We start from the raw sequence: 57,536 nt of genomic DNA, 5'->3' as shown, positions 1-57,536 counted from the left end.
GCCCCAGCCCTCGTAGTTGGTGTTAGGTGATTGTGGCCTCAATGCTTTCACAGCCTGTTTTTCTGCGTATCTCTGTGCGGGACACACGATCACGCCAAGTGATCCTCAGGATGCGCTTGAGGCAGTGTATGTGGAATTGCTCCAGGGACTTGATGTGGCAGCTGTGAGTTACCCAGGACTCAAAGCTGTAGACGAGTGTGGCGATGCAGACCGCTTGATAGACACTGATTTTTGTGTGGAGATGAAGGTTGTGGTTCTGAAACCTCTAAACATACATGCATGCGCGCACACACACACACACACAGGCTGCTTTTACTGGTTTTAATTAGTAAATCACTAGAGACATTTGGAAGGATGTAACTGTGTAGTGATATGTATGTTATGTTTGTTTCCCACTTTATGAACTATGTGTTGTTATGTTAACACAGCACAGTGTCTATATCTGTGGGCTGATTGTGTACGTTTGTGTGTGCTATTCGTTAATGTCTCTGTCGAGAGTGAGACAGTGTTTATATGTGTCTGTGTTGTTTGATCTCATCAGATCTCGGTATAGAGAAGCAGATGGCGATGAAAAATAACTGAACAATCACCATCTCCACACTGCTGGAATGGCTGACTGTATAAGGACTGGCATTCACACACACATGCACTGTGTAAACTCTGAAATATCAAAAACGAATAGCATGCCTCACTGTCAGGACTAATTGTTGTGGTAATTACTAAGACGCATACTTGCTCACCCTCAGGTTTATAGGCCATAGTTTGCAGTGTGAAACAGAAAGTGTTTGTTTAGAATGAGATTTATAAACTCCTCTGCTGGTCGTGAATAAACTGTCAGGTTATAACATGGTTGTATATATCTGGCTAAACAATTTCCAAAAAATGTCTAATTGTGATTTTTCTGACATATATTGTGATTGAGATTAAAGCTAGAGTTCAGTTTTGCTGTCTAATGGATTTAAAACATGATGGAGCATTATCACATCAGATACCACTGGAAGAATTAACTTTTATCGATAAGAACTTGGCATGGATTATAGAACGAAGTTTACCCTTCAGCTTTTGTGATTTGCTAATTGTGTTTCAGACTGATTTTAAAACTATTAATCATTCACCCCTATAATGTTATGCATATCTGCAATTGTTTTGGCATCTTGAATGAGACATTCACTTAAGACAAAAATCCCAGATTCTCCTGTTTGGTATACAGGTCACAAACAGTTACAAGGATTAAAAGACTTTAAATTAAAAAGGGGAAAATGTGTAGCTAATTAGTGTTGCTAAAAACGTAATTTTAATCGAAATGTATAATCACCGCTTGAAAGCGCAGATCATCTCATACTCACCTTTTTATCCTGTAAACATTATTCTGTAAATTAGAAATAGAAACTTTGATATATTTTATCCATATAATAAATATTTATTTAACAGGCTCAATCCTGTTTGTCGAAAAGGGAAAAGATCTTGATCACTTAATCATATAGTATTAATATACAGAATTTACTGACGTAACATACTCTGTGTAAAATAAATAAATAAGAATAATGCGTAAAATCCTGCCTAGAAACAAAACACCACCAACATCTGAATGAAGATACACTGACAGTAAATTAATTTGTTGAAAAAACCATATGCAATTTTTAGTCGTTATATAGGACCATTTTAAGTAGTTGTAACTAATGAGGGCAATTCAATTTTGTAGGCCCTAATGATCTATTTGGCTTCTGTCTTCTTTGGCCACTGCATTAGTCAGACTTTACATTAGTTTGGACAAGAAAGTAATGAACCTACCGGTCTTACCAGCAAACTGGAGATTTAACCAGTGGTCATTAAAACCTGCATCTACTCTTATTATATAGGAATCTGTGAGAAATGGGTCAGCACTAAAGTTCAATAAATGATGAGATTTGTATTTCACTCTTTGTGCTGGATGTGTGTTTTTTTTATGCTAATGTTTTTCCATATGTCACATATACATTATGAATTTCCTCATAACAATGAGCTCATTTGATAACTAGGACAAACACTAAGACCTATACGGTTTTATTTCTTTACTGACATGAGGAATGACATTATTGTGTTATGTCTGTTTTTTCCCTGTTTTTTTCTTTCCTTATTTTACTCTCTTTATTTCTTGTCCTGTGTTTGCAGGTCTTTCATTACTACGCTCCGGCTTTAGACTTGGTTCAGCTGGTTAATCTGTCAGACCTGCCCAGCTTTGTGATGTCCAGCTCCTGTTTTGAACTGTATCCTTAATTTGAAATCCGTCTTGAATGTAAAAATTATGAAATTGTCTTTTTTTGTTTTTACTATTATTAATGTTCCTAATGGATGTTTATAATTCTTCTTCTAAATGGCAAACAATCCCTTGACAACTGACAAACAGAGGCCTGTGTGGAAAGTCAGCAAAGGCTAAACTTCTGCTGGACCAGCTGAGGTCACTGCGTGGACAGGTATCAGCCATAAGATGTGCTCTTATAAGTACGACAGTCTGGTGCAGGATTCAGGCAAACATTTTATTTAGTCCCCAGTGTAATGTTTATTAGAGGGTACATATGCTGCTCTGTCTCTGTCTGATTAATGGGTCTGAAAGGACTGTGTGTTCATGTTCAAGCAAATGTGTTTCTATCTTCAGGTTGGGGCATTGTTCAGTCTGTCCTGTGTAATCACTCCCATCACCCAGGCTGCAGCCAGCCAAATCAGCTCCCAGCGCTGGAGGGAGTCTATAGACCGGAGGCTTAAGTCCATACCTGGTAAGATCCCTGTCGCATTAAATGAACGGTCTTTTGGCAACAACAACATTTTGGAGCCATATTGTTGTATGTGGTGATTTGAAATTGTTAAATGGCACTTTACTCATTTAAAGTAGATAGTAAAAGCCTTCCACTGAAGAAGGAATCTTGGACATGGGACATAATCAATTATGTACCATGTACAAATGAGAACAAGACATAACTGATATATGCATGCTTTTGAGGAAACTGATCTCTGCAGAAAATAAAAATCACTTTTTAATACACTTGTTGATAATTCACAATTTATGAGGTAGAAGTAAACATATGAAAGAAAGTGGCCAAGCTAGGACAAATGAGATATAAACTATGCAGAGAGAGCCTGAGATATGAGATGTTGCACAACAAAAGCAGTATATATTGCTGTTGTTGGTTAACTGTTGATGTGATCTCTACCTCACCTTGTAGTGCCTGATGTTGAGGTGAAAGGTGAAAGTGCTCACTTCTTCCTGTTGGTCCAGGGAGCAGACGATACTGGGTTTGGATCCTGCAGGGTCAGGATGTTGCACTCAACCAGTCAAATTAATGGAGCAGCTGCCATGGCAACCCTTACGGGGTTGATGAGAGAGAAGTGTCTTTCTTCATCAGGTAAAATGTGTGCTCTTGATTCTACAGCTATGTTTTTGTGTCTCTCTAACATGCAACTTGTCATATGATGGTAAAAAAGTGAAAGGTGATTTAGGTTAAATGATGTACAACGGCATCATTTAACCTAATGGCAATCCCAGTTCAAAACACTACATGGGGAACCCATGGTGCTTCCCTGTACAGGACAAAAGTATCCACATGTCTGTTGCGGTCTGTTGTCAACTTCCTTTTTTTTTTTTTCAGTCATCTATATTTTAACACATCTCCACTGCACACCATCATTTTTCTTTTCTTTTTTTGTCTGGTTGAGACATTTTGAAATGAATACTGAAGCTTTGTTGGTTAACCCACTAACTAGCTCCTGTTGTACTGCATACATATTTAAAGAGAATAATTCTATCATTCCATCTTTTTGATGCTTTGGGACATTTCATGCTACTTTGGAACAGCAGTTTGTTTCCTCTTCAAACATCCTTTTGTCTTAAAGCTGCTCCTCAACTTGATTGGAGCAGAGGCCCTTGTGGCGTCTTTGTCAGAGGTTGAGTGCCTGTCATTGTTCAGCACACTGGTCTGGTACAAAAAGAGATTTTTTTCATTTGAGCTACTGCTAACATGGTTTTGTGCGTTTTACCCTGTGTTCTCCGAGTGTTCTCTTGAGACTTTTAAAAGAAATCTTTTTTAATAGAATAAAAAGAAAGGGTTTTGGGATTATGTTAGGAGTGAATTTGTGGAGTGGGTTCTCATTCTTAGCATTCGTTTCAATGTCTTGCTGTGACCTAGTAAGAGATCTCACTCATGCTACTCAGAGAACTGGGGTTAAGAGAGTAACCTAAAGCTATGGGCATGTAAGGCAGGCTTCCTGTCAGATGAAGTAATCTGACTTTTACGTGAAGTCGGTGAAGTACCACCTGTTGACCTTGATCTCACCAGACAATTATTCAAATGTTAAATTCCTGTCCGAGCAATTCACCGTTGAGTATAGCAAATCATTTTGTCATTTTCTCCCTTCCTTCCACTGCTCCTTTCTCTTTGATCAGGAGGCAATGTAGCCAAGATCCTCAGTACTCTCCCTTGTCTCCAAGGAGACGGCCTACTGAAGAGAGAGAGGAAGGTGACCCAGGTTCAGGCTCTGGTACTTAAGGAATATCGCAGTAAGTGTGACATTTAAAAATCTCCTGAAATTGAAAATAAATCACTGCACTGTACTTTACTGTACCGTGGCTCTGGGGGGGGGGGAAACTGAACATTATGAGCAAATTAAACTGCAAACAGTCCAGTGAGACAGAATTTCTCCAGTTTTTTTGTTGTATTCTAGGTTTACTTAAGTACTTTTTAATTACTTTTTAAAAGCTCTCAGCACAGCATCTTAACTTCACTGCGATATGTCAATTAAAAACATATTACACCCAAGCAGGGTGACCTATGGAGACCCCCTCACTGTGTGTCAGTAGAGGAGACATTGGATAATGGGAACAGATTTATAAACTAACTAATCACTGTGGTTTCCTCAGGAGGAACATCACTTGATGCTTAAAAACAGCGAAATGCAGGAAAAACTCTTCGCTCATTTTTTACTGAGGATGGATTTATTTTAGAGATAATCTAGTTAATCCTCAACTGACCTTTATCTTGGCTGGTGGTTTAGACATCCTTTACGCCCTCCTTTAATTAGTACTTTTCACTATATTACTGTTATTTTTCCTGCATGTCACAGCCACTGCAGCTAAATATTGAATTAGAATTTTAATGGGGAGTACAAAGCACATGCTGTACAATTTGCAGTGTCATTGAAAAGGAAATATCCTAGCGTTTGCTTGTTTGCTAATTTCTTCAAAAACGGGTTACAAAACACTGCATTAGTCCAATTGATAATGTCAGATGCTAGATGTTGAATGCTGACTGTGGAGAGAAAACTCCATCTGTAAGTGAAACAATATCATAAAATGTGTTCTTGAGCATACACAGTGCTTACAACAAAATGTATTAGACCACCACCCAAAGCATTGGTAATTATCAAAATGATTGTTTTATGTTTCTGTAATGGTTAATACACCAGTGTGTAGAGGCTCTTTAACCAAGATGATATAATATTTTTAATGTTGTTCATGAATTGTCAAATTTAAAAATAGGAAAGGATATTATGATTAAGGTGTGAAATTGCAGTTATTTACATGAATTCCTGAACAGAGAAATTAGTTTTACTAGTTGAGTATATGCACTTGTCTTTGGAAAGTATGAATTTCATTGCAACATTCTGACTTGGTGTTAAATCAGGAAAAGACGCGTCCTTATAAGTTTCAGTAGTTAAAAGTACTGTTTTTAAGTTTTTGAGATTTGTTGTGCATGTGTGTGCTTGCCTGCATATGTGTGTGAAGGTGAGAGAGTTGATGCAGTTCTGAGTTTTCAATTGTTTGTTAAAATGAATATAGAATTCTTAACTATTACTTTTTATCGTGAAACTTTATCTTACAGATATGGTAGATAGTGTATACTGGGTTTTCTTATAGACATTTCACTTCTTTATTAAGAGGCATCTTCAGAATGAGAGGTGAAACCTGACCTGCCATTTTGACAGTAATAAATCTCTTTCACACAAACCCTTATCCATATCATTTCAACTGCCCACCTTTGGCCCCTGTGATGTCATCACAGCCTTGGGCATTTTTATTATGTCAGGCTAATGACTAACAATTACCCTATGTAATGATAAAATAAAGCAGAAAAATAATACAAAGAAAGAAGCGTCCGTTTGGCAGGAGACTCCAGTCAATAACCCACTTACAGAGTATTATGTAATGCTATCACAGATTTCAAAATCCTCCACCTGAGTGTTTGTGTCCCAGTGAGCTATAAACTAAAGTCTACTAAATCCAGCCTCTTTTTGTGTCTTTAGGACAGAAAGAAGAAGAAGAGGAAGAGTACAACTCAACTTCAATACCCATCAATGATGTGAAGGCCATTTTAAGTCTGGCAAGGGAGCAGTATCTGAACATGCTGGACTCCACTCTGCTCCCGGCTGCCGCCTGTCTGACCAACAAGCAGGGGACTGCCAAAAAATCAGGTATGAAGACTGGGACAAAAATGTACACCTGCTCAAAGCTAATAGGTTAATCACAGAATATAGTATTTATAATCATTTATTCAATTTGATTGGTGGTTTAAATGTATTATTATATTTAATTAAAACAAGCTAACTGATGTTTTTGCTTCTTAAAGGTGATGTTGTTCACACTCAGTTACCTAAATACATATTCTGACTTGACTGTGTATTGCATTAGTATTCACGACATGCACATTCATAGGATGACATTTTCAGGAAACGGTGCCAACTAATACTATACAGAAAAATTGTTGGCAGTGAAACAAGTCCCAGGCCTGCAGCTACATGTGCACAGTATGGGCGGCGCTGCTTTTAAAGGTTTAGCTGTGGGGCTCACAGACGTGCGGGTTTCATGTCATAAATATCTTGACATTATTTGCCAATTATTTTTTGAGTTTAAGCACAACATTTTCCGTCATAATCTTTAACTGTCAGTGTTTACTGGATTCAGGCTGTGTTTCAGCATGTGAAAAAGTATTAGATTAGAATAGGCAGCAAAACTGCCATTTGTCTCCAGACTTGTGTACATTATGACTTTTGTGTGCTACCACTTGATTTTATGTTCTGTGCCAGTTATACATGTAAGCTCTCCAGAAGCTCAAACAAAGGATATACATTGTAAAGTGGAGACACGGCAAGCTTCAAAAAACAGAAGTAACTCTAATTATATGCAGCATGTACAGGCAAATAGTCTAAGGTGCATCATTTGTTCCGTGATGTGTGCCCACCTTCTGGTCTAGAAATGTCATTTGCAGCAATAAACAGCATCCACAATCTATAAGGAATGCCTTGGATTTGTGTATCTGTATGGCCTGTAGGTGTGAATGACTGTGTGGGCTGTCAAGCTGCTGGCAGAGAGCTTCATTCTCCTCATACAGTATAATGTACTTATGTCCTCAGGTCATTAAGTACATGCAACACACACTTCCTCTGGGGGAACTTGCTGCATACAGATGGATCACATTCCATCTGTACCCAAGAGACAACATATAATCTGTCTACCCAAACACAAGAAAATTGCACATTTACTGATGTATTGGGTGCATAGATTTGTTCAGGGTGCAGTCTAGAGTTCACTGTGTTGACCTGGCTCAAGTAAAAGCATCTTTAACTCCTACACTTCATCAGACTGTACGAGCTGCCTACATTTTCTGGTGTATAGGTAGAAAGGGTGCTATAGGTTTGTTTATTTATTAATGCTTATGCCATGCTCTAATTGTTGCTCAAGATTAGCCGGGGAAACTTGTTTCTCCACAAAAACAGTCTCGCATATTTCTTCCCTTCTGTGTTTTAAGCTGTTGTGCAACTTTTATATATTAACAAATGTCCCTTATATTCAAGCCATTGTCACAGGAGTTCACACAACACGGACATGACTCTCTCTCTGTTTCTCACTGTAGCAGTGTTAAGATATCGCTTAGTCTGCACACAGGAAGTGATTCATTTTATGTCAAGACAGACTCGGGCAGTAGCAGCTTTGCACTGGTAATGCTAGTTTGTTGTACTGTAGTATGACAACAAACTAGCAAAGAAGCAACGCACAACACAAAGAAGCGCCCATGAAACGTTCCTGAAGTTAATTCTACTCCTCATAAAACACAGTTGTTTCCACTAAGTACTTGACACTGAAACCTTCATTTCTGAAGGAAATGTCATTTTAAAACTGCATACATGTTTCCCATATTTTGTGGATGTGTTCCAAAAAAAGGTGATTGAGAAATAACTATACTCTGTGGTCATTATAAAATTGTTAAAACAACAAATGTAATAGACTCCTGCACAGTTCTGTATCATTTCAACCTCCTCTCTTTTCACATCAGCTACTGTACTGAGCTCACTGGCTGCACAGTGTATCTGTGTTATATAATTGCATCCTAATATATTTAACTCTAACACTTGTTGCTGGGGCATTTTAGTTTTTCAGACTGTTTCCCACCAGTCGTCTGAGTGGCCTGAGAGGAGCGTCCTCCACAACATAGAGAACCTGCTGAAGAGACGACAGAGGAAGAGGTAAGTGGGATTTACTCTGTGTGGCGATGCCTTTATCTAGCATTATTGATTCATAATTTTCATAATGCGTCTGATTATCACTGTTGTTTCAGATTTGGACTGTTAGGTCCAGGCTCCAGTGACAGCCTGCTGGGTCCCAAAGATAGTCAGAAGACATCTGCTCTCTTAGATGCCAAGGAGCTTCTGAAACACTTCACATCTGATGGTTTGCCTGCTGGGGAGCTACAGCCACTGGCTATCAATAGAGGGTAGGTTCTGTTGTCATGTTTGGCTCTGTGCTAACATAGCAGTTTTACATCAGATTAAAGTTAACAGCTAGAGGCATTACTGAATGTATGAGGCCATAATGAGGATTCTATCATAATCATTAGCCTTTTCTGGTAAGTTAACAACCTTCTAATGAAAAGTAGTCTCATATACGTGTGTGTATTAATGAAGAAAATATCACAAAGAGACTAAACATTGACTTTAACAAACAATTAATTTACTTCTCCCTCTTTTTCCCCCACTGCCACTTCCCTTTCTCCCTTTTCTGTTCAGTACTAATGTGTTTCAGTTGTCACCAGACCTCTCTCCGGGGAGAGCAAGCAAACTGCCCTTCGACAAGGCCTCAGCGTCACATTACCATGGCATCGAGTAAGAATCTTTAGGTGCTAAGCAGCTAGTCAGCCATAGTAATTAGTTATTTGCAGTACAGGATGAGTGGAAGCTCAGCCTGTAAATAAAAGCCACCCTGGTCTCAGTTGTTTCTATTTTTTGTGTAATATTACTACTAAAAAATGTATTTAAATTGTTTATCTAGATTCTGCTTGGACAATCAGCGGTCTTTGGATCGGGACCAGGCCTTTGTGAGGCTCCAGTCCCGCCTAATCCGGCATGAGACCCAAAGTACCTGCACCAAAGAGCCATGTGCCCTCCCCATCGCCCACAGTCCCGCCCCCTCCCCTGCCGTGATGTCGGAACCAGGAAGTGTACCTGACGGAGAGAGTCTGCAGAATGCTGACGTAGCACGACTCAAGCGTAGATCCTGGGACACGGACATTGTCGGTGGTTATTCTCGCAAGAGGTACGATGATGTTGCATTTAATGTCCAGTGTACTGTGTAACAATGAGAGGATGTCTAATGTCAGTGGCCTTTGCATCGCAGAGCAAAAAGAATGGCGTTCTTCATAGTTTGCGCAATGAGCTTTGCTTCAAAATGGTGTGGTCTGGCTGATTTGACAATTTGTGCTGTTATAGAAACGTGGCAGTGCACGATAATGGTCTCTGTAGAAGTTGCTGCATCAAAACTATGCATTAAAGGCTTATTCTGAGGCTATGAAAACCAAGTGGTTTTTATTTCATAGCAATTATGCGAACATAAACTTACCTGAATGTTACACTCTGGTCTGTTTTATGTCCACAAACATGTATGTATGATCTGTAAGGTGGTAGATGTTCAGATTTGTAACCTTTGCTTTGTCTTCTTACGTCCATTTGACTGAGGTAGGCTGGTGAAGTCTGAGAGCAGCGACTCGCTCTGTTCTCAGAGCAGTGGTAGCAGTGGGACGCACCCTGTCATTAGGTCTCTCAGACAACAGCCAAGCAGATCCCAGTCCACTTCTGCCTCCATCACTGCTTCTTCTTCAGTCACCAGACGGACATCCTCGGGTAACTTTTCCTCTTTCTATCACACAATGGTTTTCATGAAAGCACTATTTTAGGAATGCCTTTTACATGACTTTATATAAACTAAGCTATTTTTCTCGTGTGCTACATAACAGGTAAATTACACACAGGGGAGTGTTTCTAAACCCCCAAATTTATGGGAGCTACAAAATCAGCATCTGCACCAACAGGGTTGTGATTATAGCGTCCAAAAAGTACCAGTTATGTTAGGGGTCATATTATCACAATGGTGCCATTGTAAAAGTTATTAGCAACATCTGCGCCTGTCTTATTACAACATGACAACCCCTGAAATTTATGTTGCTCCACATCCACCCACACAAGTGTTTTGATTAATTCTAGGTGTTTAAACCTTAGCTTAGCGACAGTAACAATGCTGGATTATCTTAGGTCACAAAATGCTATGTGCTGATTAAAATGATACATGAGTCAGAGAGATGTTAAGAGACTGGCTCAGGCTGCACACACCCAGTTAGTCCTAAGAAGATGTGTAATTACAAAAATGATGAGAAAACATCTGTGTTTGTGTGGAGACTGAACATTTCATTTCATTTTATGCCACATTATCTCCACGGTAAACCTGTTTTAAGCATGTACTTGTTCCATGTGACTATGCCTATTGTTAACTGTTAACTGTCCTGGTTCAGTGACGCTCCCTGCTGCTGATAAACCTAAAGCTCCACAGCAGACACAACATGTTCAGTCAGAGGAGAAACTTGCTGCCAAAGAGTCACGTTCTCAGAAACACAACAGGGTAAGTATGCGTGGCTCATTATGTGAGTGGTGGCATGTTTTATTAACTTTACTGTAACAAACACACACTCTGCATAAATGAAGAGTTATTGTAACCATAGAAACGAGTTTTCATCACACTTGATTGTTTAGTGCAGGTTTATAAAAGAAATGAAGATCATTTATTGTGGTCTCCTATTGTTAATGTGGATTTAAATTATGTTATTTTCTTCATATGCTGACTATTTTAAGTATGTGTTCTGTCAAAGGCACTAAATCATATTCTCGTGGTAATTTGACTTGAGGTTAGCAATTTCCATAAAAAATACTGTACTGAAAAACTACTTTGACGACTCATTAGCTGTATATTTGTATAGGAAATTGTATGACTTGCAGTTGGTGTTTAATTTTAATAGCTCTAGGCCTTTCGTTTAGCATGCTTTGATCAAGGATATGATGATGAAAGCACTGATGCCTTAAATGAGGAGAAGAGCAAGTGTTTTTTCTCTCTCTCCTTCCTCACTCACTCTTTTAAAATGGCATCTGAGCATGTATAAACTAACTCTGCTTCAGCTGTGTAAACTATCTGGGGTCATATTTTCACAATGGTTAGGGCCAAACAAGCGAGCAGCTGAGTTTCTTTGCATCTTCCTCGGTTTGACAGGCTGACGTTGCTCCCATGTGGCTCGGCAAACTTGAGCTGCTAATGAAAGCAGGAGTGCTGCGCTGCCTTCAAGGTGCCCTCTGGAAAGTGGCTGTTGCTCGTTCCTAAAGTCCCATCACACAGTACTATCATGATACAGCACTAATGATGGAAATGGATATCGCTGCCTGTGTTCCTTATGCCACTGAATCTCTACATTATGCTCTGTCTCCATCGTGGTACGGTTCAGTTTGGCACTGGGGCTGAACGATTTTGAAAAAATATCTAATTGCGATTATTTTGACAGGAATTGCGATTGAGAAATGATTTGCGATATCGGAAATGCTAATTTTTACATCGTTATTCTCATTTCCAATCGAGAAAACGTATTCAAAATAATTACTGTGCAGATCTGTGAGAAGGAAAGATGTTCCTTTCAGTCTGTAGAATAAGATGTGTATAGGGCAAGACAATAATTAATCCAAAATTATATTTAGACACACATATCATTTTGGCTAACAAATGTTGCGCCTCCTGTGATTTGAAAATGTCAGCCCTATTTGGCACAGTGTGGTACAGTTTGTAATGGTAAAGGCTGTTGACTGTGCCCGATGGCGGCGTTACAGACATATACAGTGTGACATTGTGCTGGTGTGACACAACAATGTGACACAACAGACAAAAATGGAGGACATCCAGGAGCTCTTTTTGTTCTTGCTCGGTTTGTGGTGTCTCAAGAAGACGCCCCGCTTTGTACGAGGAGGACAGAGAGCGGGCGTTGAGGAAACACCGGTCGCAAGGGAGCAAAGTTTTTCTGCTGCTTAATCAGCCGACTGTCGTGGGTGGAGCCAGTCTAGCTCAAATCACATTTCTAGTTAAGCTGTCAAGATCAAAGTAAATGGTTTGGCAAGTGCAATGAGGTTATAGCTGACAGAAGCAAAGTCAGGAGTTGGCCGTACACACAGCAGTAGACCGACAGCAGGACACTCCGCTAAACACACACATGCAAGCGCACACACGCACACGCCGTTCCTATGACAGGTGATCATTTTCATCAGCTCCACCAAAGATAAATGCTTTGCATGTGATCACTGTGAACATGTGGGCTGCATCATAATGCTGCAGAAGCACTTAAACAATTACACTATTACCACATCACCTGCTGTCTGTCTTAATGCTCACACACACACACACTCTTTCTTGTCTCATGTACGTGTATGAAAAATGAGAAAAACGTGGACACAAGCGTGTATACATGTGCATACACAAACGCAGCGTTCCATATGGTTCCATGCATGTACAGCTCACGATCTGCATCCCAACTTTGACTTGTTCTGATTTCTGATTATGCAAACAGGCTTATCATCCAAACACTAGAGTAGGAAAGAACAGTTCAGAAATAATGATGGCAGTAGAGTTTATACAGCACAGAGATTAAAAGCTGCCTCTTTGTTTTTTCCTCTTCTGGAGAGACTGAATGGCACCAGTGATTCCTCACAATAATTTATTGTTTTTCTCAGAACAGTCGCAATGACAAGATTAATGATGGACCTATTTATTTCAGGAACGTGTTTTCCCTGTCAACGCTGCCAGTGAAATATTTGTATGTTTGTACCATCGAGCGCACACGTGGAATGTGAAGACATAATTCTGTTCAAGGGCATTTCCCAGGACGTTTGATGACCTCTGTTTTTAAGAAAAAGGAGCTAAAGCTAAAATGAGTTTATCTGAACCAGTTAATTGTCGGTTGGTTTGGGAATAAACACAACTGGTTTTTTTTCCAATTGTTTCCTCAGATGTTGCAGGAAGTTGTAGCTAAAACACTCAAACTCCACGGGATCAACACTGAGCACGAGTGCTTTGACGCCTGCAGCAAAAGACTGTTTGATATCTCCAAATTCTATCTCAAGGTTGGTCTCTACACTGGTGACACACAGTCAGTGCTGTCCTTTCATTTGACCGATTGTTTGTTTGTCTCCGAGATTATATGAAGGAATATCACATTTTCATAATCATACACTCAGAATTTGGGGAAAATTGTCGCATGAAAACATTTTCACTTTTATTAAAACTGTAACCTTTTAGCTGATCATCTCCATAAAGCACTATCTTGGTGAAAAGATAGTGATGCCACGAGTAGAACAACCAACACCCATGCTGGTTTAAACACATGTGTCAGTTTGTGACAGGTTCACAGAAGAAAGCATCTGTGCAACACAAAACAATCACACAAAAAAACCCCATAAAACATGTGTGTGAATGTACCACACTATTTCAACATGAGTGATATTGTGTTGTTTGATCTTAAGGATCTTAAAACCTCTCGGGGCCTGCATGATGAGATGAAGAAGGCAGCCAGCAGCAACGTCAAGCAGGTAATCTAAACATAAAGAGATTCTCCATTTGATTTATTTATTTATTTATTTATTTATTTATTTTAAATCTAACTTGCTAATAAAAACCACATTTTCTGTTACCGAAGGTCATTGACTGGGTGCTGGAGAAGACCTCGGTCAAGCGAAGACGGCCTTGAAGCCTAAGTGGAAAAAATATTTCATTTTTAAATCTTTGGAATTTTTGCTTTGTGAACCAAGTTTCTGTTCAGCTCTGTTTGTTTCTTATTTTGTGTGTTTTTATTTGGGGTTTAAATTCTTGCACAAGCATTTTTGAAAATCCAAAAATGTATATTTAATTTTATTTGAACGTCTCATAATGTGGATAATGGTTTTTAATGCAAACCTTTTTAGCTTTCTTTTTGTGTTGCTCAGCCTTGAAACAGAAAAGTCATTTCTCTGCTGTACTTTTCTCTGAGAGGCCACTAGAGCATAGATGTTGACCTCAGGTTACAGTCAATTCTATGTAGCCATTTATAAGCATGATTTTTAAATCCTCTTCAAACACCTCTTCATTTTGTTTTTGTTATTTTTACAGTTTTGTGAATTTAAATGTTGTGTTTTTATGTACATTTTTCCTTTGTAACAAAATAAAGTGTTATTGAATCTTATTTTCTGCCAAGTTCAACTCCCCGATCGTTGCCTGAGCCGGTGGGAAAGTGTTTTGGTTTCGCACGTCATACTGCGCTCAGTGCTCCGATTACCACAAACGGTCAGATTTATCCAGTTTGTTGTCCTCTATGATGAGATATCTGTCTATATCTATCTTTTCACCAAGAAAGTGCTTTACATGTATGTATGTCAGCTAGAAGTGAACGTTATTTTCCCAATTTCTGAGTACAAGATTATACTGTCTTTAGTACAAGAGTGTAGATTAGATTTCCCTTCATATAAACATTTTAATGGAAACTGGAAACTAATGTTTCTGACTTAATGATTCTGTTATGTACAGCAACTGTTTTAGTTCTTTAGTTTGAAACTAAGTTTTTCCAATATTTATCGTCACATTACATTGAATGACATTGTCTAAAGAATAACGGATCATACTGAATATAGTTATAGGTGTGAAAAGGCCCAAATAAAATGACGCTTTATTGAACATCACTGTTTTCTGGTGAGCTGATCATAATGAATAAACATCAGATCATCCAAATACAGTCTTTCAAAGCAGGAAATCACAGGCAAGGTAGGGTCACTGAACCCGTATGACCTGGTGTTTTTGTGGCAATGGACTCATCGCTCACTGTGTAGTCAGAATGTGAAAACAGAAGAGATAGTACGGTTAAACTGTACCTCGTACATCTGCGTCACGCACAGAAGGCTCTATCGAGAATGACCACAAAAGGGAAATACATTTCAGCTGTGCAGAGGAGGATACAGCAAATGGTGCTTTGTTATCACTTGTTTTTTTATATAACAAGATAATACTAACCTAAACTCCCAAGTACGGCGGCTTCTCCAAAGAGTTGTTGCCATGGTACGAAAACTTTATGCGTGTGTCACGTTTGTATCAAATGCAAGTGATGACGGGAACACAAATGTGGAGCTCAGTGATTTATGTGGAATAACAAATCCTCAAACAAAACCTGCGAACATTGTTTTCTCATTCTTATCACCGGTGAGCCCATTAAATGACAGCAGAGATTAAGATTAAGGAGCTGCCTATCCACAAAATAAAAATAAAAGTGTGTCTCCCTCTCTCCGCCCCCCTCCCCCCCGCGTCACGCTTCACTGTACTATCCATTAAAAACAAATAAAAGCCCCAAATATCTTTAAAATGAATTAATAACTAAATGTTAGGGGAGATTTTCTCACAGAAGATCCAAATGACCTGTGGAGAAACTAAAAGCTTATCTCTGTGCTTGGAGGTCAACAGGTTTCCTCTTCATGCCTGATGAAATCTTAAAATGTGACAACAAACTCGGAACGGTGCGGGAATCACACCAACTTTCACACAAAGATGAATCCATGAAGCTTAATATAATAGGAAATAAATTCCAAGAGTGTATCATTTGACCAGGTGAAATATTAACACAGAAAATAGGTTTTCCTGAGTTTTTTTTATGATTATTGTTGTTTTACGTCAGAAAATGTGTAAACACACTATAGTAATTGGTTTATTGATCTGCTGAATGGTAAAGCCACTCTGAAACTAAATGAGATGGAATATGACTCAAGCAATCAAGTGGGTAATTTATAGCAATGCAGCAAGTGATCAGGCACTGAAAACAGATTTTCGTGGTTTTAAAAAGATTACCTTGAAAAATGTGTATGTGTATTTGTTTTTAAATAAGTGTCGTTACTGTAATTATTGAGAAGTGTAGGTACTGTATGATCAGGCATATCAAGTTGTAAGTAATATTTAGATGTATATGTGGTGTTTAATTGTGCATCAGGTGGAAATCACTTTATTAACTCGCCTATAAAATTGGTATGTATATTTTGAGTCGGTGTGACTGCAGTGTCATGCCCTTCTAAACGGACTTGAATCAAAGAGGCTTAGCAGAGGTGTGTTTAAGTCACTAGAACAATGTTCGCCAGGGTCTGTCTGGGTGTGCAGTTGATTTTTTTGTGTTTTTCCATTCCTTTCAATCACCCTTCCGTTGGGCGACAGAAAAACATCACTCCCCTTTGATCGGTGTAAATAGACCATGGAGGTCACGCAAGCGCCCGCAGTCTAAGCTCATACAAAGCTTGACGTCTTGTTGAGACAAACAGCGCAGGAAATAAATATCTGCTGGATGGCCTCCATTGTTGTCGCGCTCATTGTCGTCATGACGTCATGCTACGTGTACCCCCACTGTATCGAACCGAAGCAAACACAGCATAGAACAGTTTGTCACGGGTTACAGCTTCAGTGTCCTCGGTGTTCTCGTTAACATCCCCTAGTGAGAAGAAGGAAGAGCCAGGAGAACTGCTGTTAGCTGAGGGTGTGTGGCCCAAAAGCCCAAAGGACAAGTGTTGGCTAGGGAGCCTCCTGCCAGCAACGAATAACAGTGGCATGTTGACGGCTTTGTAGCGCTCCAGGCTCAGATGGTTGCAAGGCTTATTGTGCTACTTTACCTGAAGGCCACGAAGAGTTGGGACTTCCCAGACTTAGAGGATGATGGACAGTGTCCACCGCACACATCCACTGACTCTGTTGTGACTATCAGTGTTTCTCCTTCAGGTTTTTCCAGCCTCCTCACTGGGGGGGATGTGGATGAGACTGAGGCTGTAGAGGATGAAGTCTATGTCTGCCTCAACGATTATTTTCCAGCAATTCTACCTACTGCAGCTTTAATGGTGAGTGAATTGATAATTTGCTGTTTAGTACATTGTACATCTAAAGAGCAACATTAGCTTTTATTGAAATCAAATAACTGTTCCAGCCTTTTTAAAAAAAAAAAAAAAAAGTCTTTGAATTAATCATTCTACATGCAGTGGGAGATTTCTTCACATTAACTTCTGTCACGTGTGCGCTTTTGAAGCCTATTACTGTCACGCATCCTGCCGCTGTTGTCATGAAAGGGAAATGTTTGGCTACGCTATATTCTCTCTTCCTCTGATGGTGGGCGTACACAGTTTGACTGTTAAGCTGATCATGAAAGTAGATTAAAATCTCCACGGAGTGCAGTGTAATGTGGAATTTCCATGAACCCTGTGCAGGTAGTGCTGGTGTTCCACAGTTGTCAGTTGGCATCATGCAGAGGTCCGATTGAAATCCAACTCTGATGATCAAATTATTTTGGAATGACATGATTCTCCTGTGGTGTTTTAAACTACACATGCCACCCCATCTCCCGTCGGTACTATTTTCATGACAGCAGGCCAGTTCTGTGGGACGCATCCACACAAACACAATGCATTTGTACAGCCCAAAAAGCATGATTCCTAACCCTAACCAAAACCAGTTAATGGCTAAACCGTATCCACAATTGAAATCTTAGCCCTTATCTATCCAGTTCCTCATAAATGAGGTTCTGCCTCATTAGGATCAGGTTTTGGTCCCCATGAGGACTAATGGTCCGGACAAGGTCAGTGTTTATACCAGAGATTGCAGTGAATGAAAGTGATTTGCTTACTGAATGTAATGTGAGTGAATCAGTGAACGTAGCCACAGACTGGTGCTCTGTATTTCTGTATGTGAGGCAGACAAAAAAAAGAGGGTGGGTTGGGTACACACACAGAGTGAGTGCATACCTTCATGGTTTGTGGCTGCACAGGCGACGTTTGGGCGGTTGTTTGTGAGATTAACAGGGATGGAAGTACAGCCCTCGTTGAGTGGGAGGGTCACGGCAGCAACATCACCTGACAAATATGCCAATGTCTGTCCTGTGATGTTGTAAGACACAGTTTCCTTCTGTTTGTGTAAAGGGCGTAGACGTTGCTGAGAAGGATACGGTCATCCTCTTCTTATCCATAAATACACAATAAAATAGACACTGTGAGCAGTTGGATATGGATGGATATAATGCATTAGTTCATGTGAACATTATAGGCATAAGGGATACATGAAAACTTTTTAATAACATAATTTTGTTGTCGAGGTTTGATGAGTCATGATGACACAGCTCATCGAGAAATTGGTGGAATTATAGCTTTGTAATTCACGAAACTTTTTTAAACCTGTACAATCAAAATCTAAGGGCACATAATCTCTGTCTGTAGTGAAATGTAGTGTTTTCTGCTGTTTTTATTTCAAATCTACAATGATTTAAACAGCTCTAAGGCCAAAGTAATACACACACTTGCTCTCTATCTCGTATCCACAACGTGACCCTGGAAAAAATTAATAAATAAATAAATAAAGGATTATTTAATATAAATGTGCCTCATTTAGTGATTATAGAAAGTACTGTATATAGATGATCTTAGCTGTTACTTCTTCATAAAAGACCTTTGGTGTCTTGATTCACTTAATAATATAAAATAAAATAAAATAAACTAATAAACTAAAATAACTCATCACAGGTTACTCACATGTCACTCACAGAAGTATTCACTGGGTGCAAATGAAAACAATCCTGGACACTTTAGCTCACACGCAGTTGATCTGAAACTTTCCCAGCCCTTTAGAGTCCTGACAGTTCTACTCAATATGGATCCCTATCTTTCTCTGGCGCTCTTCCTGATGTACAGTCTCCCTAGTCTTTCAATGAAAAAACTGTCCTTTAGTGCAGAATTTCTCATTCCAGGTTGTCCTGCCCCAACATGCACGGCAGTGGGTCCCCAGGACCAAGATTGGGAAACCATGCTTTAGTGGGCATGCAAGCTTTCTGTCAGTCTCAGTGGGAAAAGCCAAACGGTACACTGTGTTGTATTTCTCTTTGATATCTTGCAGTAATAGTTTGTATCTGCAGACGTTTTCTGTCCTACTAAGAGATTTAGTTACAGTTTAAACACAAGGGAAACAGTGATTAAGCAGTGTGAGAAGATGGGAAAATCTGCTGGTAAACAGTGTAAACTAGTGAACAATGTCAAGAGTTATGTCTACACTCCTTCACCTCAGTAACATGGCCGTGTCCTTCCATCTGTGCAGGTTTGTGTATGCAAGGCAGTCATTACCTAGGAGCCAAGTAAAACAATGTCAAGAGTTACGATGGTGTTGAGCACCGCCTACAACTCAATTCCCTAGAGTTCTGTAGATAGAGGCAAATGGCGTTTCTTTTTTTTCTGAGCCAGTCAATAAAACACTTCCAAATCAATCTGCACTGACACTAACAAGCAGTAAATTGTTACACAATCTTTCATTCAAACTGTTCAACTGTCCTCAAAATAAAATAATGCCTGTATTTGGTGCACTGCAGATGATCATGCAGCTTAAGTGGAGAAAGAAAACATTCAAGAATCCTACCGATAATATTATAATAATAATAATAATAATTAAGGTTCAGTATCCTTAACAAATTGTGGATGTCATTTGAACCCTATGGTGTCAGTTTAGTTTACACTCTTAAGTCATTAGAGGACAAAAATGTTCACTTCCAAAAACTGTTATAGAAATGTTACAGATATTTTTTTCTGGTTAAATAAATCCTAAACAACTCAAAACTGGATTTTAACCCTTTAAATGCCACTTTGATTATCTGATGCTTATTATTACATTACATTACATTACATGTCATTTAGCAGACGCTTTTATCCAAAGCGACTTACAATGGAATCAAGTACAATTAGCCAGGGGTGGAATCGAACTTGCGACCATGATGTCTTTGGTACACAAGGTAGGGTCTTAACCACTGAGCCACTCCACCCCTTATATTTGTTTATTAAAAACACAACAAAATTGTTATGTGGGAAATAACTGATTTTTGATTGTTTTTTTTTTTAATAAATAACAACAGTTACATCAAGTAATCAAACTGGCATTTAAAGGGTTAAAATCCTAAAAATTATTGAATGCTTGGTAGTTTTGAGCAAGGCTGAAAATGTTTAAGAGATTTATGCAGAAAAAATATGAATCCGTAATATTTTTTTTACATCCGTTAGAAGTGGACATAATTGTCCTCTAATGACTTAAAAGTAAAGTTAAAAAAAATCACACAGTTCTATTGATCTCTTAGAAAAAATGTAAATTCCAAATTGTATCAATTGTAAGACTTTTTTTATATATACAAAAAATTGTGCTATACACTTGAAAAAAACTACAAATTTTCTGATTAAGAAGAAAACAAGTGAAGACAAAAAAAAGGAGACTCATTGTGTCACTTTTGATAAATACATGATTTATGTGCACAATCTGAGTTAAAAACTAAACTTTATCATTCTGAGTGACAGTACAGTATAGCTGCCGAAGGCATCAGAGTACACATCAAAGCAGCCTTTACTCAAAGTGCTTCTCTCTACTTGAGGTTGTATGGTAATACTCGATTCTTCGTGTGTTACAATGCCATCATTTAGTATCAACAAAAAAAAAAGGATTGGGTTTCTTTTACAGTGTGGCAGGATTAAAAAGTGTGCATCATTGTTCACAGTGTGTGTGTAAAATGTTCATTGGAATTATGTTAAATAAAAGAAATGCGCAAACAAAAGGTTTCAAGCTAATGTAGCCATAATAGAAGTCACACTGTCTCGCTCTTGTTCATTTCTTTAAAAACTAAAATGTTTATTCTTTTCTCTCAGTCATCTGAAGGCACAAGAAAAGACCTGACAGCAGGTCATGTCAGCCACAGAGCAGTAAACAGAATTGGTCTGTGGGATTATATCTAACAAAACAATGGCTGCTTCAAGATGGTGGTTACCTTACTGTCATCATTGTCTGACTGTGGCACCATGTGATTCATTTCCAGTCCTCAGTATGAATATTAAGAATTACTAAATCAAAATGACTTGTAGCAGATATTGTCTCAGTGAGGAAGATGATTACATCCAGAAATAGCAGCAAAGGGATTAAACTGAATGCCAGTGTGGACAGTCGTCATGCTAAGCTAAGCTAATGAGCGGCTAGTGGCGTTAGCTTCATACAGAGGGTCATCTAGCTCTCAGCAAGAAAGTAATAAAGTGAATGTTCCGAAAAATTCTCAACACTACCTTCTATTATTAGGTCAAAGATGTGTATTTCAAATAATACTAAATTATAAACAGTACTGTGCAAAAGTCTTTAGACCATTAGATTTAGCAATGCTGTAATGACCATGCAATATAATTATTTCTCGAGTCACGTTATCGAAACACTTCCAGAAAATACAGGACATATGAATGCCATTTTAAAATGACACAGACAAAAAACAACAACTGCTCCTAGAGGTTAAAGTGGGAGCTATTGAAGTATTTAGTGTGACCTAATACAAAAACACAAGGGAGGCTGTCTTAAACCTGGAGTGCAACATGTGTTTGTCCTACCATTTAATTTGGAAAAATATCTGCTGTGAAAAAGGTATATTTTGTCAGGTTTATTCAAGACATATGCACTTAAGTTAAATCCATGCTAATACACAAGACCGAATTTCAGTCATATCAATCAAAATGTCAATAATCACAGAATGTGACAGACAAATAACCACAAAGCTGGTGAGACTTTTGTTCAGTACTGTTGTTAAAGCAGTATTATATAAATCCAGATCATAAACCTCCTTGTATATGTAATACTGTTTTCACTGGAGATTTGCTTTTTCCTGTATTGAGTGATAAACGGGCCAGAGAATTGAAATTATATAAATATATATATGTATATTTATATTAAGTCATTATAGCTGACATCACTGTCAACTCAGTCAAACACTGAAATACCCCCAGATGGTCACCATATGAAACCTGTTAAAAGAACACTGCGACTATTTAATTTTGATTCCAATGTGTCACTAAATGTGGCCTCCAGGTTCTATGATGAATACTGGCACTTCTAACAAGACATCTCGTGAGACACTAAGGAAGACAAATGTATGACAAATGTTTTTCCTCTGTGTAGCTGTCAGTTTTTGGGGAAGAAAAAAAAAATCACCAGTGAAATTCAGTGTGTGCTTTCAGAGCTAATGGTGAATAAATTATATAAATGACTGAATTAAAAGTGAACTTGTATCAAGCCCTGTTGCACTTGTTCCTCCAGTCCCGGACATGGCACTAATGCCCAATCGGCTCCCTTTGGTGTGTCCCTCTAAATCATCTTATTTCTAATGTGGTTCTTCAGTTAACACGTCAGTCCATGCAGCCCTTTAACAGAGGGGGTTGTCCAAAAGGAAAAGAAACAAAACCTGTCTATTTCACTCAAAGGAAAACCAATTTAGATTGGCTTCTCCAGTGTTTCTTTAATCTAGAGTTGGAGACCTGAGAAAGGTCAATTTTCAGAAAGAAGCTACATTCACTCAGCTTGGGTCCTCAACTCAACTGAAGGAGTTAAACATTGTGTTCTGCAGACAGGTGAGGAAACAAGGTGGGATTTCGATTTTGAGAAGGAGCCAAAAGTGTCTCTTTAGAGAAGCTGTCAGGCCACCAGACCCAGGCGGGAGATCTTAGCTGAGAGGAAGGAGTGGAGGATGAAGACGATAGGCTTTGGACACGAGTGAAGGTCCAGTTGCTGCAAAAGGAGGGAGAAACAAATGAATTAATAGCAGATCAAGAACAGCAATGCAAAAAGGAGACTGAGATTAAGCAAAGGAAGGAAACAAAGAGTTGGTAAAACACACAAAACTATAGAATATACATTACAAAATGACTCTTAAGTCCTATTTGGAGTTCATCACTAAACACTTGGACACCACTTCACAGTGAACACAGCTCTGTTTATAGCTTGAATCAAAAGCAGGATATTTCGCCACTTCTGTGACTCATAACCTGTTTTTAAAGCCTTACGAGATTATACATTCAACATAAACTACTGTTTAGTCAAATTTAGGTGATTTTTTTTGCTGGCAGCTTGGCAGCTCTAGGTATGACATGGGTATTTTTACTTTTTTATTATTAACCAGTAGTTCAGTATTTAGGATTTTGAGTGATAAGGCATGTTTACAAACACTTATGTCCACTTCAGAAAAGGACTACTATCAGTGCTTTTCTTTTTCTTTTCCTGTGTGTGTTCCACTCTTGGATTTTTTTCCTCGTGGTTGTGTGTAAAGCCATTTAGATGCTGGCAGCCATGTTTTCAGTGAGAGCGAATGTCCATGTCCAAGGCTGGTTCTTGGAGACAGCAACGTGTTCTGAGGTGCGTTCTGCCAAGGCAGTGCTGACATTAGCTCTGTTTAAATTTCAATTGTCTGAAAGTAGTGGTGGAAACGGAAAAGCTTCACTTCCCCATGTGTTGTTGCTCCTCGCTCTTTTCTTTCGTGTCTGTGACATTTACTTCTGTGTTTTTTTTCAAAAATGCACATCATGTTCAAACAATAATACGTTTCTTCTGCGCTCCATAACAAAGCTACAGCTGCAGCCGTTCATACTCCTCTTGCAATCGATTAACAAGCGCAGAAGGCAGGAGGACATTTACATTAAATCCAAGCATATCTAATTTACTGCCCTAAAATCCATATGCCCATGAACTTACAATCAGAGTACTCAGATTGACTTGTTTACATGAAGCATTTTTATTCTGATCAGTCTTTTATTCTGATCACATGGCTAGTGTGTCCTGTGACCTTGGGCAACTACACCTTTAGGGTTTTAAATTAAAACTTAGTCTTCAGTGTGACCTGAGCTGTCAGACACACATGGGTGAATCTGAGAGAGATTTGAATCAGAGCTGCAGTATATGTGGATTCGTACAGAAAGATAGAGGTGACTATGTGGTTTCCTGTTTCCAAAATCCCATAAACTGAGAGAAAAAATACTTGAGTTATCATTTTTCTTTCCAACATGCAATGAATCACAGTGCTGCTGCTTAATGAATGATAAACCCTCGATGCGGTCTTTGTGGGTAAAAACTGTTTTTTTTTGTAGGGTTGCCAGGGGAAGGGTAATAAAAGAGCTGCAGTTCATTCTCCTGTCACCCACATTAATAATGCCCATGTGAACATTGTCAAAGGGTAGAAAAGTGAAACTTGACAACCAAAATGATGATCATGTTGAGTAGGAGGAGTGTTTGTACTTGGTTGTTTTCAGATGCAACATTAAATCCCCCCTGAAACATGTGATGAAAAGTCTCACAGTAAGTGACATGTTATTTAAATCTTACTCTAAAAACACACCTATGTATGTGTGAGGTTCCTTTCATTACAGGAAAGTCAAGTTATTTTGTGATGAATTGGTGTAATTTACTTTCTGCTGTGCTGCTCTACCATAGCTTCCTCTTCCTCCAGTTTGTGTTTTGCTTCGTGTCCGAGAGAGCTTCCTCATCCTCAGAGAGTGGTTATTAACTTGTTTACTGAGAGCTACACAGCTACCGCTGTGAAAGCTTGATTTAGAGCTTTTTTCTTCTCAAACTTAAAGGTGTAGCTGCAACTAACGATTATTTTCGCGATCGATTACTGTGTTGATTTTTTTCTCCATTAATCGAGTAATCGTTGGGACCATAAAATGTCAGAAAACGGGAAAAAAAACATTGATCAGTGTTTGTCAAACCTGGAAATGATGATGTTCTCGAATGTCTTGTCCACAAATTATTCACTTTTAGTGATTTCTTTGTTATATGGAGCAAAGGAATGAAGAAAAAAATTCACATTTAAGAAGCTAAAACAATCAGAAATCTTGTTTTAATAATGTAAAAAAAGCTTCAAACGATTAATCGATTATCAAAAATAGTTGGAGATCCATTTAGTAAATTAATTAAAAGTCTTCAGTTGTTTTCCCCGTGTTTCCTCTATTACTGTAATCTATGTTGAATCTCTCTCCATGAGTTATGAATAAGCTTCTGTCAGAACCTTGTCTCGACACATTTTCTGCAAGAAATCAAAAAAAAGCTTCACAAAATATCAAATACTCACAATCTCTCCCTCCTTCCCTCCAAAGTCAAGGAGCAGCATGCGAACTCCATCGTCTGACGACGTCTTTAGTTTTTCGTAGGGGTAGGAGAGCAGCACTTTGGGTTTTGTAGGAGTGAGAGCTCTTCTCTCGTCTCCGTTCTCCCAGTCTTCCAGTGTGGGGTCAGCATGCACAGAGAAACCCTGTTCATAGTGAATCACCAGCCGACACTCCTGACCTTGGTACCTACAACCTGGTGATAGACAGAGAGGATATTTATCGTCATTGATTGCTAACATTGACATTGTTAATTCTTTTTGTTCTAATAAATATATTCCTGCATTAATAGTATAACAAAAAGTATTTAAATCACTGGTGTAGTGCACATGTGTCAAACTCGAGGCCCGTGGCCCACATGCGGCTCGCCATACAAGTGAATTTGGTCTGCCCTGTTCCTTCATTGACACACTAATCAATTCCACACATCAAGTTACCTCACCTGTAAAAGAATTAAACTAATTGAAAAACACAGAGCTGGAACCAAGGGGGGTTAAAAGGATTTTGCTCCCTCTCTTTTAGGTTAAAAATCACAGCTAATTATTGGCTAAAATACATGTGACAAAAGGCCTGTATGTGCTGTTCTACTGGAATACAGCAGAGCACATCAGCTATATGTTCTTGTGTCCTTTGAAGGCACAACAAAACAAAGCAATCACACTTGTAGCTCATTAGCTCCTAGAAATATTAAAGAGACTGAGCTTAAGTTTTTGAGTGCAGGTGTAAACAGTAACTCAGGCTGAGTGATATGTCTAGAAAATGATCAGTCAAAAATATTCCTTAGTCTTGCTCCACTGGATTCTATACCAACATCTGCTTTGCACTTTAAGAGAAAAGGTAGAACATACACATTGCGTACTAGAACTACTGTGTATATAAGTTTCAATTTGATTTGTGTCTTTATTCAATCTATAAGCCTGCTTTGTTCTGATTATTATATTATTTCACCTCGCCTGGCCGTCGTTTTGGACGCGTTTTTTTTTTACTTTCAGCCCCCTCTGTAATTGAGTTTGACAACCCTGTATGTCGTGCAAGAAAAGGAACTGGACAGTAGTTGTCATCCTTCTGATGGATATCTACCACATTCAACCCTAACCACCAAACAAGAAACACAAAACTAAATACTCAGCTCGCACCCCAGGTCTGTTTTCTGGAGACATTGTGGTCATAGTGGTGAGTGACTCGTGGGCATGAGGGTCAAGTGACTTTTACATTTACAGTCCAGAATGTCATTTCTGCCACTAGGGTTCTCTCAGTCAAAACAAAAGCAGAAGAGTTTGATGACATCTGGCATCAGCGCGGCATCAGCGGGTCTTATCTTGTGTGGTTCTGCTGTGCTTTTGCAGCCACACAAGTGTGTAGCAGAGATGATTCAGTGAAAGGGTCATTAAAAGGCGACCACAGTGAAATGGTCCATTGCCTTAAATAGACATATGGATTTTTATGGATCACAAAACACATCAAATTAGTCTTTTAATGTTAATGCAAAAATGTTACACATTTTTATCTTTAAATGAATGTAAATTTCCTTATGATCGCAGCTCAAGTTTGTCCCGGCCCTAGGCCGATCCCCAAGGGTTTAGAACCCCCGTGGTATTGCGCATAAGTGAGTACAATGACAGGCAGTTTTTATACTTTCCATCCATTTGATATGAAGGAGAATTACTGTACATTCTCTGTGCTCTAATGGATTCTGTGCAGGCAGGATCACTGACTGAGATTAACATGTTATGTAAGTGAGCTCAGCTGGATGTTTCTTTTTTGTGTATGAATGACACACTAACAGCAGTCCTTTGCTCCGCATTACATGTGACAGCACACACACACACACGGAAACAAAATGACTTGTTTTTGCAGTATTAGATTCCATTAATAATTTACTTGGACACATTCATTTAGAGAACAAAGTTTTTGGATGTCAGTACGTATATATAGTATATATACAGTACTCTGCAGAAGTCTTAGGCCACCATTAGATTTGTTGTTTTAGCAATGCTACAACGACAATAGAGGATAATTATTTCTTTACACTTTACTCGAAACATCCTCTATAGCGTGATCTACCCTTACACTTGAACAATAACACAGCTCTGTTAATACTGGAGTGGAACCTTAATTAACGTTACTGGTAAATCCTGTGTTTGTTCTACTATTTCATTTAAAGAAACTATTACGCCAGGTTTATTCAAGACATGCTTGAGCAAATTCCAATGATCACAGAATTTGACAGACAGATGAAAACAACAGAGCTGGTGGTGCCTGAAACTATTGCACAGTACTGTATATATGTACTAGACATATATACATGTTCAAGACATTATTTCAGCTTGAACGAAGCCTGGGCTAAGAGCTTGTAATATAATAATATTGGCGGTACGATGTGTTTGAAAGAAGAAGCATAAAACAATACTACTTCTACTGTTTATTACATGCACAGAGCTAAAACTAATGTCCTGCAATAAATCCGGGCTTCATAAATGTTTAGAGGGTTTTCTCATTTGTATCAATGAGGGTAGAACAAAATCTTCTCAGACAGCACAGCTTGTAAACTCCTTGGAAATCACAACGTCGTATATTTTTAATGCGTCCCCTCATTAAAACATATTGTTCCATTTTGTTGACAATAGGGCCCCATCTCACATCCATTATAATACATCAATACTGTGCACGCCACACTTCTTTAGTAACTGCAGCTAATGCGTCACATTTTCGGGGACAGACTCTTCTCTTCGTGCGGAGACCTACCTGCTGAAAGCAGGGAGTCATTTATCTGTTCGAACACATTTCCGAGCACTTTGTGTCCCACTCGCTCTCCTCACAGCACGGGTCTTGCTAAAAAAACTGAGTGAACTATCTTTATCTACTCCACGAGTTCATGCATCGCTTTCCTCTGCTTTAATGAAGAGCCTCTTTTGTCTCCCCAACGCATTTATGCACACTTCTCAATGACAGCGGCGTGAAACCCCCGTGGCAGACATGAAGGCCACATGCTGGAAACTTCATTCACCGCGTAAGCACCTCTCACTTGATGACATCCAATCTTACAGGAAGTCGCTCTGTCCTTGTGACAAACAGAAGGGAGTTGTTATCTTTCCATTATTTGCTGACAGAACTGAGCAGGGCGTGTGTATGTGTCAGCGTGAGTGTGTGTGTGTGACATGTATGGAGAGGAACAGTGTTGCACATGTGTGTGTGTGTGTGAGATACAGTGAGTGTGTATGCAATACCTCTGTACAGGCAGAGATAGGGAGTGTATATTCCAATCTGCAGATACAGTATGTGACATAAAAGACAAATGTGGGCGCGTATGTGAGACATATGTGTGTTTGCCTATCAACGAGCCGTTTCTCCCGTCTACTCTGTCAAAACACACTAATCGCGCCATACACACCTAAATCCCCTCAGCTCTTCTACAAAGGCAGGCGGTGTGTTATGAAACACAAATATGTGTCTGGCTGTGAATAAACACAATTCACAAACAATTCTTTGGGAGTTTATTTCACCCGCAGAGAGGAAAACTGAATGATTTGAGCTGTGCTGCAATGCAATGATTGTTTACTTGTTTTCCTGCACGTTGCGACCATGTTGTGTGGTTGTCACACTAACTTTATGACTCGGCTGATGTGACGAAGTCGTAAAAAGCGAACTACACTGAAACAACATGGGCACAGTTACAAACAAGGCTATAAAGCGAAGAGTCTAATTGATTTTCAATTAGCACGGTACGTAAATTAGCCCTGTAGATAAGGAGATTGTAAGTGACACTTTTTTTTAATTGTGACAATTACCTTGCCATTTATATATTAACACACAATACATGTATATGTAGATGTGTTCTAAGTCAGAGCCCAAATCTGCAGGCACACTTGCAGAATTAAACTGTAGATTAACTTGTGAGCCTCAGAGATTATAAATGGAGCTTGAAGCTCACCACCCTCTGCTTCACTATCAGCTACAAACTGACTGCTAACGTCAAATTCATAATCACACAGGTGCATTGTAGGATTATTCATTTGCTAAAAAAAGAAAATGCATGCGTTAAGTGGAGATTAGAGTTCCCTCAAACAGCCGAGTCTACCTTAAGTATGGGCTCCTGACTCTTTTGTGTCAGCAGAGTGAAATAGACTCACCTGTAATCTACTGTGATTTTAAAGCTTAAAACAGAAAGAAGGTTAGAAGAAGGAATTTCTGTTCGTCTGAGTCTTGTGAGGTGTTATATTATTGTGATGATGTGAGAGGACAATCATCAACCAAATGGCACAACAGTTGCGCTTTTGTCATGAAAAGTAGACATGAAACTCTACTCTTCTACCTGAGAGCATTGATCTTTGGGGCAAGCTGGGTTTCCCACCACAAAACACACACACAAAATAAAAGGGGCTTTTCAGGCTCCAACAAAAGCCCTTCTTTCTGCCTGGTGGGGGGGGAGTGATAACACCGGCGCAGATAGAGAGGATATGAATGAAAGGGGGTAAGAGGGAAAGTTACTCGGTTACCATACCAACAAGTGGAAAACACCAAAAGGTTATTAGAGGTCTTGATTTTTAATATTTGCTTTAACTTTTTAATGACATTTACAGCAGGTAAAACCCTTCATCATTTGACACTGTGTCCCCACTGCTGTGCTCTACTTCACAGTCTCAGCAGGTGAACTGGTTAATGTTCCATAATCACCAAGGTGAAAGTGCTTTTTCTATGTGCTCCAAGTCACTTAGCCTTTTATTTCTTCATTACCAATCCACCTAATTAAGAGAGAGAGATTGCTGTTGTAGTGAACATCAGCACGGCTGTGATGCAGTGGCATATATGCAGTACAATGTCCAGTGTGATATTGCTTTTTAAAGAACAATAAATCTATTCTATGCTTTGTTTAATAGTTGCGCATTAGAACAGGTTATGTAGCTCCTCAAACAAAAGTAGCTCCATATCCGGACTGACTTGACTGTTGCCTGTCAAACCAAACAATGTTCACTACTTTGATTCATAGTTTGAATGATGGCTTTCATTTCCTGCTCTCTTTTAATGGACTTTCAGATCTGCAGAACATATAGTTTTTAACTGGGAGGTTGAAATATCCAGCGCCTTCTCCTCATGACCATTCATATTTTAAGTCCAAACTTTGAGGTCTGGTTCACACTGGATGTGTGGCACGAGCGTCGCTGCCGTGTGCAGTGACTGCTGTGCAGCGGCAGCGTGTCTGCTGCACCTCGTGCTCACACCGTGACTTTAGTTTCTGCTTTATCTCTGACTTAGGTGGACAGCGGGGGAGAGAGAGTGAGAGAGAGAGAGAGAGAGAGAGAGAGAGGGTCTGCCCTTCACCTGATATAATTTTTACAGCTGCTAAAATAGTTCTAAAAATATAAATACTGTGACAGGTGTCATATAATTAAATGGTCTGTATGACCTGTGTATAACACTTCTCTAGTCAACCCATTCATACCCATTCACACACCGCTGGCACATCTGTCAGGAGCAACGTGGGGTTGTTAAGCATCTTCTTGCCCAAGGACACATCAGCATGTAGAAAAGCGGAGCTGGGTATCAAACCCACAACCCACAAGTTGAAAGACGACTCACTCTACCACTGAGCTACTATCGCCGTTGTGGTAAAATGTCAATAACATTTTCGATGCATTATGTCTATCTTCGCGAACTGCATACTTCCTGTGTGATAAATAGATGACGCAGAAACTTATAAATGAACGTAATATGACAGAATACAGCACAGGCATCCAGTGTGAACCAGGAGTAACACTATAGTGTGATACACCCGTGCAGGCGTGCTGTTACTTATCAGCCCTCCTGGATCGCTCATCTCTCATCCAATCATGGAAAAATGACTCGCTCACTACTGGTCGGACACTGTAACAAGCTGCAGCATTAACAAGAAAGCTGTGGAGTCCAGCGACACAATAAGGAGCACTGACATGAAATATTTTAAAATTGAATCATGTGTTCACTCCCCATACTGGGAACAGTAAACGAGAAAACAACACTGAATAGTTTCATTCCATTCATTCCAGTTCTATTAAAAGACACAATTGTCCTTTGTAGCAAATGAATGTGCATGAATTAATATTTGAAACTGTGACCTCAGTTCAAATTAAAAATAAATAAATAAATAAAATCTTAGCGTTTAAAATAAACCATTACATTGCACATCAAAATTACAAAGGTTTTTACAAAGGTATTACAGGAGTTCACAAAACCCCTTATGAGAAAGCTCCAGAAAAAGTTCCCTTACCCTTTAGTGATGTTGCTTTTCAAACAATATTTTAAATATTAATAGCACACACGATCAAATGATTGATTTTGAATATATTTACTGAGACGTTACGAGCTGTAGAAGATGGGAAGGATTTAAAACGTATGCATAAAAATAGCGTGTTCTGTTCAATACAATCTCAGAAAGGTCACCATCGACATACTGTAATAATTAACTGTAACAACAGCTGGCCAAGCACCGGAGGAATTTGATTTCACATAAATTACTTTGAAACACGAAAATGGTAAGTGATTGAGAGTTAATCTGTCTTCACAGCAAATCTTAATCATGAGCCTTGACGGTGAATAAACCACTGACGTGATTTATCAGAACGTTACACAAATGAAAAGGCCAGCAAGGTCAGTTCAATGACTACCGGAGTGGAAAATGATGAAAAAAAAAAAGCTAAATATATGCATTGTCACCCTTTTTTCACAGTGAAGTGTAAATTACTTTTAAACTTCCATGAGGATAAACCAGGGCTTTGTGCCAACATCAATCTGTCAAAGAAAAGAAAACTTCAAAAATGTGCTAATGACTTTTGCATTTGAGCATACATTAACATTTGTACACTAAATATTTGATGCAGCTGCGTGGATAGACAAGTCTACATCTACAGTATGTAGTGGGGTAATAGTCGTTATGCTCTCGGTCATGCAGGAAGTACTGGACGATTCTTGAACTAATCTTTTTAATATATAAAAGAACCTCACAGGGTTATGTATAATTTTTCAATACTTTACAACTTACTAACTTTAAGGTGACTGAGCATAAAGTCAGTCTCCTTCTCAGACCAAAAACACAACGCCCTGGAGTTCAACATGTCTTCTTCTTCTTCTGTTTGCACTATGGTTGGAGCCCACATGCCACATGCTTAGTCCTAAAACCTTAGTTCCGTCACATTGACTAAATGAGTTATGTCAAAGGTGGGGTCTGGTTTGATGTTGGGCCCAAAACTCCCTTGAAAAGCCTCTGGTTGAGTGTGTGACTGTTCACAAACATATTTGTTATACGAACTTGACAACATGGTCATGTGATGTGTTTGCAGTGTGTTCCTGTTGTCCTCAAGCAGCCAAAAATAAATCAATTTAACCAGGATTAAACGTTTATCTGTCCATTCTCGTGTGACTTTTAAGGTGCAACATGTCAATACTTCACCGAGAGTTTCAGTCTAGACAGCATTTGGTCACAGGATTAAATAAGATGTCCTTCTGTCATTCACATTTCCCATTAAACAGCTGTGACATAGGAAATCTGATTTTTCTATCACACACCTCGCGGTGCCAGAAAGTAAATCCCTCTGTGCCGACGTGGACGAGGCCTCGCCGAGCCCTCGCAGCGTGACATTTAAACCTAGGTTGGCGCGCAGATGTGATTTAGCGGAGTTGTAACGAGTTTGGCGTCGATAAACCCTGACAAGACGGTTGTAGTTTTGAGGTTGTGCGGCATGCGGTGCTGGATACATGCTGTTTCATGTGTGAGTGGAGTTTGAAGTGAAACTTTGGCTTGGTGTTATCATAGATGGAGAGAGACAGGGGACTCAGGGGAGAAGTGCAGTTCCAGGGACATTCTGTGCTTAGAGATGGAGGGAGCCAAGGGGAAAAAGAAGGTGGGAGGTACTCTGCTGGAATTCCCTGGACGACTGATACCCAGTGCTACACACACACACACACACACACACGCACACTAGAATAGCATTCCTTTCTATAAATAGCAAGTGCTTTGTCTACATCTTCCATATGGCTGTCAAATTAGATCACAAACCCTCCAGAGTCTCAGTGGTTGTGGGAGTCTGTGTTTGTGCCTGGCTATATTTTGCTTTTTGCACTAGATTAAGACTTTATTTTAGCTATGCAAGGCCTTAGGCAATACTTACTCTTGCAGCCTCTCAAATCTCTCTGGATTGATTCTGCTGCAGCATGCCCACCCCTGCTCAGTCCACTTGAACCACAACTGGCCCATCTTACCTGTCACTAATGTTCATGTGTCACATGTGGGCACTCACTTGTACTGACTTCTTTGATCATCTCAGCTGAGGCGTGGCATCCGTTGACTATGTGTCTGGTCCACAGGGACAGGTCCTTGTTTGTCTCCACCCGGAACAGGTACGTCTCGATGCCGAGTCGTGTGCCAGTCCTAGTGGCAAAGAACAGCTCGGTGCCAGAGTGAGGAGACCCCAGGTCAGGACCAGAGTGAACCAGGCTGAAACAAAACGAACACTTACTGTATGTAAACACAGAGATGTTTTATTTTGTTGTCAGCTTCTAACTCTCTAAAGATAACTCTTTTTTTTTCTTTCTAATGAGGCGGCTCTTCTTCACTTCCACAAACAATGTATCTAGAAGCGAAACATTTTGTTTACTGAGCCAGTGAAAAGGAAGACTTACAGGCCAAAACAAAAGCGGCGACTTAACAAGATCTAAAACCAGACTACAAGTCTGCCACCGCAGTAGCAGCTCTGCCAGGATGTTATATTTTACATTTGCTAAGTACAAAAAAAAAGTACAAAAAGTGATACTGTAGCACAAGTTAAAGCTATTGTTAAGTAATCTAAATATTTAGTATGAAAGTCGAAATCACAATGTCTCCGTGAAACATGTAGGCGTAAAATTGTTGTAAATTGTTAAAGCGTTGAACGATAGTTCAGGATTTTTGAAGCAGAGTTGTGTGAGGTTGTGACACATCGTCAGCACTGACTTCATCTCACTCCCTGCACCAAATTCTACAAAGAAAATCAGTGATTTTACATCAGTGCAGCCATGAGTTGTCAATCCACTGCTGCCTCCATTAGTCAGTTCATGTGTTTATGTGTGTCGTATATCTCTGTGAGCTAAATAATTGTACTTTTTTCCTATACTTTAGTGCCTGAGTTTGCAAAGGTTTTTAATGGTAAATAAAGCAAAAAACTTGTGTTTCATAGACTTAGGCAGGGATAGATTTCTATTACGTGACCTTTAGTCACTTTCAAAATTTCAAAAATGATCATTAGTAACTAGTATTACTAATGCATTTTATTATAAATGTATTCTATTTTTATGTACAGTATCTATACTACGTGTGCGTTGTAGATGTCTGTACATATAGCGTTGGACCTACCGTGTTGCTAACAGTGGATATGTGTGTGCTGGCTCCTGCCAGGCCTCTTTGCCTCGAGGTAAACTGTCGTAGAGCAGCAGGTCCTTCTCTGTCACGGCCACCAGCACGGGCCTCCAGCTCTGCTTCTCACTCTCTGTCTGCAGCACAAACGCAGAAACAGTGAGACATGATAGCCGTCCTTATCCATCAGGCTCACAAGGAACTGCACATAACTGACTTAAATATAAATATACTTAAGTAATAACTCTGAAGCAATTATTATTATTATTATAATAACATCAACAGATAATAGGCTAAAGGGCTGGTCTTGAACTTCAGTTAATTACACCAGGCTGCTGAATTTAAATTTGAATCAAGCACAACCTTAATTACTGTGATGCCTTTCCTAACCATGCCCTCTTGTATTTATCACAAATACTGATTTTGTGAGTAGGATTTTGGATAAAAGCAGGTCTTGCATCAGAGATAACAATGCTTGTGTGCAACCGAGTTGCTTCATGGGACTGATGTTGCGTCAGATGACAGCATGTCAGTTTAATACGTACAAAACGGCTTGCATGCCTAGAGGGTGTGCACACGTCTTCACCTCTCAACTTAATCTCTGACTCAGTGTGCAAACACTATTTACATTATTTATTTTTCTCTCGTACACTTCCATTCTGCGAGGCTCTCAAGGAAAAACCTAAAAATAAAGATGGCTCGTGTGCAGGTGCAGCTTTCACTACGTTTGCTTTGCTGTGCCCTCTCGCCCACCCATTATTCCTAATGAGCAAACCCTTCACTTTCCCTTCACATGCAGCTAATCCTTTTACTCACAGAGAACACACACACACTTTTCATTTTACAATGCTCCATAAATATTCTCATTATGAGAGCTTATCTGCAGCCCAGCCATTGGAATTCGAAGCCGCTCTTTGAAGTTTAGCCTCAGCCAATCACACCGCGGGATTTAGAGGGTCAAGGGTTGGCTTTTTAACATGATGAGAATATGTTGCTAAGTGACAGTATTGTAATGCATTTGAAGGATGAAATATTGTCAAATTCAAAAGGACTAAATTAGACACGTGTGTGTTTACATGGCTGTGTCTGTACATGATAGTACAAGTGAAGCTGTAGGTGGAAACTCGCTTGTGTGAATTTCAAGAATGTGTGCGTCTGTGTGTACAGTAGATATGCTCAAGGCAAAAATAGGTACACACACACACACATACATGTTTGCATAGCTATTCTTGTTCGGTCACTTTAGTCAGAGTCTAATCGAAACCTTATCCCTTCTCCTGTGACTCATGACATCAAAATCAACATTTTAGTGCTTTAAAGTATTATGTATGACGATGATAATTCGCTCCATGCCCCACCCAATCCCGATATATCATTCAGATTAGGGATGGAAAGCGGTATCGTTCAGTATCGGTCCGATACTAGTCACAAACACTAGAACTGATATCAGACAGATACAAATACGATCCAAAAATCCTATGTGTTGCATGCTTCACTATGCACAGACTGTAAAACTGTAAATACAAATCAGAAAAAAGTCATGTTTGGGCTGTTTATGTCTTCTTTTTTTTGGGGGTGAGAACAACCTTTGTTGCACAGTTGGAGAAATGTGTCTTTGGATTGACTCAGCACAAACGTGTCATTTCATAGTTCATAAACGGTCTCAAATGACTGATACTGACTGAGATAGGGTTTGTGATATCGTATCATCCCATCCCATCCCTCATCCTCTCACTCAGAAACATCACTCTCAGCTTCCTCCACAACAGACAGTGGTCCGTCTTCCATGTGTAGCTCCCTTGCAGCCCACTTTAACTAGGAATACATAAATATGCGGAAGCTAATAGCGTTCGGAGAGCCATCTCATGAAGACTTTAACCATTACCAGCCATGAATGCCTAGACGCTAAACTCAAAATGAGGTTCTGCCTCAATGGGACCTGTCTTTGGTCTCCATAGACACATTGTCAGTGCATTTTCATGTGTTCGCATTTGTACATAATGAATCCCATGCTTGTAGCAACCACATCCACATGTCACATTCACATAAAAGCAAATGGAAAGAGAAGAGAGGTGTCTGTGTGTTGATGTAATCTGTCTCTCTCTCTCTCTCTCTCACACACACACACACACACACACACACACACACACACACACACACACAAACACCTACCTTCCCCGCCAGCCATCCCAGGTGTCGTATCTCTTTGCTGCCAACACCTATCCTGGCTGTATTCTGGATAACCTCTGCCAGGGCCCGCTGTGGTGGGATGACATTTTTTGGGGCAGATAATCATTCAGGATGCATTAGACTCAAAGCAGCTCTACAGGAGCTTAATCCTTGACAATTTTAATTCCAGTGGTCACACTAAATGATGAAACTCCCTTCGAAATGATTAGTCGAATCAAAGACAGACCTGTGTAAGTGTGGATGTGACAAAGTGAATGGCAGAGAACCAAGACAGGGCAGAGGGTTGGTCTGGGCACCGCAGCACCACAGTGTGTCTGGCGTCAGGAGAGTGTAGCTCCAGTTGTCTGAAAGAGAGGATAAGAAGAACAGCTCTAGGTTTTCTAAAACTTATGCGGTTCACAAACTTAGATGAATGCATTTCATTCGGAATATTGAAAATGTATAACAAGCCCTATCAAGCAGACCCATGTTGACTCAATTTAGTCTCGCCTCATAGTTTTGGAAGCCACATTCACTCAGTTTGTCTCATTCTCACTCGCTCAGAACAACATAATGAAGTTCATTTTAATTTCTGTTTAGTCAAATCAGTGCGTCCTCTGAGGGCCATATGACACAGTACAGTCTCCCACTGAATTTCCCTAAGTAATCTGCTTATATAATATGGGGTATTTCTGGCCTGGAGAAAAATGCATTAAGAATCCTGAATAGCGCTTTGATTGTGTTCTCAGTGAATATGAATTTTAAGAAGGTACATGTGGCAGCCTTTATAGAGCATAATGCAGTGTACTGTTGCTTCATACTGTAGCATCAAAACAGCCAGTGTCCACATCTGCATATTCTGTACAGGTATGCAAAAGAAAATTATGGTAAATTCGATATAAAAGGGGCGGAAAATGAGAGAGGTTGTGGTGTTAAAATGGTAAATGGTTTGTATTTACATAGCACCTTTCTAGTCTTGATGACCATTCAAACCTGCAGTTTTGCCATTCACTCACACTTGCATACAACACATTTACTTATTTATTTATTTATTTATTTATTTACCTATCTATCTATCTAAAATAGGGACCAGGCATATTACCAAACATTTTCATGTAAATATACAAGATTATAGCCGGTGGCTACAAATAAGACGGGAGACGAAACATATGAACATTGACAGCAGTAAAGACTGAGACAGTCACACCTCACAAAGATATTTTTTTAGATCAGATCAGACGTAATAAATATACAAAACACATATATACATATTTGGGTGATAAATTGCCTATAAGTGCGAGTGCCATTGCGGATCTCCCGTTTCCAAGGTACTCGCACATTGCTCTCATTGCACATGGTTTTGAAGTGCAACTTTGCACAAAGCCCTATGGCTCAACATCCATTTCAATGGTAGTGTACATGGATGCCATTACGCAAAAGAAGTAGGCTAGATTAGGGTGTAAGTAGATGTGACAGTCTGGCTTGTTCGTAGTCATATATAGTCATGGTTTCAAAAACAGGCACAGCTTTCAAATCATAGTCATAGTTTCGGAGGATATCAATGAATGAATTAATGAATTCAAGCGTGTCATAGTTTCTATCACTCATCTTTTATACCCGTTCACACGCTGCCGACACAGCAGTCATCGAGTCGAACCCACAACCTTCCAGTTGAAAGACGACTCGCTCTACCACTGAGCTACCGTCGGCCTCACTAGCATGTGAAACACTACAGCCAGTAAAACCTGCTGCAGGAGCACCCAGCACAGATCCTGTTAAAAGTCAACATGTGAATGAAAATGCACTGATCCACTGCGTTTGCCAACAAATCTGAAATAATCTAGCATGTGCCCAGGTGGTCTTAGTGTTAAAAAAATGAAAAGAAAAAAAAGGGGCGACTACTCTAAATTCACAACCCTGCGAACACGCTGTCGTTGCAGGTTTCTTAATTCACACACACTGGGGACCAGGAAAAACCCTAGTGGATGTGATGAATCTGCACCTCCACGAGCCGTCAGAGGTGGGAGAGACCGACTCTACATCAGCTCCAGGTGTGTCGCTCTGGGGTAAAAATAGAAGTGGTGCCTGTAAAAGGCGAGTTGATCCGGGACAGACGGGGCGGGAAAGTGGGTGCGGGGGTTGGGACACCAAGGCCAGATGTGCATTCTGTGCAGAAGGATCTTTAAGGACTGAACCATTCTGACTCCCATTACTTATTTACCAACATGTGGAGTGAAACTGATCCAGGAATGAGGAACTACAGGGAATCACTGACTGCATGTGAAGTGGATGACGTGTTTATAAATGAAATGTCGTCTGGTCCTGCCTGCATGAAGACTGCAGCCTCTAAACTGGTCAAAGGATCACTGTTCTAACAGGATTATCACCACATACAGCAAATATGAATTCAGCAGGCATCCTTGTATTCAATAAATTTAATAATACAAAACACACGTCTCACACACGTTTAGCTTTTGAAAAATATGTAATAGAGAACCAGAAGAGCAGCACAGATGGGCTCCAGCTGTTTTCAAGTCTTTTGGAATCTGACAAGTCTAAGATCTCCAGTCAAAACAAGATTTAACTCAAGTCTTAAATCTTTAAAGCTTAATAAGGAAAATTGCAAGTCAGCTGCATGTCTATTTAGATATGCACTATAAATATTATGATTAAAAAAGAAAAAAGAAAAAAAACTCTCCCAAAGTTGTGTAACATCAGTATTTGTAGCTTTGTGTTTGCATGGGAAAATCCCTTAAAATTATAATTAAATACCTAAGGTTTGGAGCCATGCTCTATTCTGAGCATCAACTAATATTTGAGTTTTGAACTGCAGCTCAGACAAAACTACTTCTTTGAAAATGTCACGTGGCTATTTATGAACTGAACAAAACAATCAACAGACCACTCATTATTGCAGTTAATCCTGATATGGAGCACCTACAAATGTAATCACTGATTCATCATCTAAGCACACATATATATATGTATATATATATATATATATATATATATATATATATATATATATATATACACTTATCGATATGTGACATTTCAAGCCCAAGTGGAGACAACTGTGATGCCATGATTATTTTTGAAATGTCACGAAACCTGCTGCCGCAGTTTCCACAAGTTGATTCAAAGTCTCCGCCTCCTGTCGTCTATAAGCCCTCAGACCTTTTCAAGTAGGTTACAAGTAAGTAAAGTACAAAACCTCCGATCTGTAGCTTCAGCCTCGTATCAGGTCGTCAGTCCACAGCTCTGACTCCAACACAAGGTCTCATTCCTCCAACTAGAGGTGGACCAAAGTGGGTTTCTGTCCAATGCTTATATCAGTTTTTAGAAATAAGGGCAGCAGATGGAGAGTAATTGATTTTTATTTATATATATTGAGCTGATCCCCATCCATATGTAAATATAACTGTGACAAATAATCGGCGCAATTGAGAAAGGGGAGGAATATATAAGCTACAGGCATAGTTACAGCTGGACTGTGTGCACTGATAAAACAAAGACATTTTCTTTACACGTATTTCATCTGTCCTCACATACAGATTATGTTAAAATGAAGAGTCTTAAAATAATCCTCGAGCTTCGTCTCTCCTCTTTGCTCATATTGCTCAAGACAAAGTTTAAACTACAATCTGATGAAATGAGTAGTGAAACCCTCTGAAACGTTGCCCAAAGTCTGGTTTACTGTAATTGCCACATAACATGGAGTCCTTTCAAATGCTTTACTTCTGAATGCAAAGTGTGAAACTTTCTGGCGTTGCTGTGACAATGTGACACCTGTTTTAAACTTTCATGGACACAGTCAAGTACATTTCCCCCTTGGATGCCCTCCCATTCAAACATTTATAAAATATTTACTAGTGAGTCAAAGGGGAATTTGTCCTCTCTGCAGGAAGGGAAGTAACTTTTAAAAAAAACACTTGTCAAAGTCAGTTGCTGAGAAGTTTGTGTGTGCGCGCCTGTCAATCTGCCCTTAAAGGTATAGTAAGCAGGATGTTGTAAAGCAAGTGATAGGAGAGCATGACACTTGTGTGCCTCCAGTGGACTCCAGTTTTTGACCGATCAAATCACAGAGCAGTTCGAGAGAGACTCTGTTCCAGTACACATTTACAGTTGTCACTGTTGGATACACAAGAATCCTGCCTACTGCAGCTTTAATCGCACCACAAAACAGTCCCGTCTTGTAAAATTGGCTGACCGATAAAGACAAAGTTATGGCTTTTGAAGTGAATGTTCAACCACACAGCTTTGTTAATACATGATCTGAGATTTATTACTTTGCAGCTCAACGTTTCACCAGTTTGTGGGCATGTGGCTGACTGTATGTATGACCTAAATCCACAGCAGACACACATGCACTGTATCTAATGTCTGATTCCAGCCCACATCCTTTACAAAAAGCTGTAAATTCTTTGAATCTTTTGTCAAACATATTCTGTTTGAGCTGAACTATTTTTAAAAAAGAAAATCTGTTTCCACCTTTCCACCATTTTCAAGGTTCTCATGAATAGAGGTGAACAAATCCCACCCCTGTTGTGTAGCAGCGCCTCACTGCTGTAACTGGATTCACTGACAGGTTACAGCAGGTCCATCTTGTCACTGTCACTTAAAGCCAAAGTCGAATTATCAACCTGAGAATCATTGCAACTGTCCCCAGGGCCCTCAGGGCGTCAGGGCCCGGCTCCACTGGACAACTTTGACATTGGTTAAAGAATCACCTGCAACTTTGTCTGGGAATCCGCTGACACAGATGCACGTCTTCAGGTGGCTCCAGTGCCAGCTCCACCGACAGTTAACTGCACTTTAAGTACTTGTTTTACATCATCTGTGGTAAATATACGTAGTAATTAGTGTTTGTGTATGTGTGCACACGACAAGGGCTGTAACTAATGATTATCTTCATTATAGATTCATCTGAAATCGTTTGATGTCAGTTTTTCAGACCTGGAAATGGTGATGTTCTCCAATGTCTTTTAAGTTTTAATGATGTCTTTGTTACCCTTTAGCCTGTCTTCATTCAGAATCTCTATGTTATACTAATTATGTTATTTATTTGTTTAATCCCAAAACAATGTGAAATGAAAAATTGACATTCTGGTCACCTGGCAACCAAAAAAAGGGCATGGAAGATAAATAAACCAAGCTCAGTTCTGTTTGTGTATTAGTTGCATGTTTAGAGCTAGACTCGATTTTTATTGCCTCTAGTCACTACCTCAGACAGTTTATGTACAAACCTGTATGATTGTTATTTATTATTCTCAACAGATCTGGGGGGTCATGTTTCTCTAATTTCACCGCCGGGAATTGATAAATTATTCAGATTCTGGTTCTAATTCCAATTCTGATAATCCAATAAGGTATTTCTGCAAACGGGTGGCCCTCAGACTGTTCTCTGTAATAACAATTCAACAAAGACGGTACAAAATAGCAACAAAATAAAAAGTGCCACAACACGTTACACCTGTTAAATGCATTGTATTTTTTCAGTGTTAAATAAAGTAGGTTTAAACATTTAGACTGGCAGATAATAGAGAATACTGGAAATAAGAGACAGAGAAAAGAAAAGGAGTAAGAAAAACAGAATTAAAGCAAAGACAAAATCAATGAAGGAAAACAACATGAGCAGAGCAATCAAATCATTTCTTTACACGTTCTGCTTGATTGGATCATTGTCATGTTACCAACCAATTCACTTCAAAGACTCCTCCTCACACACCAACCCCTGACTGAGAATGATTTCACAAATGACCAAAACATTTTAAGAAAACACAACTGACTGATCCCTGCAAGAGATCGGAGGAAGCTTGCCACAAAACTCACATGAAACACTAGCCTTCCATATGTATTCAGAGCATCCTTGTCATATGAACTTAGAAGTCAAACGCATACAGGACTGGTTATTGATAACAGACATTATAAATATCAATATCTGGAATTTCATACCAATACTTTCTTTGTTACCAATTTTATCAAATCTGATTTCACAAAGAAATGACTGGCGACATGTGGCTAAAACAAACATTCTTTGGTTTTAGCCAGCCTGATAATCTTTTTGAACTCAAACACGGAGCAACTTTCTGCTCTCATATTTATTCCGTGCCATGACATCACTTCAATAAACAAGCGCACATCTTCCTCTTCTCCCTTGGCCCAAACATCCTGCTCCCCTCGAGACTAACAAACGTGAACACTGTTAGATCTCGGTCAAACAAACAGCGTGCTGCATCCTCATTGGCTCACTGATGCTGATGACATTAACTCTTTAGGTACTAAATTTGATTTAAACACATTTTTGGTATTAGTTTGATACGGAAGAAGTTCAACACCAACGCCGCAGCGACTGATCCGCATTTTTCGCTTGGCAGAGACTTTTATGCAAATTTTTATGACATAGGTGGCACCACTTGTGTCCACCCCCCCCGTACCCTGTCCTAACTTTTATCAGCTCCATATGAGTCTCCGTGTTTCCCAGCGACATGCTGCTGCACAGAGAAACTGATTTGTTTTATGTTGAAACAGACGGGTAGTAGTAGTAAAGTGTGACGGGTGCAAACGGGTATGACGTAGAACCCACAACTACCCAAAAGTCTCCGAAAAAAATGCTTCTGTGTGCTGCTTTACACGTGCGAATATAGGTGTATAATAGTGTATGATATGACCGTGGCTGCAGTATAAAAACAATGTTGTACAATTTCTGGTCATGAACAGAGGCAGAGTAGTATTCGTGCAAGAAAATGTAATGTTAATTCAGCCATTGACTGACATTTAATAGTGTTGCAGTGTTCCAATAAGTGCTGTCAAATCATAGCCATTCCCAAAGTGGAAAAGAACACCCAGCACGCACCAATTTAAATTGATAATTGAAAATCTTCTGCTGCCCATCAAAACTTTTAAAAGTTTTTTTTTTTTTTCCATTTTCCACCTGAAGGCCACTGCTTCATTGTGCCCCAGCGTAAACAAATACTTCCTCAGACTCTTTATGAACAATTCAGATAAAGGAAGAATGATACGGTAATTTGACAATTAATTATGAAACTCTTATCTACATTTTAATGACCTCTCGTGCCTCACCTGCAGTACGGAAGTCACTACCACGACCCAAGAAGATAAGCGCATTGGTATTTGATGATTACCGACTGACATATAATTACAAAATAACAGAGATTGTACATCACCTAAAACTATTTCAATGTTGATTATTCTTACCCTTATTTGCACGTTTTAAACAACACACACATACATTCACTCATTCATTCAGCACGTGTGTGTGTGTCTCTTGTGTGTGCATCACCCACCTGTTCTCGGGGTCTGGTGTGGTCATTGCTCGGGTAACATGACACATCTTCAGTGGTATGCACCTTCTGTCACCTTGGAGGGAGAGGGAGGGCATGGTAGGGGAGCTCGGGGAGTCAGACGGGGCGGAGGAGGAGGAGGAGGTGATGGCAGGGCTGCCGATGCGGGGAGAGTCAGGAGGGGGCGTTTCCCAGCTGATCTCGGACACGGGGGAGCCCTTTTTGACGTACGGCGTGGCCTCACGCATGTACTTGACTGTAAGAAAGTGAAAGACATGTTTATTTTTCAGAGCGTGTCATGGTTTAGTGAGAACAGCGTCAAGAAAGTAACACATTTGGGGATTTTAACGTTCTGGAGACAGTTCTGTTTCAGGGAAAATATTTCACATGTATAAAAGATACAGGTTTCTGATCCATGTACTTACTCTATAATGTGAATAAAAAGGTAGGTTTAGTTCATTTCTAGCACAACGTGCCAAAGCTCATGGTGATACTGGCTGTGAAGTTCTTACTGTCCCTGTCAGACTCTTTCTCTATGTGTGTGTGCATTAGAGCATGTATGGATGTGTGTCCCAGGACTGGGCTCCCTTTGGAATGTCCCCGTGGATAAATCCAGTGCTAAGTTCCAAGTCTGACTATGAATGAGGTTCACTCTTGTTTTTATCTTGGTCTCTCCGTCTGTCTTCGCCTCCTCGGACAGCCATAGTCTTTTTGTTTATTCAGATAAAGTTTCCATAGTGACTCCATCGTCAGCCATACCATTACCTGTGAAAAGACACTGACAGGAAAACAAAATCGCTATCGTACTGTTTCGGTTGCGCAGTGGCGACCGAAGTTCCTTTGTGCTGTAAATCAGGGTTTCTCTATCTCCGTCCTGTGGAGCCACTGCCCTGCATGTTTTAGAGGTTTCAAATAAATGCGTCGTTATCAGGTTCTGCAGAGCTTGCTGATGAGCCGCCATGTGAATCAGGTGTGTTGGAAAAGGGAAAACATCTCAATCGTGACCAGTGCATGCGCCAGGATTGAGAAGCACTGCTGTAAATAACAAGTTAAAGAAAAACCTTGATTGACACTTCATGTTTTGAATTGAAATTATATCAAATCGTGTCTCTTGGTGATTTGTTTAAAAAAAAAATTGTTAATCATAATCTGATCAGAATCTATGTTTGACCTTGTGGACGTCTGATCTGAAACCCAAAACGTGTCTGTGCAGCCGGTAAGTGTAACTCTCTGCCTAATAAAATAATTTGCTACGACAAATCCGAGCACAGACGCTCAGACACACAGCAGCAACAGACGCTGTTTGGTAATGATGCCCTTGAGGCACAGCCCTGGGTATCACACATTTGCATGTGGCTGCAGACATTACGGTAATTTTCTTAGTTCGTTTTGTGAGCATTGAAATGTTTATTATTTGTGAAATGACATCATCAAAGGGACATTTTAAAATGAAATTGTCTCACTTCGCTTGGAAATGATCACATCAAATGTCAAAGTGCCAGCGGCCAATACAGACTCAGGTGGCTCTTCACTGCAGTCGACGTCTGCAAGTATTTCTGAAAGCTGAAACCTTGTCTATGAAGTTACAGACATGAAGGAGGAAGAACAACGCCACAGCACCAAAAACACTGTCACTCTCAATACAATCTGGTTACAACCCGTGCTGCCGCTCCACGTGAGAAACTTTCCCAGCAGTACAGCAAGAAGCCGTAGTTGTAAAAGTCAAACTCTGAACCCCTGGAGGGTTTTTCGTTTTTATTTATTTATTTCTTTAAATTACTCTGCTGCTTTTATGTCAGCGATGGGGAGAAGAAAAGTGAAGTCAGGACACGTGTTTCAGTAAAAGACAGAAATTGAGAGGCTTCAGATAAAGTGGGTGCTTAGCACACTCTTCTCCTGAATGTTCCGAATCCCCCGGTATGCTGTGGATGTTTAATTGGCATGTCCCACTGTACCAGGCACGTATAATTGGCGTACTGCTGGTGGCATTTGTAATCACAGCATTAGATTTATTCTTGGGAGAAGCACTATAGACCCCTATGAGATGGTAAAACAAGCCCGACTGCCAACCTGTGGAGAAGAGATGACAGGCTGACACATAACACAGAGGAGGAGATGGGGATGATGTGAGTGTGTCCTCAATGGACCCACACAAACGATGCCATTCAGCTGCACAAAGAGAATATCCCACCAAGCCATATCAAATTAAAAACTGTGAATGAGCAGGAAAGCATTGGTAAAGATTAAGGTCGGGGGAAAGCACACACACACACACACGTCAACAAGGAGACAATCTTCCCACGTTTGTTTTTGTTTTGCTCGGTTGGGAAGATCTGCTCTTAGTTCCATTCATTCTTGTTCTCTCAGCTGTCAATACTGCAGGAGATGACAACCTACTCCTATGTCTGGGATTTTAATGCCAATCACAGTCACACAGCCTATGCTGTGGCCGACACGCTCCTGAAAACTTTAACCGCGCATTAGAGCGACGGCGGCTACAAAAGGGGGGCATGATTGTGATTGGTCAGCAAAGCGGCTTGTGTTTCCTGATGGTGGGAGAAATGTCCGACCACAAAGACAACATTTCAGACACAAGCTGAAAACCCGTCTCCAGCCCTCTGCAATCCTTATCCTGTTATCGCCGTCACTGTAAATGCAGCAACAAAAGCAATGTGACGGCAGCAAATGCGCGAAATAGCTCAGTATTCGGCAATGAACAAAATGAAAAAGGCGAGTCTCCCCGCCTTCACCCTGTCATATAATAAAGTTGATGACACCATGTAAACACAGTTACTGATGACAGTGTAATTAAAGCACAATCAGGTACAAAGGCATCCATCTACTGTTGAAGACAGTGATATAAATTAAAACCTGTGACTTCCAAGACTCACATTAACATTATGCATCTGCCATTAATCAGACATACCACTTATTACTGCGAGAGTGGTACGGAATAACAATTCAACAGATCTTATTATGGATTATTTGTCATTTATTACACAGACAAGCTTGATATTCTGCTATTGTAACTATTGCCTGTGTCTTGTATCATTGCAATTTAACACTTTATAGACTTAGAAAACGACTTGAACAATAATGGAAATAATTATTAGTTGCAGGCCTGATGTGACGATGATGGCAAATGCACCGTCAACAAGATTCACTTCTAATGATTCTGTAATTATGTCATGCACACAGCTTGTTCCACACATATTTGCTCAGTCCACTCTCTTCACTGAACAACACTGGAAAACAACTACAGCAGCAATTATATATAAACATAATGTTTAGAGGCTCATTAGTTTTACGTTAACATTTACTGGAAAGAGGAAATGTAAACTCTCTGTCAAGCGTCACTGTGCCCAGAAAAAAAAAAGAGAAGCTGTAAATGTTTCCAGTGGTTGGGGAAATAACTGGGGTGTGGTGGGATGTGATCATTACACTGGAAGTGTAAATGTGTGCGTGTGTATTCCCCCGAGTCATGTTTTGATTCCATTACAGCACCAACACGGCCACACTCTGCACAATAACCTCAGAAGTATGATAAGAACTTGGGCGATGATGGGGCAACTGTGACTCCATTGAAAAGAAGAGTGAAAACATCTACTCCACCATTTCTTTTCCATCTTTCCGGGTCACGCTTTCGACAAAATAGCGAGCGCATACAATAACATAATTGAGCAGTGGTTTTACTGCGACTCCCACTCTCACAGCATAGCAGCTGTCCACTGCTCCCCTATTTTAAATGTCCACACATTTATCAATTGCTCTCAGTCACATTTACTTACGCACATACAAATGGCACGCACTTGGATTATAATAACCCTTTTTATTTTGGGTTTTTTTTAAGGGATGCACACATGATGTTTTCATTTACTTTGTTTGAAGATGTTGTTTTATCCAGTTTGTGTAATTTTCTTTGTGTTGTAATGTTACATATGCACAGAAGACTTTGAATGACCTTAGCCATAAAAGCCATTTTTTTACCACACAGATTCACCCTGAGCACACACACACACACCTGTTTTTATATCCTAGTGAGGATACATAACCCTTACGTACCTTACTCCTAATCTTAACCATCAGAACTAAGTGTCTAACCTAAACCCTTACCCTAACTCTAAAACCAGGTCTTAACCCTAAAAAAGCCCTTTAAGGTTGTGGTGCCCAGACCTCACAAAGATATAACTACAAGTACACACACACACGTTTGTAACACACACGCAGCATTTGTAATGAAGACACTCATACATAAGACATAAAGCATTACTTAGCCCCTTACACTAACCTTAACCATCACAACTAACAAACCAGAACCCTTCCCCTAAAACCAAGTCTAAACCCTCACAAAAGTCCTCATAAGGGGTGACCAGCCAGAAATGTCCTCACTCCCTGTGGTTAATGAGTTTTTTGGTCCACACAAACATTACCCCACAACACACACTCTCTCTCTCTCGTACTCTAACCTAAGGTTTAACTAATATATTTGTCTTAATACGTCTTTTGGTTTTAACAAAGTCTGTTGTTGTTGGAGTTTCTTCTAAAGACTCTGAAACATCCTCTGACTAAAACAGGTTTGCCAAAGATTAGTGGGATTAAAATTTAACATTTTCAGAAGTTGGAAAGAGAACAGATGGTGGAAAAGAAGAAGAAGAAGAAGAAGAAGAAGGCTAATCTGATTGCAGAGTGAATACTTTAACTCCTGTGCAGGTTTCTGGATACGAGAGCAACACAAAAGGCTTTTTACAAATCCAGCCTCGGGGGGATGTTTTTGTTGAGTTTAGACCAGTGTCTAAAAGAGTTCAAATGTCATCTTTGCTGAACAATGAACAGTAAATTAATTGACATTGACCTTTGAACCTTGTGTCAAACAGTTACTCACTGCAGACACAGAATGTTTGATCAAAAGGCAAATACAACTGATCTGACACACTATTTGGGAAAGTGTAGATTAGATATTAGATTATGAATAGGGCTTTTATATTAAACACACCATGGTATTGTGTTTGTACATTTGTCACAACATAGCAGACGTTAAACACCACTGACTTTGTCATCCATGCACAGAAGTATGTTTGCACAAAGACATATTTTCTAAAGACAATTTGGGGGAAAAAAAGAGAAAAGCATGATACCTATCAGCCATGCAACCACAGAGCTGTGTGCTACATGTTCCATAAATGACATCAAAAGCCGCCATCATTTGTCAAAACCACAGAGACACGCTCTGTGAACAGAAGGCAGCTTTGACACAAAGCTGTGGACTCAGTCAGTGTCACGGAGGACACTGGAGAATTGTTTTTCAGGTCATTTGTGGCCACAGTGTAAAAATATTCCCAAATGAACTGTGAAAATGAAACATTTCTCCATTATGCAACAGTTCCCTTTTATGATAACTATCGCAAAGAACAAATAGGACAAAACAAACACAATGATTACACCTGGAGGGGGACGGAGTATTAGTCTTCCTCGAACAAAGCCGACAGGAAAAACAGACATTCACGGTGGAGAGGAATGAATGATTCAATCTATTATCTTTACCACAACAGTCACTATTGCTTCTCCACTTTGTTATTGTCACCGCCGTCATCCGCTGTGAGTCAGAGTCTAAAAACGGTGGCGGAGGAGATGATAGCTCCTCTAATGACATTAACAGTCAGACGCGTACAGTAGACTCTCTCTTCTTCCTCCCTCTCTTTCTTTCTTTCATTCTCTGACACACAATCGACCACATTTTTGCCACAGCGTTAGTCGAGACTACGCTGCTGACTAAACCTCATAATGACACCTATCTATTTACTCAAGTAGGCACATGTTCTCTCACACACACACACTGCTGACAGCAGTATATATACACACACACGCATCAGATGACAGGTGATGACAGATATGGCTTGTTAGCAGCTTAACAGCAGAGCCTACTCATTTCCTGTCTGCTGGCATTTGGCAGTTGTTGCTTTCTGACTTTTTATTATCAACTTCATGCGCATCTATGTTTGTTTTCATCAGTGTCCACTTTTTTGGATTAATACATCTGGTGTCATATGTTCCCCTACACATTCCCAATTTCAACAAGGGCCGCTTTATGCCAATATAATGTCGTTCAATCGACATTATATTCTTTGCACGATCTTTACTTTTGCAGCTCAAAAACATTGTCTACAAGCACTGGTTTCTGGCAAAACAATAAGGTCTGCATTCAATGGATTCTGGCTATTTAAATACATGAAACAGCTGCAATATTGTCCCCATCCAACCAGCTTAGAAGCATAGCTTTTAGGTGCCACTGCTGACAAGCAGCGTGACAGCTTTTAAGTAATCGCAGATTGTCGTGCTTTCCAAAAGAAACAGACAATTTGTTATTTTTACTTGGCACAAGAACCTGAAATAACAGAACAAAAAAGAATCCAGCTTTGTCTTGTATCTCTGATGAAATAGCAGACCAACTTGCAATTCTTTGGTTTTATATGTTTACTGCCAGCCACACGGTTGGCGTAGGCCAACTGGACACTCTAAATTGACTGTAGGTGTGTGTAAGAGTGGATGGCTGTTTGTCTCTATGTGGCCCTGTGATGGACTGGCGAGCTCAGCCAAGATTGGCACAGAGACCCTCATGTAGAGGATAAAGCAGTAGAATATAGTTGGATGGGTAGTTACTGCCAAGTTTCATATGCTTCGCAATCAATGCATGCCAGTGGGAAGTGAAACTACAGAGCGTCAATACTATGACATCTGAATACGTAGGTTTGAAAGACGTTTCACTATATGAACACAGGGGGGAAAAAAGAGGCGAACGTATTAAACCGTTTAATGTAATGAAATACTTGAGCTACAATAGGTACATAAACCTTCGACCATGAAGGTCTCGCCTCTGTTTCAGATAGCACGTTTGCTGTGAACAGCTGTTTTCAAAACACAAAGTACATACAGTACGTAGACTACAATAGTTTTATATTTGCGAGAACAAACCCCCCGGTGTGGAGCCTCAAGATTTGGAATTTGTCAGGTTTTCAAAGGTAGATATTCAGATGTGACCTGCAGGCATCTTTTGGGTGATATCAGCTTTCAATCACAGTGTTGTCCACTCATACACTATGTGCCCCAGTATGAGATGATTTTTTCTTATCTATTTTCCACCGAATGGTCACATAATTTACAAAACTTACATCATGCTCTGTGGAAAAAGACCTGAAACTATAGCCATCGAGACCATTAACTTGTCAGGAAAATGCCTGCTCTCCTTTAGTTAACCCATACTGTCATCTCTATGTCAGCCTCTTAGCCTCCCTCATTAGCGCTCCTTCTATTTCCGTCTCTTTCTGCTGTCTCTCTCCCTCTCAGCACTTTTGCCCATTAAATTCACATTTCAGCTCCATTCCCTCTCTTTTCTCTCCTCCTCTCTTGAACAGTGGATGGTCCATTCCTTCTTTACTTTTTTCTCATCTTAGTAAGTTTAGAGCTGGGACAGACTGTTCTCTCTGCAGAATAGCACCTGGACCCCCAGTGGGAAGACTCCTCATGTTTTCATGTGTGCATAAATGAAAAAGAGAGAACACATGTGTATGTGTGTGTGGATGACTGCATGTTTAAGTAAGAGATAAAGAGAGGGAGAGGGAGAGGGAGAGAATGTTGTTTTTCATTCTAGACTCCTCACAGGAAGCCGGATTGTCATTTTCAATTTCAGAACACCAACTGGCTGAGTTGAGAATTTTAGATGAAGGGAGACAATATCATACGATATATTATATCATCCAAATTCAGACATGAACTGAAAGACGGATCTCAGAGGTGATGCATGTTAACCCTTTCCCGTAAAATAGACAAGAACAGAATTTGTTTTCAGTAAAACGTTTATTTAAATTTAACATGTTTCCTTGATCTGTGATAACAGCTCATTTAACGCTGGGAGTATCTCCCATGACAAAAAAACTGCCACTTGTTCAAAGTTTGCCTCTGAACACAGCAGTGATGGGACGTACTGACTCGGATCTTTAATTTTGCTAGTACATTTAACTAATCTTTTTTTTAGTCATTTCGTTAGTGATTTTTAACAGCGGGTGGCGCTGTAGCCCTCTTGTGGGCGTTGTAAAAAAAGACAGCGGTTCTCAAACAGTTAACACTGAAGGCAACATCGTTTGCTTCAGCTGACAAAACGCCACAAGCAATTCAAACCATATGAAAACCAGGGAAAGCAAATACACACCTCAATGAAGTGACTTGTGTCCTGTATCCTCCCTGCCATTGTTGTTTAACAGCATGACAGTGACTAGATAGCGGTCACGTGACCCGAGGACGGACGCTCAGTTGAGTGAATCCTGAACTAAAGAACTGAACTGCTGAGCTTATGCGACTGTCTGACATGTGGCGAAGGAAGGTACTGCATGAAAATGAACAATCACTCACTCAGAAGACTCATTACTCCCGAGTCATACAAAAGATTAGTTTACCCTTCAGGTATTCATGGGATAGTGTGTTCACAAGGCCAAAAACCTTCTTTTAAGAGATGGCGGAAGTTTTCAAAGAACTCAGCCTGCCCTGACTAAAACAACAACAACGACAACCTCACGTTTATCAAATTAAAACAAGGCCAGAAGCTTTTCAAAAAGTCTCTGGTGATTTAATCTGACAAAATAGAGAAAATACACATAGAGCACAAACCTCAGCCAAGGCCACTCCGTTTCCCATAATGTCGATAAACTCCCTTATCTTACAAGGTTAACGACTGTTTTGGGTTGTAAAATAAAATAAAATAAATAAATAAATAAATAAGAATCCAGATCTGCAGAAAAGGATCTAAATCAATCCTTTGCTTTTTGAGTTATGCCAACAAGCAGACAAACATAGCAAAAACCTCTTTGGCAAAGGTAAAAAGAGTAAAGCAACTTCATATAAACAGTATTTCTGGGAAAAACATTCTGCCAACATGGGACATATTGGAAGGGCTGCAAGCTGAGCTGCTTCTTTGATAACTTAAGATCCAAACCTCAGATGACTGAAATCCCTAATCCTGCTATAATATATAAATAAATAAAAACATCTACATTGACTCAAAACTAAAAGTTCACCCCTTGCAGCAAACAAACAAAAAAACAACAACAACACACAGACGTAAAAGATGATGCAGGAGACTATGAAAGGGACCATTACCTTGAAAAACATTATTATTTTCTCTGTTTGAAAATTGCTGTAGGATAATGTTGGCACACTGCACAATAAAATATATAACACAGGTCTGGTCTTTTTAGATATTTTAGTGCAGAAGTAACATAATATGTTCAACTTCAATCCCCGAGGGCAGGAAAACAATCCTTCACCAACATTCACAAGGCAGCATCCTGAATTAAGCTGGGTTTTGTGGAATTCACCGCACACTGAGCCAAGGACCCCGACAACATATGGAAAATATTGACCACTTCAAGTATGTCCTTTAGAATAATCTGATGATAAATTATTAAGACTTAAAAAGTAACCATTTTCATCCAGAGGCCTTTATTATGCCTCTAGGTCTTAAATGTGGTTGGCAGTGGTGGATGACAGGAACAAACCACACGCAGAACACACAAGACGAAAAGACACGGGCCAACGATCACACAGCTAAATGACAAACCAAAACAAATAAATAAAGAGGCATCAGATTGTTCAGGTGTTAAAACAGCTATTGGAACCATCGACTAACCTGGAAGACAAAATACGTTAAATGGCCACCAGGGTGCGACTTCAGTGGTTACAAAAAGACGTTAGTTTGAACTGAAGTCTGCAGGGAAAATGACCGTAACTTGCACTTGATTTAGAACCTCAGTCAACATCTTGTTTCAATTGCTGGTTTCAGGTGTTCTTCAATAGCACATGATGCCAATTGTGTTCCCATTTAGAGGAAACTAGATGATTTGAGCACAAAAAAGGGTGGACAACAGTGTGATTGACAGATGGCATCATCTAATCATCCAAGCGTCAAAATGAGACTTCAGAGTGAGTTGCCATCTGAAAATAAAGTGCTACTATACAGTGAAGGCATTTATTTTACTAGCTGACACAATGGACAATTCGCTCTTAAAAGTGGGAATAAATGAACTCTTTCACATTACAAAATAACAATTCATTCACGATTCTTTGCCTTTTGAAAATAAACAACTGCAATTTTAGGCCTGAATACATACATCATTTAAATGAATGGTTTTGGAAACTGTGCATGCAGTCATGCCATGGCCCGGGCAGGGTCACTGACCCTGGACCCCATCTGAGAAACACTGCTCTGACTAGATGAATGAGTACTTTACTTGAATATGGGCTTGAGTTCCCTAACGTTCTAACATTTTAACACTCTCGCCTGTTTGTGAACCCCTCCAGCTCACATACCTTCCAGTGTCACCTCTTTCCCGGCACGTTTCAGCGCCTGCACAGCCTCGTCGTGGGTCGCGTCCCGCAGGTTCATGCCGTTCACGGACAGGATAGCGTCCCCGACGTAAAGAGTCTGGGTCTGGTCCGCTGCAAGCCCCTTGAATATCTTACTGATGAGGATGGGCATTTTATTCTCCTTGCCGCCCTTGATGCTGATCCCCAGCCCCCCGATCTCCTGCTTGGTCACCTTGACGCACCGCTTTCTGTTGGCGATCGCCTCGGGCACTCGCTCCGGGAGGTCCGTGAACGCGGTGCGCACAGTTTGGGGGCCGTTGTTGGAGTTCGTGTTGCTGTTGTCAAGGTAGGATCCGTGAGAGACGCCGTTAGAGTTGACATTGTCGCTGACGCTGCTCTCCTCGCAGCTCAACGTGAGCGCTTCCTCGTTCAAGTTGACCAAAACTTTGTGCCAGCTCTCCCGCACCAAAACCTCCACAAATCCACTTTTTGGCACTCCGGAGGATCCCGAAGCGCCCGTCGCGATTACCACCGCCATCTTTGGAGCATTTCTGTTTAAAACAACATGCGTTTTAAGTTGCCTCTCACACACTAACTTCCACACCGCGTCCCCTCCACGCTCACGCTCCCGGACTTTGCCCCTCACAAGTTCTCTGCGGGACTTGTTAAGCGCGTCCAGACCAACCAGCCCGAGCCCTCTGGACACAGGCTGCCCTCCGCTCCGCCTGCCTGAGATCCTATCTGCTGGGTGGAGTTTGCTCCCCCCGCCGTCAGCAGATCCCATCTCCAGATCCTGCATGCACACAATGTCTTCATCATTTCCACTCAATATGTAAGACCTGACAAGTGATGCAGAGGTTAAAGTAACCGGCACCAAAAAAAACACACACCCAAAAACCTAGTATTTTGTTTTACTACTTTTACTTTAAGTAAATAACATTTGTTACCATATACTATTATAAATAAATACATACATAGAACAGAATATCATTGTGTTACAGTGATACACTCATTTGGCCACCTGGAGCAAAACCGACCAAAAAATTAAACGACATTTCAATGGAACCACCCTCTTTTGCGTGAAAATAAAAATAAATAAATACATAAACAAATTCCAATAACGTTACAGATTACTTTCCAGTCTTCTAATGTCCAAATTGAGCCCCCCTCTGCTCCAGTTGGCCGCGTTCACGTTGCAGGAAAGAAGTCGTGTGCGCGCGTACAGGAATGCGCCCTTGCTGGTTTTTTGATGTTTCATTGACAAGTGAAGATGAGAATCACTGACACACACACACACACACACACACACACACACACACACCTGAAGCTCTGCCCTCATTTCTATTAATCTTCTTGTAAAAGGAAGGACACTGTCCTGTCAATCACGCAGGATATTTCAGAGGAGTGAAGTCAGACTGAAGTCAGTGTTATCATTATTAATGACTGGAGCCGCAGGGGTTGCTGCGCTGCGCATGAACTGTTCTTTGCAGGGATGACCCGGGGTTCGAGACCTGTGTGTGTGTGTGTGTGTGTGTGTGACAGGGAGGATGAGACCAGACAGTGAGCGCAGTGGCATCTGATAATAAACTCACCGGAAGCTGTTGTTGCAGTTTCAGTGGACGTTCGTTCCACAGCTCAGCGCTGTGCACTTCCAAAGTTTCACAGAACAGTGCGTTTCTTAGGAATCTCATCGTTGCCCAATCCACGACTGAGGAAGAGACTACGTGCGTCACACTGATCTGTTAAGAAATGTAACTGCGCCACCTAGTGGCGACGTAAACGCAGCCCCCAATATTGGCTGAGAGGGGCCCAATTGACATTTGATTTATGATGTTAAAATGGTCTGTCTATTTATTTATGTATTTAAAAATCTCCTGTTTTTAAATCTCGTGTCAAAACGAATTTCATTTCATTGGCATTTGACACTATTTAAGTCAAACAGTCTGTTTTATTGTAGGTTTTTTAATCTGCATGTTCATGTCTTTTGTTTTAGATGTATCTTATCGCCTCTTGTGAGCTATTATGCCTTTTATTTATTGTGTCTGTTTATTTATTCTCCTTTACGGCACTTTGGTTCATTGTGGTTGTTTTAGAGTGCATTACAAATTGGATTGGATTCAATAAACTATATCTGCTGTGGTTAAAAAGTCCACTATGTTTTTTACAGGAACGTAAATGCTTGAATTTAAAATGTTTTTCAATCGTCTTATTAGTGATATAAAGATTAGTGTCTTCATCCTGGGAAATAAACTACAAATCAGATGTATCCTCTTCAATTAAATCATGAAATATTTTTTTTGTTATTTTGTAAGTTTTATAATGTCATTACAGTATGCCAGATCATATAATTGATCATTACTACTGAAGTGCACAGGAGAGATGATTAATTTATTTATTTTGAGGAAGAAACAGAAATAGTATGATTATCTTTGGTTTAATGAGGTGTTTGAGCTACATTTGATTCTAACTCATATATGGAAATAGGCCATTCCCGTTGAATGCACATTTCTTTGTTGTGGTAATGACCTTCAAAACAAAGAAGAAAACATACAAAGAAAAGGTGATGGTATCTAAAGCACATTGATTGCACTATTTCTGTCTTTGCATCAGGGAGTGGGATCTGCATAGATAGGTAGTTTTGCACAAACACACAATGACACCTCTAACTTTGTTTTGCCTTTCTGGGGCAATTGAGAGAATTTCTTTCTACAAAAAAAAGAAACTACAAAACTTTATTTCCCATATTTCTAATGACAGTCTCCCGAGAACTCTATCTTTCTTTCTGCTTCCTGTTAGATTTATCGTTCCATATTTGTCCATCACTTTTATTTTGAAAGTACAATGAGGCAACAATGAGGCAGTTTTTGACGACATACTAACCTGTGACTTTTTTTTCACATTTTGGACGACATACTAACCTATGACATTTTTGTCACATTTTGGACGACATACTAACCTATGACTTTTTTTTCACATTTTGGACGACATACTAACCAATGACTTTTTTGTCACATTTTGGACGACATACTAAAGTATGAATTTTTTGTCACATTTTGGAC

General features: G+C 39.9%; 2 protein-coding genes across 3 annotated transcripts; one reads left to right on the top strand and one right to left on the bottom strand.

Moving 5' to 3' along the window:
- Positions 1–2,151: 2,151 nt before the first annotated feature.
- On the top strand, positions 2,152–14,129 carry LOC122761669 (mdm2-binding protein-like; the record flags this gene model as incomplete). The annotated part of the gene is made up of 15 exons (XM_044016905.1): positions 2,152–2,246; positions 2,387–2,453; positions 2,636–2,753; positions 3,201–3,380; positions 4,418–4,531; positions 6,274–6,441; positions 8,397–8,490; positions 8,583–8,738; positions 9,031–9,126; positions 9,293–9,556; positions 9,980–10,140; positions 10,806–10,912; positions 13,330–13,443; positions 13,843–13,908; positions 14,016–14,129. Coding segments are annotated over 15 exons (1,851 nt in total), but the record flags the coding sequence as incomplete, so codon positions are not given.
- A 6,483-nt stretch (positions 14,130–20,612) lies between these two features.
- sntb1 (syntrophin, basic 1) lies at positions 20,613–56,147 on the bottom strand. Of its 2 annotated transcripts, none has more exons than XM_044016904.1 (9): positions 56,070–56,147; positions 54,481–55,270; positions 44,128–44,380; positions 37,068–37,185; positions 36,824–36,910; positions 34,652–34,788; positions 33,561–33,757; positions 25,257–25,486; positions 20,613–22,921 (listed from the first exon to the last, which is right to left on the bottom strand). In XM_044016904.1, the coding sequence occupies exons 2-9, from the start codon at positions 55,259–55,261 to the stop codon at positions 22,829–22,831; spliced, it is 1,896 nt and encodes a 631-aa protein (XP_043872839.1). In that variant the 5' UTR covers positions 55,262–55,270; positions 56,070–56,147; the 3' UTR covers positions 20,613–22,828. The 2 variants fall into 2 exon arrangements, with proteins under 2 accessions (XP_043872839.1, XP_043872837.1); XM_044016902.1 differs by lacking the exon at positions 56,070–56,147 and adding an exon at positions 55,616–55,752.
- Positions 56,148–57,536: the final 1,389 nt, after the last annotated feature.

This window comes from Solea senegalensis, unplaced genomic scaffold (genome assembly GCF_019176455.1).
Source record: "Solea senegalensis isolate Sse05_10M unplaced genomic scaffold, IFAPA_SoseM_1 scf7180000014859, whole genome shotgun sequence".
NCBI classification, from domain to species: Eukaryota; Metazoa; Chordata; class Actinopteri; order Pleuronectiformes; family Soleidae; genus Solea; species Solea senegalensis.
The sequence above is the reverse complement of the archived record's forward strand: the minus strand, read 5'-3'. Positions and strand labels throughout refer to the sequence as shown.

What these genes read in the sequence shown, in the direction of transcription:
- sntb1 (XM_044016902.1), bottom strand. Translation starts at nt 55,735, where the DNA reads ATGAAACATCAAAAAACCAGCAAGGGCGCATTCCTGTACGCGCGCACA. An exon ending in ATTTGGACATTAGAAGACTG is followed by an intron (nt 55,271 to 55,615) that starts GAAAGTAATCTG and finishes GTGTGCATGCAG; the next exon opens with GATCTGGAGATGGGATCTGC. An exon ending in GATCAAAGAAGTCAGTACAA is followed by an intron (nt 25,487 to 33,560) that starts GTGAGTGCCCAC and finishes GTCTATCACCAG; the next exon opens with GTTGTAGGTACCAAGGTCAG.